Source organism: Panthera tigris, chromosome B1, assembly GCF_018350195.1.
Source record: "Panthera tigris isolate Pti1 chromosome B1, P.tigris_Pti1_mat1.1, whole genome shotgun sequence".
In the NCBI taxonomy this organism is placed as follows: domain Eukaryota; kingdom Metazoa; phylum Chordata; class Mammalia; order Carnivora; family Felidae; genus Panthera; species Panthera tigris.
The window spans coordinates 54,409,527-54,481,615 of NC_056663.1; the positions used below are offsets into that span (position 1 = coordinate 54,409,527).

At 37.8% G+C, this 72,089-nt stretch overlaps 1 long non-coding RNA gene across 1 annotated transcript; it reads left to right on the forward strand.

Moving 5' to 3' along the window:
* The first annotated feature begins 1,754 nt into the window (after positions 1–1,754).
* Positions 1,755–57,181, forward strand: LOC122237637. Its single transcript, XR_006216223.1, has 3 exons — positions 1,755–2,349; positions 48,478–48,581; positions 57,042–57,181. It is a non-coding gene; the product is annotated as an uncharacterized LOC122237637 (long non-coding RNA).
* The last annotated feature ends 14,908 nt before the right edge of the window (positions 57,182–72,089 follow it).

The window sequence follows — 72,089 nt, forward strand, 5'->3', positions numbered from 1 at the left end:
GGAGAGAAAGAATCCCAAGTGGGCTCCACACTGCCAGCACAGAGCCTGATAAACAGCTCAATCCCACAAACCATGTGATCATGACCTGAGCCAAAATCAAGGGTTGGTCTCTTAACCGAGCCACCCAGGCAACCCTATTGGTTCAGAATTCTTTTTTAATCTTTGCAGCAAATATGATCTTTCATAAAGTAGTACCTGCTAGTGTGTACAGTTTTTTTTTTAACTATCTTGGATTTCATTCTCAACATATTATTGCAGATAACATTTTGGGTTTATAAATTTTTGTAACATATTACATTTGGGTAGGACTTGAGGAAGAGCCATAAAGTTTCCCACATGAAATTTATTCTAGATTCTACTGCATAAATTTGCTAACATGGAATTTTTTCTAGATTTGCAACTGGATTGTAGGTTCTGTTTCAAGGGCTGTGGGGCATCCCAAGGAAATCGATCAGGTTCAATGGATTCTTCTTTTTTGTTATTGAAATATAAATTATTAAATGTTTAAGATCTTAACTGGAAAGAGAATCTAGAGTTTTCCATGCAAGGTTCACCTTTGGCTACGTGTTACTGGAGATTTATCATGTCTTTTAAAGATGCTCAAGTTGTCAACATTAGCTCATTTACCCTGTGTAAGAATCTCTCAATTTGTGGAGGCACCACTCTTAGGAAACTTTTGTCAAAATTACTGGGGAGCTTGATTGATATTTAATGGGCAAGTATGTAGAATGCTTAATGTTCTGTAAAACATGAGCCAATCCTGTAAACGGGTTATTCTGAACAAAATACCAATAGGGTTTCATTAAACACTGAGGAGTCATTCCAGTTTTGCTAAAATGTAGATATATAAAAGAACTGAAAGAAGGATATTCGTTACTGGTTTATTGAACAAATTGGATTTTAGAAAAATAACCATAACCCACTTTATTTTCTCCCACTGTTCTTTCAAATCGGTGTCATGACTTATTTTTCCCTACCCTGGGATGACTCTCAGACTTGATTTCTTAACTTCTGGACACTCGGAAAATAGGAAGACTTGCCCAGTACAAGGTAATATCAAAACTCTAAACTGTTAACCAAATTAAATGTCTCTTTTCCAGCAGCTCAGGTCTGACTGAAACGGGAAATATTTTAGCAGGGGAAAGAGGACATGGTTGTCCTCCCTCACCCATTTCCGTCACCACCCCCTAATTGCTCTTTACACAGATGTGATCAGGCATAGGTGTCCCCTGCCACTAGGGAATATCTAGAAATGATTCTCGTAGGGTGTGCCCACTGGAGACCTCTTACTGAAGCTCTCCTTATGCCTGATGTCTCCTCTCTGGCTAGCCATTTAGGAGACTCCATTCTGCCACTTGGTTTCCTGTGGCCCATTCATTTATTAGATCAAATAAGTGATCTTGAGTGGATTGATTGTTAAACATGTATCCAAGCTAATTTATTGTTGCAGAATCTACATATAGTCCGTAAATGTCTCTGTACCACTGCTGTTGGAAGGCAGTTATTTCCCAATGTAATCCTTTGTCTGACGCATTGCCTCAGCCAGACTCTCATTTTCACATTCCTCCTGGTGAGAGTCCTACACCAATCAAGGCCCATCAAGACCCTCTCCATCCCTTGAATTCCCTCTTTGGAAGATCAGAATACTGACATATTTCTCCAAGACACTTCACAATGTCAGAATTTTCAGCCTCAAAATTCTATACTCTGAAGTTGAATAAGGGGCAAAGGCTGGAAGAACTGGCGTAATTCTTCCAAGTGTTGATTATATGGCCTAGACTTTGCTTTAGAATGTGGGCCCCATTATTCTCAGATTTGGGAGGTTTAAAAAACCGAGACAGAAAGAATCCCATTTGATAGTCTGTCATGTTAGATAGGCAAAACTTATTCATTGAACCACCAAGGTTATGCAAGGAAGTTTGTGATCAATACCTACGTGAGGAATAGCATGTTGGTAATAGGTAGTAGTATTTACTCCCTATGTGTGTGTGATCTGGCTTCAGGGATGCTAGTCAGAATAAAGGGCAAGAGATATACAAAACAGAAACAAGTGCTTCCTTTCATAAATTCTTCTTTGTATAGATCAGACAGACTGGTAAGTGTTGGAGGCTCTGGGTATGAGTCAGTAGAGCTCCTTCTCAAGGTCTGTGCTACTTTTTGTCATGTTAGGCCGACAGAACTGGACTCACGACCCCCAACTGAGTTAAACCCTAAGACCTAGTTTTCAAAAACCAGATGTACATGCGACCACATGCTATATATAATATGCAAGATAACCTCCTTCAATAATGGAAATGAAGAAGCTCCGTTGAACAGAGAAGAACACCAGGAACATGGACAAAAGCTCAGGTAAATAGGCAATAGGTAATATGGGCATCCAATATTCATAAAGTGATGGCTGCTGTTTTAGTTCAGTTTCCCTAGAAAATAGAGCTTGGTTTAAACATTATGTTAGTTAGCCCAGACTGCCTTAATAACATACCATAATATTGGGTGGTTGGAACAAGAGAAATTTATTTTCTCATAGTTCTGGGGCCTGGAAGCCCAAGATTAGGGTGCCAGGTTCTGGTGAGGAATCTCCTCCAATCTTGTTGATGGCTGCCTCCTCACTGTGTCCCCCCTGGTGTCTCTTCCTATAAAGACACTAATCCTTTCACAAGGGCCCCATCCTCATGACCTGATCTAACTTTGAGTAGTGCCCAAAGGCTGCATCTCCAAATACCATCACACTGGGGGTTAGGGCTTCATTATATGAAAAAACATTCAGTCCATAGCAAGCATCAAGTGCTAATGCTTTCATTAGAAGGCAAAAACCCCAGGGAAGTGACAGGAATAAGGGAGGTGAAGCAGATGCATGGGAATAATGGAAAGAGGTGTATTAGTGCTCTGGCCACGCTTTCTCGTGACCTGCAAAGATACCCAGCAAGTATCTCAGCAGGAATTTCCTTGCAAGACTTCTCCAAATGCAGGCTATAGGGAAATCTGTGCTCTGGAGTGGTCCTTTGAAGAGAAAAGAAAATTTATCTTCTAAGATTCCAAGGAAGGTAACTGGACTGGGGATCAAATGAGGGATCCAGACCAAAGAAAATGGTAAAGGCAAGTTGCAACAACCCCATTGTAAACTCAGGGCAGAATAAGAAACAACAAGTCTGACCAAGGAGCAACCATCCCATCTTCTGGGATTCTTAAATTCCCCAAACTAGGAATGAAATAAACTCTGAGCCTGGAATTTATTCATTTTTTAATGTCTTCGTTTACTTAAGAGTACTGATTAATACCATGTTTAGACATCAAAGATTCAGTGGGGATAGATCAAAATAACACGGAATTTAAAGAGAAGGAACTGTATACTGAAGCTTTGTGATTCAATAGAGAATTATCTACAGTAAAGTCTGACAAGTCCTCTATTTCTAACTATCTTTTGCCTTGTCTTGCTTATCATTCTCAGTTGACACTGTATCTTGCAACTTATGCCAACCTTTCTTTAAATATATCAACAAGTTAGTTTTTTAAATTAATAGATTACTTGTTTTACAGAAGGTTTAGGTTTATACAAAATCAAGCAGATTAGTCACAAAAGGCCCATATAGCCTCTGGTTCAATACTATCAAACTATTCATATAGGTTATATGGTCACCTACCTGGATTCAGAGAAAGTATTTGACAAAATCAACATTCATTTTTGTTAAAAACACTCAACAATACAGTAATCATTTTGTACTTGTTTTCTTAATTTGATTATATGGAGATATATGGATATATATTTAAAAGCCAGAGTCACACTGAATGATGAGATACTATAAGCATTCTCGCCAAAGTAAGGACAAAATTGGAAAGGAGGAGGTTAAGCTCTTATTATTTACAGTTGCTATAATGTTATTTGTGAAAAACCCAAGACACTAAGAAAATAAGACACTACGAGTATAAGATGATGCAGTTCTACACTAGAATATAAAATACATATACATTAAATGAATAGAATTTACCTAAACATAAAGAAACCAGTTCAGGGGCGCCTGGGTGGCTTGGTCGGTTAAGCGTCCAACTTTGGGACTTCGGCTCAGGTCATGATCTCACGGCCCGTGAGTTCGACCCTCGCGTCGGGCTGGCCCGTGAGTTCGAGCCCCGCGTTGGGCTCTGTGCTGACCGCTCAGAGCCTGCAGCCTGTTTCAGATTCTGTGTCTCCCTCTGTCTCTGCCCCTCCCCTGTTCATGCTCTGTCTCTCTCTGTCTCAAAAATAAATAAACGTTGAAAAAAAAAATTAAAAAAAAAAAAAGAAACCAGTTCAAAGATACAATGGAAGACCCTTTTTTTAAAGTTTTTTTTTAAGTTTATTTATTTTTAGAGAGAGAGTGAGAGAGAGCCAGGGAGGGGCTGAGAAAGGGAGAGAGAATTCCAAGGACAGTGCAGAGCCTGATGAAGGACTCAAACCCACAAACCGTGAGATCATTACCTTAAGTCAAACCAAAGGTTGGATGCTTAACTGACTGAGCCACCCAGATGCCCTGGAAGACCGATTTTAAATAGCAACATAAAACCATAAAACTAAGCCCAAAACTAGAAAGAAATGTACAAACCCTGTATAGAAAAAATTAAAAAAAAATAAAACAGTAAACCATTCCTGAAGTACATAAAGTTACACTTAAATTAATAGTAAAGGCATACCATAATCTCAGATAGGAAGATTCAGTGTCAATGTGTATATTTTCCTTAAGTTCTTTGTTTGTTTGTTTGTTTTAATTGAATGTGATCTTAAATTTGATATGAATTGAGATTAGATAAAATTATTCTATTCTAAAGTTCAAGTAAAAAAAGATAAGCAAATATAGCCACATGAACTCTGAAAAACAATGAGGGAAAACTAGCCCAGTAGATATGAAGTATACTATAAGCCTCAAAAGGTAAATAACTCTCCTACTTTCACATGAGCTGACACATGAAACAGAAGAGTAAGATCGTAAATAAACAAAATACACACAGGAATTTAACATATGATAAAGATGTCATCAGAAAACAACGAAAAAAGATAAAGCTTTCTCTTTTGATGTGTTCTAAAATATCAGTCTCAACTTTTCATAGCTACTGGATTTTGTAGTATGGTTAGAAAAGTCTTCCCCAATCTGCAGTTACAAGCAAAAATTAACCCACGGTTTGTGTTCATTAAGAAATAAGAACTTTTGTTCAGTGGTGCTGGAACAATTTAGCGAAGCCATCTGGAGTAAGTTAATGTTGCTCATCCTACACCAAGATAAATTCCAAATGGATCAAAGTTTGCAATTTTGAAAATGAAACCATGCAAATGCTCCAAAAAAAGCACTGAATTTTCTGAGAGCCTTGCAATGTGGAAGGCCTTGCCTAATATAATGCAAAATCCAAAAGTCATTAAAATAATGATGATTTTGACTAGATGGAAATCAAGAACTTCTGCATGAAATGAAAACTATACTATATGCAAATGCAAAAGATAAATGAAAAATTGGTGATGGTGGTGGAGGGGGGATTGTGACTCATATCATCAGCAAACGCTAATTCCCTGATATATAAATAGCTCTTAGAAATTGAGGTGAAACAAACTCACAACCCCAAAGAAAAGTGGTTAAGATTGTGCACAGATAGGGGTGCCTGAGTGGCTCAGTCGGTAGAGCGTCCGACTTCGGCTCAGGTCATGATCTCATGGTCCATGTGTTCGAGCCCCGCATCAGGCTGTAGTGACAGCTCAGAGCCTGGAGCCTGCTTCGGATTCTGTGTCTCCCTCTCTCTCTCTGCCCCTCCCCTGCGCACACTCTCTCTCTCTCTCTCTCTCTCAAAAATCAATAAACATTACATTAAAAAAAAAAAAAACAACAGATTGTTCACAGATAAATATATAAATGCCCCCTCAAACATAGATAGGGAAACAACACCTCAATGGTAATATGAGATGTGCAAGTTTAATTTACATTGAGATATCATTTTTTATATTTTATATTGGCAAAAACCCCAAAGGTTGACATATTCTTCTAGCAAAACTGTGGGAAAACCAGTACTCTCGTACATTGTTTTTAGGATTCCAAAATGAAAACCCTATAGGAAGGAAATTGGATCTCATGTACCCAAATACATTTAACCTTTCCTAGTAATCCAACTACTGGGAGGTAATCCTACAGATACATATGAACATGAAAAGAAATAACATATAGACAATAGCAGTAATTGTAGGATTGCTTAAAAAGCTACAAGATTGGAAACTGATCAACCAGCCAACATGAGGGGCTGGTCATATGAACTCTAGTGTATCTATACAACGCAGTCCTCGGCAGTTAGAAGAGTGAAATGACAAAGAAATGTGGGGTTTGTCAACATTTTTTATTAAGTGATATAAAAAAAGTAATCGAATAATACTTATAGTAAGCTATCTTTTGTGCAAGAAAGGGGAAGATCTACATATTCCTATTTGTTTATGGATTTATAAAGAAATAGTAGGAGGATGCACAAAAAAAGAATACAATCACCGTTTGTAAGGCAGAGGAGGGGGACAGAGGTGGACTCTTCTTTTTGTATATTATGTTTTATATTGTTTTGATTTTGAGCCTTTTGAACATAGTTCTTCAAAAGTGAAATTACATATATGTGTGTATGTGTATGTATGTACTGTATAGAATTTAAAAAGTCTAGGTTCAACATCCTCCCCTGGAAATCTGAGTATCTGAATAAATTGCTCCATTGTCTTCTGGCATCTGACTCAGTCAAATCTAATGAAGTCAGACTCTTGTTTCTTTGTAGGCATATATTCTCTCTTTCAAAAGGCTTGTAGAATGGTTTTCGTTTTGAAATTACAAAACGTCACCAGGATGGCTGTGCTCATCATTTTGTGTGCTGTCTCAGTGTGAATATGAGTGGTTGTTTGTAAAGCTTGGGGTGATTTTTAAGTCCTATTTATTTGATTATGTTTCCTCTTTGTATTCTGGAAGATTCTCAGGTCTTTATCCCCTATTTCACCAAACCTTAATTTTACTGTGTGAATATTGCTTAGACATGTGAATAATTCTTAAATGGGCTATACACTGTCCAGAGAAAAATTAAGAGATCTAAACAAAGGGGATTCTATCCATACTATGGAATTTATAGCCAAGATATATGTTCTTTTAAATTTCACACTCCCTACTATTTATCATCTCCTCCTCAAAACCCAAGGATCTCTTTTATTAAAAGGCAATAAAAGTGTAGGAAAACCTCCTAAAAATAACTCTGTTGTCTTTATTTTGACTCCCCCCCCAAAGATGTATAAACTAAGACAAACGCTTTTTCCTGAAATTTCACATGCAGAAATTCAGCACGTTCATCAAAAGTAGGGGAAGATCTAAATCAGAATGTATATAAGCAAAGACAGTTACAAATTATTATGATACCATTACTCTTTTTCTAGCATTTTAGCAGTGATGTGGGAAACATTTCATCCGACAACTTATATATTTACAACAAAATTCTTCTATTGGTTTAGAAAATTAACATGGTTGGGGTGCCTGGGTGGCACAGTCGGTTGGGTGTCCGACTTCAGCTCAGGTCATGATCTCATGGTTTGTGAGTTCGAGCCCCGTGCCAGGCTCTGTGCTGACAGCTCAGAGCCTGGAGCCTACTTCCGATTCTGTGTCTCCTTCTCTCAGTCCCCCTCCCCCACTCTCACTCTGTCTCTCTCTCTCAAAAATAAAAATTTAAAACAATTTTTAAAAAAAAAGAAAAGAAAAATTAACATGGTTGATTTCAGAGTTAAGACCAGAATAAAAGTGGACAAATGACACTCTAACACTGAACTTCCTTTGTACTGGCTTTTGTACTCCTTTTTAACAGATTTGTTAAAAAGTTTTGAATTTTTACCTAGTACCATTCTTTCAGTTTTATGACTTTATGAGGTTTTTTTTAAGCCGACTTAATACTTTGTAAATGAAAAAAAAACATTTCAAAGCTTATCAACTGTGTATATGATATGAATTAATGCACTATACAATGTAATACAACATAGTATACTAATTACTAAATGTACTCTCTCCCTTCCTGTGACAGTCATGCATTTTCATTTGGAGGGATCTTACCCCAGTTTCCTTTTCTCTATTTGGTTGAACGGAAGCATTCAGCATACAGTAGCATTCATCTGCATTAATAAATTCTTTTCTTTATCAGTGTATATGAGGGGACATGTATTTATATTACTTAGTGATTTTACCTTATCTCTGAGGCTATGTTCTCATACTCAAAATCTCATAATCTCATTTATTTTGTACCTTAGCAAATGAAGAAGGTTGTTGAATCAAAATCATACTTTTTTTTCCACCCTGGATTGATTTATCACTCTGTAACATAATTTGACCTTTCTCTCTGGATTCACTATATTTTCCACCCATTTCAGCCCCTAACCTGTCCTATCCAGATCAGTCCACTGTTATCCCTCCAGCTCTGTGCATTTGTTTTTCACCATGTCCTCTGCTTAGAATACATTTTTCTTCTCTCCATTCATCTATCCCACCCTCCCTGAAAAACCTAATCCAATCTCCCCTGGAACTCAAGCCTTTTCTCAATCTTTTCTCTGTCTTTTTTTTTTTTAATATTAATAACTTTGCCACTTATTAAGAGCTTAAACCATGAGAGCTTGTAAAATTTTTTCACCAAAGTATCCCTGTTTTTCAGAGGAGAATAAATACTGTTGCAAAGGTGGGTGGAAGTAGGGAGCCATCTTATATATTACTTTAGAAATACATGTTTGTCAAACAATCAACAAAACTAAAAGACAACCTATGGAATTGGAGAAGACATTTGCAAATGACATATCTGATAAAGGGGTAGTATCCAAAATCTGTAAAGAGATTATAAAACTAAACATCCAGAAAATAAATAACCCAGTTAAGAAATGGGCAGAAGACATGAACAGACACTTTTCCAAAGAAGACATCAAGATGGCTAACAGACACATGAAAAGATGCTCAACATCCCTCCTCATCAGGGAAATACAAATCAAAACTATGATGAGATAGCATCTCACACCTGTCAGAATGGCTAAAATTAGCAACACAGGAAACAACAGATGTTGGTGAGGATGCAGAAAAAGGGGAATCCTCTTACACTGTTTTTGGGAATGCAATTGCTGTAGCTACCGTGGAAAATAGTGTGGGAGTTCCTCAAAAAGTTAAAAATAGAACTATGCTATGATCCAGCAATTGCACTACTAGGATACAAAAATACTGATTCAAAGGGTACATTCACCCTGATGTTTACAGCAGCATTATCACCAATAGTCAAATTATGGAAAGATCCCAAATGTCCATCGACTGATGACTGGAGAAAGATGTGGTATAAATACACATGGAGTGTGTACTCCATAATGATGGAGTACTACTCTGCCATCAAAAAGAATGAAATCGTGCCATTTGCAATGATGTGGATGGAGCTTAGAGTATTATGTTAAATGAAATAAGTCAGAGAAAGACAAATATCATATGACTTCACTCATATGTGGAATTTAAGCAAAACAGATGAACATAGGGGAAGTGGGGGGCAATAGAGGGAAGAAAACCATAAAAGACTCTTAACTTTAAGGAGGACACTTATTGTGATGAGCACAGGGATGAATCACTAAATTCTACACCTGAAGCCAATTTTTACCATATATGGTAACTAACTAGAATTTAAGTAAAAACTTGAAATAAAAAATACATATTTTTCTTAAAATACGTTTTAAACATATTCCCATCAGAATTGAAAGAAAGTGTGGGTCATAGGGGCACTTGTCTGGGAAATGCAGCTATATGGCCTACTTAGTATCCACAGAAGGAATCAGAATTAGGCTACTCGATAACTTTAAATTTCTAAACACATTCCTCCTTATATAATGAGTGAGATGTAACTTAGTCCCACTTTCAATGAAGCAGAAATGGTCTTTGATTTGAAAACAAGAAATGAAATAAAAAGAAAAAAAAAGGACAGAAACGAGGAAGGGAGGAATTGAGGAAAGAAAGGAGGGAGGAAGGAAGTTAGTTGGCAAACATTACATGCAATTTCTCGTATACTCCTTGGAACACTTCTTTAAATGAAGGATACTTAAAATCTTTCAGTAGATTGTAATCATGCTCAGGTCAGAGTCTAACCTCCTTATGGTAGTTTTCCAGACCTCTGTAATTCACTGCCTGTCAAAATCCTTGGCCTCCTCTTCTGCCCCGCCCCCATCCGTCTCTGCTTCTGTTCCTTCCTTAAAGACATGACTGCCCCTTCACTGGGGCAACTCTTCTTACCCATTTCAGGTCTCCTTTAAAAAGCCACTTCCTCAGAAATCTTTTCCTTTTAGGTTTATTGTTGTTTGGTGCATTCTTATATCTCCCTTTGAGAATACTTACCGTAGCTTTGACTCCTTGCTTACTGTTTAATGGGGGCTGAGACTATCTTAATCACCGTTGTATTCCAGAGTCCAGCATACGGCAAACTCTCAAATATAACTGAATAAATTAGGTAATATGTTGATATTTATCTTCAGGATGAGGTACTTGGAGCTTGTTTGAGGTACTTGGCACTTGGAGGTACTTGGAAGAGGGTTGCACAGCGAGTAAGTTGCAGAGTCAGGATCTAGCTCTTTCTGACTCCATGGACAAAGGATTTAATTACCACGTTCTATAGGTTTAAAATTGCCAAACCCTTATTGCTTGTTTAGCTTGTGGTCCCTCTCATTTGCTGCCTTATAATAATTTCCACCCCAGGGGCACCTGGGTGGCTCAGTTGGTTAAGCATCCGACTCTTGATTTTGGCTCAGGTCATGATCTCATAGTTACGTGAGTTCAGGCCCTGCACTTGGTTCTGCACTGGCCATACGAAGCCTGCCTGGGATGTTCTCTCTCCCTCTCTCTCTGCCCCTCTCCTGCTTGTGTTGTCTCTGTTTCTCTCAAAGTAAATAAATAAACTTAAATTTTTTTTAAATAATAATTTCTACCCTATTTCTATCATAGTCTATTGGTAAGTACTTTCCTAATGTCCCATTTCCCCAACTCCTCTCTTCAGGAGAACATCATGTTTATTGTCATCATTTTAAAATATTTGTTTCTAGGGGCACCTGAATAGCTCAGTCAGTTAAGCATCTGAATTCAGTTCAGGTCGTGATCTCACTACTCGTGTGCTTGAGCCCTGCATCAGGCTCTGTGCTGACAGGCCAGAGCCTGGAGCCTGCTGCGGATTCTGTGTCTCCCTCTCTCTCTGCCCCTCCCCTGCTCACACTCTGTCTCTCTCTCTCTCTCTCTAAAAATTAAATAAGCATTAAAAAAATTTTAAATATTTGCCTCTGTTTTACATATTGCTGAAATGGGTACCTTGGACAATGTAGTCACTCAGAAAAGATTTTATTGCACGATGGACAGAAAGAAGCAACATACTCTGCAAGGAGGCAAAAATGTAACCCTAGAGGGTGGAAAAGTAGTTCTTTCAGTTATGAACATATATTAGTCATTGGTATACACTGTATTAGGATTATGAGAGAAGGGTAAACTCTTTGCTTTTCTTCATGAGTAAAAGGTTGAATAGTAATAGCAATAAGGGAGAATTAATTTGTTTAATTTGACCATAAAAGGCCAAGGGGAAATTTACTTGCCTTCCCTTGAGTGAGGAAGGCACCATTATTCACTGCAGACACTTTGAAATATAAGGAGATAACAAGATTACTGAGATTACCCTTGTATCTGTTCACCCTCCTTTTCAACATCCTTTCTCATCCTTCTCATTTACCCTCTAGAAATCCTTATTCTAGATCCCATCTCCACAGAGCTCAGCAGTAAATGGTAGTAGCTGGTAATAGTTTAATAAGGTAAAGTGTATCTTTGGTTTGTTTGAAAAAAAATTTTTTTGAGAAAGAGAGAGAGAGTGCAATGCACATAAGCTGGGAGCTGCAAAGAGAGAGGGAGAGAGAGAATCCTAAGCAGGCCTTGCGCTGACATGGGGCTCCATCCCATGAACAGTGACATTATGACCTGAGCTGAAATCAAGAGTCTGATGCTTACCAGACTGAGCCACCCAGGGGCCACAGAGTTATCTGAATTTTAATTTTTTTTTTGATGTTTATTTATTTTTGAGAAAGAGAGAGACAGAGCAAAAGCAGGGAAGGGGCAGAGAGAGACACACACACACACAGAATCCAAGGCAAGCTCCAGGCTCTGAGCTGTCAGCACAGAACCCATCTTGGGGCTCAAACTCACAAACTGTGAGATCACGACCTGAGCCAAAGTCAGACAATTAACCAACTAAGCCACCCAGGCTTCCCAAGTTGTTTGAAGTTTAAAAGGAAAATTTGCAATTCTTGAAGAAATGTATGTAGCCCTATAATTAGAAAGATATTTGTCAGGCCTCTGGGGGACAAAAAAATGTCTCTCATTCTTGATTTCTCCTATAGAACATCGCCAAAGGCCTTGCACATAGGAAATGATGATCACGCACACTAAATTCTGCAAGGTGTTCCATGCCCACTTGCTCTCCTCTCTTTCTTCCATCTCTTCCACTTCTAGAAGACAGGGGTGAGATCGGAGTCAAGGCCAAAATGGACTCCTCAGGGATATTCAGATAGGCACTGCAATATTTGCTTCAAGTACAGTAAAACCTTGAATGGCAAGTAACTTGTTCTAACAAGTGTTCCGCAAAGATAAGCAAACATTTCTAATAAATTTTAACTTGATAAACGAGCAATGTCTTGCAATACGAGTAGTACATGATACTGAACATCGCATGATCACAACTGAACCAGTGGTTCTTGAAATTTGCTTTCATATATGCGTGCTGTGGTTACAAGCATGCTTCTGGAATGAATTATGCTCACAAACCAAGGTTTTACTGTATTTTTTTTAAGTTTTAATGTTTATTGATTTTTACCAGAGAGAGACAGAGACAGAGCATGAGTGGGGAGGGGCAGGGAGAGAGGAAGACACAGAATCTGAAGCAGGCTCCAGGCTCCGAGCTGTCAGCACAGAGCCTGACGCGGGGCTCAAACTCACGGACCGTGAGATCATGACCTGAGACCAAGTCGGATGCACAATCGACTGAGCCACCCAGGCACCCCAAGGTTTTACTGTATCTCAAGGGAAGTGGCAAATGAAGGTATTTTCTCACATTCATTACTTCTCTCTTTTTTGTCCCATGCCATGACTGAGGAATAGTAAGCCTGTGCCGGTTTCCCACCAAGAAGGCTAAGAGGGAGACAGGATGAACCCAAAGTAAGGCTGTGCTGGGGAGAAAGTGCAGTGCTAGGGGTTCACCCTCCTCCCGGCCTGAGTGGAGGGACCAGGGTGAGGGACCAGCCACAGACGTGGAGAAAGTCTTCACTGGTGATAAAGGGTTAGCATTATTCCAGGTACCTCTGCACATGCTCATTCACACCCATCACCAAGGGCAACAACAAACCAATCCTGGAACCCAACAGTGGTGGCTGTAGTCCTGGTTCACACTAGGTAGGGACTGGTAAGCCCCAGCCCAGACCTAGCTTTGGAAATACGACTAACAATAAGATAAATATGTGCTCAGGTTCCCTCCGATTTTCTTTTGATATTTATCAAAATCATACAAGCACATAGTCAAAAAATAAGTTCTACATTGAGAAGGCAGCATTCTACTCTACCTGCTTCCTCACATGTGATTCTACTCCCCAAAAGTAATCACTTAAAATGCTTTTAGCTATTTATTCTATATTTATCTTTACATTTCTAAATAATATACTTCTATTATTAATATATATATATATATATATATATATATATATCTTAGATATCACTATTTGACATTCTGTGATAGCAGGTGACAATTGAGCTCTCTTTCACGCCCCCCATCTCTTTGTCCCATTCATTCTCTCAACATGATAAATCATAATTAAAAAAAAAATTAATGTTTATTTTTGACAGACAGAGACACAGAGTGTGAGCAGGAGAGGAGCAGAGAGAGAGAGCAGGAGACACAGAATCTGAAGCAGGCTCCAGGCTCCAAGCTGTCAGCTCAGAGCCTGATGTGGGGCTCGCATTCATGAACCATGAGATCATGACCTGAGCCAGAGTCAGACGCTTAACTGACTGAGCCAATCAGGCATCCCCTATTTTTTTTTCGTTTTTAAAGCAGTAATCAGTATTTTCACTAGTTTAATCATTAAATATTGCTTGTTGGAGAAGCAAGGAGTGTATTATGGTTATATTTCCTTTTGGGGAGTACAATTTTTCATTTTTTCTTGAGTCAATAAACTTTTCATTTTCATGTATATTGATTATGTTCTTTTCCTTAGTCTCTTCTCCCAAATGCTCCATTAATTCTCCACATTCCTACAAATAGTGTTTATTTCCCCCAAAAGCTGTATCACATGAATGATCATACCACATCCTTCCTTTCCCTGGAAAGGGTCCTCCTGGAACCATTGTCTCCTGTTGTTCTCCAGGCCGCTGACAACTATCATCTTGTCTTCTCTTTGCTGCCCTTCCCCCCACCCCGCCCCCAAATTGAGTCCCCTGTTGTTGTTGTTTTTCTTTTTTTGGAAGGAAGACTCAAGTCTTCCTATTTCTTTCTTTTTTTTTTTTTTAACATTTATGTATTTTTGAAAGAGAGAGAGCATGAGCAGGGGAGGGGCAGAAAGAGAGGGGAACAGAGGATCTGAAGCAGGCTCTATGCTGACAGCAGATTGCCCCATGTGGGGTTTGAACCCACGAACCGTGAGATCATGACCTGAGCCCATGACCTGAGCCAAAGTTGGTCGCTTAACTGTCATGTGCCTAACCGACTGAGTCACCCAGGCACCCCAAGTCTTCCTCTTTTTTTGAGTACTCCATCATTTGGTGGAGTACAACCTCAGAAAGAATGCATGTGAAGTAACATTTTTGGTCTTCTGTATTGATTGACAATTTGGTTGATACAACTTTGAAAATATGTTTTCCTCAGAATTATTGAAGGCATTTCTCAGTTGCCTTCTGGTAAAAATAGTGTTGCTGTAAGAGGGGTAATGACAGTCTACTTCTCATTCTTTATATACCTGATTTTTATCCCTGAAAGCTGTTATTTCCTCTACTTAGATATTCCTATCTGTTGCAATGATGTGTCTTTGTCTGACTCTTCGTTTATTCATCATACAAAACACTTGGTAAGATCTTCCAACCTGGGAACTGGTTGTCTTTAGTTTTGGAAAATATTCGTCTCTTTCATTCTCCATTTTCTCTTTCTAGAATTTCTATTTGTTGTAAGTCAGGCTACTTTCCTTATCTTCTCTCTTATATTTTCTGTCCCTTATATCTTCTATCCTTTCTCTTCTGTTTTATATTTTCCTCTCTTTGTCTTTTCTACTTTTGAGGAAATTTTCTTTATCTTTTCAACTTCCACTGATTTCTAAATTTAAATTTTTGTGTTTTTAATACCGGAAATTGAGTTTTTGTTCTCTGGAGATTTTATGTATTTAAATATTTAAAATATTTAAATACTCAAGATTTGAAATATTTAAAGATTTAAGTTGGGTATAACATAAACCTTACTGGATTTTTGTTAAATGAGCTAATATAGGTCAACCGCTTATAACAGTGCCTGACATATTGTTAATGTGTAGTAAATGCTAAGAAAATAAACGTTAGCAATTTATCATAGTTACATTGATTACCGTTGGCTGCACAAAAAGGTCCCCAAATTAGCTAATGATTCTACAAGTTGGCAGGGTGAGCTGGGCTCACCTTGCCCAGCAAAGCTGGATTCATTTGTGCTCACTCCTGGATCTGCAATCGGGTGGTGAGTTGGGTGGGTCAGGCTGGGTGGCTGGGGATTGGCCTGCACTGGGGACAGCTGTGCTGACTAAACCTCTTTCCATGTGATCTGTCATCCTGCAGCAGATTAGCTCAGTCTTGTTCACAAGGTAGAGTGTTCCAAGCGAGTCTCATATCTCTTTACCTTCTCATTTGCAATTGCCCACGGGCCAAACAAGTCACCCAGCCATACCCAGTATTGTGCAGAAGCAGTGACGCAACGCATGCATACAAGAAGGAGGGAACAAATCTGGAGTGTTTACTGCAGTATTGCACAATTACATAAAGCCATGGTTTACTAAAGTCAAGAAACAAACCTTTTAGTTGAAGAGCGTGGCTTAAATAAATGTGTACATCTCCCTTTTCCTCCTGAAACCCATTAAAATAATAAAAAAAATAAATGAGCCTACAAGGACAAATAAAAAAGAGAAAATATCCGTGCAAAGATTTCAACACTGTCTTTAACTTAAGCAAAGCAAAGGAGGCTACTCACCAAATAACTACAATGAGAAGTAATGGAATTAACTTTTCAGGACCCCTTTTCCCGGGGCTGTGGACTTGGAGGTTTCAAGGACTGGAAAGGGTGAGGGGTGCAGGGAAGGGCTGAGACCTGGGAGATTGTTTTGAAAGCCTACACAGAGAGCAGTCATACCTCAGTTCCCTCCCTCTTCTACATTCAGACAGGAACTACCGGCTCTTAGGCAAGAAACAGGAAGTCTTCTGTCTGGAAAATTTAAGCTGAAGATATTTAGGAGTTGGAGATACATGCTAGAATTACATCAAAGTCTGCTTATTGCAAAGTGGCACGGTCAATCCCAGTCTCCTGCCTCACTTCTAGAATAGAAACAACCAAATATTCCTCCCCCAGGAAGAAGATAGACAGGCTCTTCTTTGAAGAGACTACTTGATTCCAGAAAAATGACATATTGACATTTAGGGAGGCAGGCATTCTCTATTCTTCTCCTGAGCACACAGAATTCCCAATCAGTTCTTCACTGATGAATCTCAAGCACCTACCACAGTGCCTGACACATAGTAGACATTCAATAAATATTTACTGAATATCAAACAAATGAACTTTAAGTACTTCATTCTAAACACAGGCAAATATTACCAAATATTTGAGGAAAGTCTCTAACCTGAAAAAGAAAGTACTAGGAATAACCAAACACAAACTGATAAAAGCAGCCAAGAGAAAACAGATATATTGGAAGGGAAAGAAGAAAGTATTACAAAAGGTATACCTAATTAAAGTTCTCAAAGAGATAAGAGATACAGGACCCATAAAATTATAAAATAGTATCTGAAAACAAGATTATATTTGAATTGCGCGTGCACGCGAGCGCGCGCACGCACACGCACACTATTCCTTCCTTCATTTTACGGATGAGAAAATCTGTATATCTCATATAGCTTTATCTTATAAAGCCCATTTGGATAACACAGAGACAGACTTTGCGTTGAACCCAGGAAACGCTCTGCAGTGCTAACCCTCAGATGCAATTACTTGATATTTACACATTTGCCTGAGCCACACTCCACTTTCAAGTCTTTACCATCCCCCAACCAAATTCTCATTTCCCAAGATCTGCTCCCCTCATAAACCCATCTCTGAACACAGCTGATCATACTATCTTTACTCCTCAATCACTTACAATCTGTAGCATATATTTTATTACTGGGTCATATGATTGTTTTGTTATCTAGTTGGCTTTTTAAAAATATATATTATTCTGTCCTCCCCAACAAGAGCAAATCCCTAGGGACAGAAACTTCTCAGGAGTCTTTATCAAAATGCTAAGTACGTAAGAGTCACTTTAGAAAAATCTGCTGACTTTTGTCTAACTAGAGCATTTACTGGATTATTTCATGGCTCGATATTTGGAACATTCCAAAGTCATAAGATCTACATGACAAAAGTGTCTTGTTACTTCAGACCCTGGTGTAATTGATTTGTTATTATCATACACTAGTCACGGTCTGGCCATAGTAGACAAAAGTGAATATTCCTACACACTATGTGTAAAGTAAAACAAGAATGACCCGGATAAACAGTATCACTTTGTAACCTAAGTCTCTTCAGAAAGAGAAGGTAATTCTCCATCATTCCAGTTGGTTCGTGGTGTAGATGGTTGGATGGTTCTTGCTGGTTTTATGACTTGACCATTTATCAAGATTTTTCTGGACCAGTGTTGTGCATACTATAAATATATATATCTCAGTATCATGAGTGGTAACTCAATACCTCTCAGTCAAACACAGAATCCTATTTTTGGAATATAGCCGAAACATATTTTTCAGCCAACCACTCATAAGTGTAAATGTTTATTAAATACCCACTTTGGACTTAGCAGTATCCTAAGCTCTGTGGTAAAATTATGCAAGACACAAAAGGCCTAATCCCTACCCTCAAAGAGCATGCAGTTGAGTTTATTTGTATTTTATACGTTAAAACATGATTGCAAGTTAAAACACTTTTTGGAGAAGTTAATGTGAAACATCTTTGTTTCCTAAAACAACAATGCATTTTTTGGCAAGATCTAAAAACTGGACATTATACAAAGCCTGTACCTAATTTTGTCTTTTAAATGTGTGTGTGTGTGTGTGTGTGTGTGTGTGTGTGCGCGTGCCTATGTGTGCATGCAAGTATGCATGCATTTTCATACAGCAGTTATACATAGTTATGCCTTTTGAAATATTGCCTAGCACATGTATCTGAAAACCAGAGAAGATTTGAGAGAGTCATCTTAAATTCTCTGGTAAACATTTTAGGATTTACAGTTTTCCATTTACGGAAGGATTTGGGATGGGAAACTATAGATGATCAAATGATTGCTTGGAAATGTCAGGGAAGAATCAGATAAGATATTTCTAAATGGATAATTCAATGTAATTGTGCTGAAGAACCAGCTTGCTGCTTAGGTCTACCTAAATCTATACATAATAAATCTTACATTTTAAGTGTATTGTAAAGCATAAAGTACTTTCCCATAGATGATCTCATTTTGATTCAGGTCCAAACACATATAAATATATTCTATTATGTATATATCAACTAGAGGTACACATTCATGTCAATTCAAGATAAAACAGAATATAGTCATATATCAGGTCTTATTTGATGAGATATAGCCAATGGAAATATTATTTTTTGTTCATATGTTTACATGTTTTGTCTCTCCCTTGGCATTAGAGGTCTGAGGGTACCATCGTTGAGAGATTGTCTTCCTGGGGCACCTGGGTGGCTCAGTAGGTTAAGCGTCCAGCTTCGGCTCAAGTCACGATCTTGCGATTCGTGGGTTCCAGCCCCGCATCCGGCTCTGTGCTGACGGCTCAGAGCCTGGAGCCTGCTTCAGATTCTGTGTCTCCCTCTCTCTCTGCCCCTCCCCCACCTGCACTCTGTGTGCCTCTCTCTCAAAAATAAATAAACATTAAAAAAAATGAGAGATTGTCTTCCTAATGTTAAACCCCCAAGGTTTTGTAGATCTTTTTTATGTTTCAGCTGAAAAGAACTGCCATTCTGGGAAATGTCTTGTTTTCTCTATGATCTAAACCAGGAAGCCCTTCATCTCTTACCTAGAATAACACTATCAGAACTCAAAGCAACATCAATATTTGGACTCACTGATCATGGGAGGGAGCAGCAAGGTGGACCCAGAGTTAGTCATAACCACACCTGGAACACACCTTCCCGTGTTATGTTCTAGCGATCATGTTCACATCTACCATTATCGTTATTAATAATCATGACCAGAAGAGTTTTCAGCAACCTAATGATAAAACGTGAAGAAGACATCTAAGCTAAGTTCACAAATCACACCTCTACTGTTGAACATTAAAGGAATAAGCAGTCTGTGACAAGAGCTAATATTAAGGAAAACTTTCCTGGCCAGAATAGAGGTTCTTAAAGCCAATCATAACATCTACCGACTGTTTAAAAAGAAACAGGAGGTGTAAACAGCTCACAATTGTGATCTTGTTATACTGGTGAAAAAGACAGACTCTCAAGCATTATTGAAATGTTTTTAGTTTAATTGTAAATACAGGTCTCTAAGGCCAGACTTTTACTAGCATTCTGTTTCTTTATAGCTTCCTGATATGCCATAGCCATGTCCTAGGACAGTATAAATGGAAACAGACAAGCTCACTACAGTTACAAATGCACTTTGGCAAATCACAGGTTTGACTAGGCTGCATTCTCTGCATGCATAGATACAACACACAATCTTCACAGCATATGCTTCAGGAGTATATGCTTATGAACCACAGCGAGCATTCACACTGAAGGGTAGAAAATATTAGGGAGTTGAAAGTTGAAGTTTGTTTCTTCTTGTCTGTGGGGCCCTTTTTGGTCATTATTTAAGGGAGTCAAAGACCATTAGAGAAAGCTAATAGGCTTTAGAACTCTCAGATTATACTGATATTACTGATGGGAGAGTTAAGGCAAATTGCATTCTCAAAATGGCCCTGGGAACGTACCACTTCCAGTAATGGCCCTATCAACCAGACCTAAAAGCAGAGAAGGCAGGGATGCACTTAAAGGCAATTATCCATCAACATTGGAAAATATGGTTACTAGATTAAGAGAGTTGAGTATACGCAATATATCTTGATTGCAGCAAAGCAGTTGATATAGCATTATTCAATTTACTGGTTAGATTAATTTAAATTGGTTTAGGCAGAAGTATAGTCAAATGATCTACCCACTATCCAGAGGGCCATAAATAATAGATAACAATAAACACATTTGTTTTACATGCTCCTAATTTAGTTATTTCTCCCCAGAACTCTCCTTCATTTCAGAATATGACAGTTATATAATATATGCCACCCTCCAGCTATCTTTTCTTAAGATCTTTTAGGAATCCCATCTGTTCTATAAAGTTGCAAGGACCAATTATAGTGCCATCAACAACTCCCATTATTCAGGGCTTACTTTATCCATTTTCAGTTTCAGCTTCCTTTTATATTTCTGTTTGATGTCTGGACTTTCTCTTAATGTAAAATGTCAGGAGCAGAAGTATAAGGCAGTGGAAGTAGTCTTTGTTTCCATACACAAAAAAGATTTTCCTAGGTGCTTTGGTACAGGTGACAATGACAAGAAATTCCCATATGGACAGTGCTTTCCTTTTGTCCTTGCAACGTCTGTCTTAACCGTGGAGTAGTTTTCCTGAACCTGGGCTTACCTATCCAAATGTATGTTGACCAAACTCATTTGTTGATTTAATCCTTGAAAGTTCAGAACATGTAGGGGTGTCTGGGTGGCTCAGTCAGTGAAGCATCCGACTCGATTTGGCTCAGGTCATGATGTCATGGCTCCTAAGTTTGAGCCCCACATCAGGCTTTGTGCTGACAGTGCAGAGCCTGCTTGGAATTCTCTCTCCTTCTCTCTCTGCCCACCCCCCTCCGCTGGCTCTGTCTCTCTCTCAAAATAAATAATTAAAACTTTTTTGAAAAAGTTTAAAAAAAAAAGAAATTTCAGAACACGTAACAAAGATGCACACTTGGAGATAACATGACCTTATTATACAATGGGGAAAATATAAGGGCCAAGAAGAAATGTCTTCCATATTTTTTAAAGACACGAACTACTCTGAGATTCACACAAGCACTTTTAGCTACTCTCCAGGATGATAATTCTCAGCTTGGCAATGGTAGCTGTGATCATGCAGGCAAAGCTAGGAAGAGAGGACACATCAAAGAGAATTTTCTGTACTCTTGGTGCAATGGGACTTGCAGTTTCTAATTATATTGAATCAATGTTTACCATATTGGAAGGAAGAAAAAAAATCTCTTGATTTTATAATACAAACTGTAGAAAGTGAGGCCTGGAAAAATTGTTTGGGGTTGAAAAAAAATGCAGTGATTCTCAACAGACACATCTTCCATGGTGGACAATGGGGGTGGGGAGAAATATAAGAATCTCCAGACACAGATGCCTGAGTGGCTCAGTCGGTTAAGAATCCGACTTCGGCTCAGGGCTCAGGTCATGATCTCTCAGTCCATGGGTTCGAGCCCCTGCTCCGTCGGGTTCTGTGCTCACAGCTCAGAACCTGGAGCCTGCTTGGGATTCTGTGTCTCCCTCTCTCCTCTCCCTCACCCCTCCCTGCTCACGCTTTGTCACTCTCTCTCTTAAAAAGAAATGAAAACATTTATTTAAAAAAGGGAAAAAAAGAATCCCAGTTGTTCTCCATAGATTCAAACGGAGGGTGAATGGAGGCAGGTGGAAGGTAGGGGAATCCCTAATGGGGAAATGGGTGCTGGGCCTTAAGGAGGGCACTTGTCGGGATGAGTACTGGGTGTTATGTGTAAGTGATGAATCACTGGGTCCTACTCCTGAAACCAACATTACACTCTATGTTAACAAACTAGAATTTAAATAAAAACTTGAAAAAAATGCAGCTAAGAGGGAGAGGGCACAGCAAAATAGGAGAAATTTATTTCCTCCCTAACTTTTGACATGGTTTTCGGCAAATTAATTTGAACGGTTTCCCCATCTGTAATCTGTTCTTTTAATTGATGTAGCCTTCTGAATATCAACCAGTTGGCCAACTAGGCTGGGTTTGTATGTGTTTCTTATTTTTTAAATACATTTTCCCGTTTCAATTATGAAAATAAGGCATACTTATTATTTCAAAACTCTGAAATTGTGCAAAGCTTAAAACAAAAATAATAAATTCTAGGGTAGTTCTAAAGTAATTCTAATACTCTTCACAGTTTGGTTACTTTTTCACATATATTATTACCTTTAATTTTGCTGATTTCATTTTTATTGTTGCATTCCGATTTTATCACCTAACATTTGAACTTCCGGAATTCCCCGCTTTCATTTCATAAAGTACATGATTTTGCTTGGTATCTTCCTTGACTAATGTTTCATATTTTTACTCAGATTTCTAGTTCCTAGTTCTGTGCTTAATCTATGATCTCACCAAGACTACACTCTTTGTTTTCCCTTAATGAGCTTTAATATATATATATATATATATATATTTTAATTTATCAGTCTGTTCCCCTGAAAGTTTTTACCTTTGTTATCTTTTCTAGCCTTACCTTCCTTTTCCTTCGGGTTGGTTTGGTGCTGTTTGCCTTTCTCCAGGTTCATTCTCTGCTCTTCTGGGCCCCATTTCATGCCCTGAGAGGCTGGGATGAAGATTGGAGTGGGAGGAGAGAGGCCAGGAGGAGAGGCCCCTCATTACCTGACCACACAGTTCCTTTACCTTAGGTGGACCTTGCTCTTAGCAGTGACCCTCCCCAGCTTTGGCAAAACCATTTGGAAACACCCTTTCCCTTTCAAGTCTAGAAATGTTCATTATTTCCCACTCCTCACCAGTCTTTCTGGCTCTCTAACTCTCACTCTACTCTGTATATTGACACCCTTTGAGAATGCCATTTATTTTGTGCTGAGGTGGCAGTGGAGACCATGGTTATGCTTTTCATCTTTTAAAAAATGTTAAACATTTTTGATGTTCTGCATTGTAGTTAAATTCTCTTGTATCTACTACAACCCCTTTAAATAATGTTAAAGCATGTAACATTATCTTTTGTTGTTCTTATTTCACTTTTAATTAACTATCCATTTGTATATTTAAATTTTTGCTTCTCTAATTTTGTGACTTATGTTTGGGTTTTATGATGACCTATCAAAAGCATAACTAGAAAGAATGACAACAATAGAGAGCACCTGCACCACAGACCTTTTCCTTCATTCTCCCTGCAGTCTTCTATCCAGTTTCCTCAACTGATTTCTAATCCCTCTTAAAATTATGTGCCTTCAAAATACTAACCCTGGGGCACCTGGGTGGCTCAGTCAGTGACGTCTCTGACTCTTGGTTTCGGCTCAGGTCATGATCTCATGGGTTTTTGAGTTGGAGCCCCGTGTAGGGCTCTGCACTGACCGCGTGGAGTCTTCTCAAGACTCTCTGTCTCCCTCTCTCTTTGCCTTGCCCCCACTATCTCTCTCTCTCTCTCTCTCTCTCTCTCTCTCTGTCTGTCTCTCTTTCAAAGTAAATAAATAAGCAAACAAAGAACATACTAACCTTGAGACACTCAGGGACCTACAGATTAATCTCCACAGGGCCATTTATTCTCTTTATGCAAGTTCTATACTTTTCTAACACTCTATGTTTTCTATACTATGCAATCTTTATATTTGGAACTTTTTAAAATAACCTGTGGTCTCTGACACATAGAACCAGTGGTTTTGGCAAAGTGTATTGTCGTGTTGCAAACAAGCACAGCCTGACATGAACCTTTATCCTCCAGGGCTAGAAGGAGGATAAAGAATTGCCAGCAATGCATTGGAGCAGGAGGCGGGCTGGATAGGGAGTGGCACTTGACATTCCAAGATATGAAATCAGTTGCAGGAACAAGCTGAGCTTGGAAGAGCTGAAAGTGGCTCATGTAGGGATTATGGGTCTTTATTTGCTGATTCTGGCAAGAGAGATGTGAGGCTGCTTCACAATAACCAGACATGAACTCTACTATTTACGGTAAGCTGTCCAGGAGCAGGGGCACACGAAGAAAGGGCTATAACCCTTCAGATAGTTGACTTAAGGGATACATACATCAAACAGCACCAAAGGAAAAGGAGTCATAGAGAATCTACCCACAACTGGATGGACTTGAGTTTCTTCAAGAATGAGTTACCACAAAAGAAAAAAACAAAAAGCACCTCCACGGGGATTATTACTATAAAGATGGGGCATATAGTACTTAAGGCACAGAGGAATAGTGTACTTGCGGAAAAGACTGGCTGAAGGCAGTGGAACTAGATATCATATTCTCAGTACAAAGTCAGTGAAAAAGAATAACTGGACATCTAAAATAAGAATAAGGCAGTATGTTGAGTAAGGACTTTCTGGGATCCAAGTAGCCAAAGACAGAGTTAATAGAGAGATGCTGGGACACAGCTCATTGACACCAAGCTGGGATGAAACTCAGCAACCAGAATGACCTATTTGAGCACTGCGGAGGCTTCTTTTCTCTCTTGATTCTACTCCACCCTGTGCACCTGCCTCATTCTACATCCTTTATTCTCTCACCACAGACCAGGCTACGTGGCAGTGAAAGTTACCAGAAGCGTCTCTTACAGGCCCACATACCCAGAGACAGCTTAACTTGTGTTTCCTTCCCTAGTTGTCTCCGGTTCTCAAGGGAGAACACACTGATTTTTCCCACCTGGGGTCTGGTACAACCCAGCCAGCCCCCAAGGCAACCCCCTGAAGACATAGGCAATTCATGGGAAAGAATGTTGGGCCCAGGACAGCATCCATTGGGGATGATAAGAAAAAAGCACTGAGATGGAAGGCAGGCATACCTGAAAAGGTAGCTGAATGAGACTGGGAAAGAACATAAAGAAACTCCATAAAAACCAATGTTAGAAACAGTTCAGAGTAGAACCAATACTGAAAAATAAGCACTGTTATGATAGAAACTTGACTTTACTTAGAATGAGTTAGAATAGAAAAAAGAAAAAGTAAGGTCAAAAAGCCTTAGCAGGTCTTCTTGTCTATTTTAAAATAATTGTTTTACTTTGTTTTCAGAAGTCCTTCCTTGTCAGTTTTCCTTACTTTTTACTTATTAGTACATCTTGAAATGAATAATTAGTTTATTTATTTCCATTCTTTCTTGTTTAATATTCAAAATATTTCAGGCTGTTAATATGTGTTTATTTACAGATTTGGCTTCATCCCATAAGTTTTGAAAAAAAAAGGCTTATTTGTTATTTTCTTAACATATGTAATTTTAGATGAGGATATAATCTTCAAATCCCAAGATTTTTGTCCTTGTAAATACTTTTTTTTAAAGTTTATTTTATTTGCTTTTGAGAGAGACCATGAGCGTGCATGAGCGTGCATGAGAAAGAGAGGGAGAAAGAGAATCCCAAGCAGGTTCTATGCTCAACACAGAGCCCCACGCGGGGCTCAATCTCACAAACTGAGATCATGACCTGAGCCGAAACCAAGAGTCGGGTGCCCTAACTGACTGAGCCACTCAGGCACCCCTCTAGTTGTAAATACTTATTAGTTCCCTGATATATTGAATTCTAGACAGTGACCTGTTCAAGATTTAGCTTTTCAGAGTTCATTTGCACTGGGATCTGAATATGATGGGTTGTATTTATTAACTCTAAACATATTCCGTATTTGTATGAGAAAAATATAAATGCGAAACTAAATATACGTGTATTCCACTTTATCTTATTGTGCAAATTCTCCGAGCTTGGTTTTTTGTTCGGTGTGGTTTTGTGGGCGGTTGTTGGCCTTTTATTTTCTAAACTCATCAAAGGCTGAAAGAGTTCTTTAAAAGGCATCTATAGCATTTGTAAGTCTTTTTTTCTTTATGGAGTCTGATGAAATTATTTGCCTCATAAAGATCCACAACTGTTGTTTTTTCATGATGAAAATGATCTCTTAGAGTTATTATGAAGATTAAATAAGACAATGCTTACAAAGCACTTATTCAGTAATTGGTATATGGCAAATGCTCTGTAAATGTTAACTATTACTATTGTTTCCTAAATTAGTAATTTCTGTCTTTATCTTTATTAATTTCCAGCTCCTGTATCTTTCCTCTTTCTTAAATTGAATGGCTATTCCATTTGTTTTCAATCTTTCTCATTTAACAGGGAAATCTTTTAAAGCCATGAATATCCCCTTGAGCCATATCCTACATGCAATATCCTTATTTTTACAAATCTCGAAATGACTAAAAATTTTAATTTTTAGTTTTATTTTATTTTAGTTCAAATTTGTCATGAAATAATGCACTGTTGGAACAGTATTAAGATTTTTCTCTGTGACCAAGGACATAGCAAACTTTAAAAATACTCCAGGGATATAAGAAAAAAAAATCACTATTCTGTTTTTATTCTGTAGCCAGCCCATATATCAATTTATATTCTCTAAATTCTTTACGTGGGCTTACATATTCTTTGTCTCCTTAATTACTCAAATTCTGTGAGATAAGTTTTAAATTCTCTCCCTCACCCCTGAGTTACATCCTGGCTGCCTATAGGATTTTAATCTTTTTGTTTTAGAAAACTATAAATATTGTTTACTCTGTTGCAGCTTCCTTTCTGAGTTGCAGAGGGAAAATCTCTTCCTATTTTTGTTATTGGTAAACTCTTCTCCATTTGGAAGCTTGTGAGATCTGTTCTTTGTCCTTTCAGTTTAGAGAGTTTTCCATGTTATATAGAAGGTCTTTTTTGTTAACCTGGGCTGACAATCAGGACCCTTAGTCTGACTCAACTCAGAGATATATTTTCTTATTATTTCTTTAATATTTTAATGTTTATTTATTTTTGAAAGAGAGAGAGACACAGAGCATGAGTGGGGGAGGAGCAGAGAGAGGGGGAGACACAGAATCCAAAGCAGGCTCCAGGCTCTGAGCTGTCAACACAGACCCTGATGCGGGGCTTGATCTTATGAACCGTGAGATCATGACTTGAGCTGAAGTTGGACACTTAACTGGCTGAGCCACCCAGGCACCCCTCTTATTCTTTCTTTAATTGTCTCTCTTCCTCATCCATTTCTTTATCTGTTTTTGCAAGCTTTATTAGTGGGTCATTTGGTCTCCTGGATCTAACTTCTATTAAGTTTATCATTTTTTTAATTTCCAAATTACCACTCATTGTCTGTTTACTCTATGTTTTAGAATAATTACCCACTCATTTACTATATTATTAGTGAGTTTTTTCATCAGTATTTATTCCATTTTCACTGCCTTGATTGGAGTTTTCAATTAAACACATCATAATTTTTGCTAATAAACAATTCTTTGTTATTTTAAGACTTCCCTTTTTCTTTTGTATAATTTTCTCTCCAGGTAGCAATGAATTATTTTTAGTGCTTTCCCGTTTCCTTCACTATATTTCTGCTATATTATTTTTTCCTATTACAGTGAGATCTATCTGTTCTAATAATTTCAACTTCATTTCTAGCCTTAAAACTGTGGATTATTCTGAAATGTTTACTAACTTTTCATTTCCTGATTAATATCGGTACTCACCAGGCCTATGGTGAGTGTCCTAGTTATTCCTTTCTTCTGGACCCATTTAGTTTGGCCTGGAGGGCAGCATGGTAATGTAGGGTTAGCAGGTGGGAGAATGTAGGCTATAAATCAGTTTCTTACTAAGAGGACAGCAGAAAGGGAGCCAATGGGCTATGGAAATTCCCCCCAAATTTCAATCTTAGAGAATGATTGCCCTCCCAATTTTACAAGAGTATAACAGCTCAGTTAATATGGAAGAGAAGAAGCTGGCATCACTAGCATTAGAAAGTTCTTCCCTTGACTCTGTAAAACAAGTAGGCAAGACATCAGAAATAATATTTATTAAGAATTGCTTGAAGTAGGTGGAGATTCTCAGGAATTCATTGGGTTAGTTGTTGTCACACTAGGCTTTACCAAAGTGGCAGACAACCGTCTCGTTACGGACCACTCTGCACACAGTGGTGCACAGCTACTGACCGGAAGTATTTTTACCTGTTTTGTATCAAGGATCCAAAAGGCTCCAAACTCCAGCATCAAATCAAACATCTTCTCTTATATTAACAATTAGCCAAACAGCTGTATTACCTCCGTGGGGGTAAGATGGGAAGAAATCAAGGACAAACACTGTATTTCCTCATATCCTACCATAGTATACTGAAAAATATAAGACGATACGGTTGCATTATCGTAAACTAGGATTAGCTTCAAAAGACAACTGGCCTTGCTAGAAAATTTTCTGCATTAAAGAAGATTCTGGATCAAGTCTTTCAAAACCAGCATCATAATTCTGTTAGATGCCCCCAACATTTGGCCTATTACTTAGGATCCTATCACTTAGGCCTATTACTTAGGATCTCTAAGAAATGAGTTAGCACAATCCTGGTTTTGGCAATGCAGATGAGATAGTGACAAAGACATGACTTTTATGAAAAGGAAGGAATGGGGGCCTCATGGTCTGATTAATAGGAATCTCTTACTTAGAGATTCATTCAGTTATCTAGCGGTATATTTTACAAATACTTTATTTTGAAGGGTTTACCATAAAGTTATATTTCAATAGGTGTTCCATTGATGTCTTACTGAAAAAAAATCATAGCTACAGTGAACCCAGATATTAGTTGGTGCCTCATCTCCAGCTTCCTGCTGGAGTTTGGTTTCTCCAGGAAATTTGACCCAGGAGGCCAAAGCTCTTTTATAGCAGGTAGGACTCAATGAAAAACAAACAAACAAACAAAACCCTTTGAGATCTTTTACTGTCCTTTCTGAGCGACGTAAGGTTGACATGGTAGAATGCAAAGGGGTCGAGCTGTAAGATGGCCAAGCTGTTGTCATTCTTCCCTGGGTATCACATCCCACCATCCCTTGTCCCCCTCCGGAACCAGCCAATATTCTAAGATTTGCCTGGTTTCCTTCTCTACTGGTTGAGGATTTTCCTCCCTTCACACTAAATTTAAGTGAATATCACTGTCACTGTTGTCTCCTGATGGGTGGAAACTACCCGAGATGAAACCCAGTACCAATTTTTACAAGAGGGCAGACCTGAAGCTGACTGCAGGATCAGAGAGGACATCTTCCTCTCCCGTCACCCCTCATGGAGCGGGGGTTAACAACAAGCAGGGAAACACTTGGATTCTGTCTTTAAACCTCCTTCCTTGTAATTGACCTAAGGCTGCCTCTCCAGTTCATCCTCACTACCAAGCCATGAAGAAGAGGACACCATTTATTGCTACGTTGGCCACACAATTAGGTCATGTTCACTACCGATTCCCACAGACTCCCCTCCATTCCTGCTAGTTGGCCTGAGAGGCTCTCATTCTTTCTTTTCCACGAGTGATATGTCTGTCAGCATGCCACCCTCATTGCCCAAACCATCAAAACTTGTGAAGGAAATTCACAAGATAGTAAGTCACTTTGCCACAGTTTCATGGATGTTGAAAAAAATACACGATTCTCTGACCTGGAGACAAAGGACTTTATTACTCACAGCAATAGCAGGAGCCAAAAAATCAATATTGCTCTTAGTTTCCAAGCCCCAAGTCCCACAGGGTGACTCAAAGAGGGCCAGGTGATTCAGGCTTCGGGTTGTGTCAGAGGGAGGAATCCGTGCTTAGGGAATATGTGCTCTGGAGGAAGGCGCTATCTCTATCATCCAAGCCTGTTCTCCTTTCAAACATCCTTAGAAAGATAATCTATAACAAAGGAGACCAGTATTTCTGCTTGGAAGACGTGCAGAAATGCAAGATAGTCTTGGACACTGTTCTCCAAAACAAATTGGTCAAGAAGGATTGTTGGAACAAACAGTTTGTGATACTTTGAAAACATAAATCAGTTCCTGCTCCAATAACTACGGGCCATACTTTGAATAAAATCCAAGATCCTTACTGTGGCACACAAGGCCTGACATTACCTGGCCCTGGCTGTGTCTCAGACATCATCTTTCTAAATTCCAGCACACTGACCTCTTTGCAGGCCTTGGACAAAGTTCTCTTACATCTTGACATTGCTGTTGCTGGATTCGTATATGGCTCCCTCTTTCCCTTCATTTAGGTCACCATTCAAACATGTAGTGCTACCTGCCAAAATCAATGTCTGTTAGTTTACTTCTTTTAATTTTTTTTTAATGTTTATTTATTTTTGAGACAGAGAGAGAGGGAGGGAGAGGGAGAGGGAGGGGCAGAGAGAGAGGGAGACACAGAATCCAAAGCAGGCTCCAGGCTCTGAGCCGTCAGCACAGAGCCCGATGTGGGGCTCCAAATGATGAACCATGAGATCATGACCTGAACCGAAGTCGGCTGCTTGACTGACTGAGCCACGCAGGCGCCCCTATTAGCTTATTTCTTTATTATCATCCACCTTTCTAGGTTATTACCTCTCTGAAGCTAGAGGTTTGTTAATTTGTCCCTTTTCCTTAAATTAGAGCCTGCCTGTCACTTGGTCGTCCCTCAGTTACTATTTGTTAAGTGAAATATGATGATGTCAGCTGTTCCTTTGTCTCTCAAAAGATCTATTCATTTGCTTACTATTCACAAGCCAACATATACTGAACCGGGCCCTAACACACCCTGAAATGTAGACAGTTATAAGGATTGATTCTTTGTGAAAAATGATACTTTCAATTTCCCAGAGTGTGTGTTTATTTCTGCAGATAGCCAGTAGACAATGAAGCTTAGCCTACATGTCTGGACTACTGCAATCACTCCCTACCCTGTCTCCCAAATTTCCTTCTTGCTTCTCTATGACATATTCTCCCTACAGCAGTTAGAGTAATATCATTGCCATAAAATTCACATCATATCACATCCCTCATTCAAAATCTCCAATGCATCCCATCACATTTAGAATAATATCTAAAGTTTTAATTATGGCCTGTGGGCCAGGTTCTAGTACCTAGCTGGCAAGAAAGACACAGTTCAAGGTTGGCAAAACAGCTGGAGATTTAGGAGAGAATTCCTAGAAGTAAGGGATGGCTCACAGAATCTAAACATAAACTCTCCAAATCCCTGGGTGACTGCAACTGCGCATGTGTGGGGGGCTTGGGAACTAGCAGGCAGAAATAAGGGAGGAATCTTGCTCGGGAGGATAAACTGCACTAGGTGAATCTGTGAGTTTGCTGTTCTTTCAGACTTCAAGACAAGGAGGTTACTAGTCACGAAAGGAGACATTTCACAATGATTAAAGGATCAACACATTACAAAGATATTACAATTATGCAACAGAGTTTCAAAATATATGAAGCAGAAACTCACAGGAATAAAGGGAGAAGTAGTCAAATCCACAATTTTAATTGGGAATTCTAAGATCCTCTTAGTAGTTGATAGAAAAACCGTATAAAAAATTGGTAAAGATACAGATCAAAATGACCCTGTCAACTGCCTTAACCAAGTTGACGGTGAGAGAACGTTATGCTTAATAACTAAAGACTACATTTTTTTTTTTCAAATGAACATGGAACATTCACCAAATTAGATCACATCCTGGGCAACAAAATAGTTCTCAAACTGATTTTAAGAGATAGAAATTTGCAGAGAATGTTCTCTGACCTCAGAGAAATTAAGTTAGAGAGGAATAGGGGTGCCTGGGTAGCTCAGTGGGTTAAGCGTCTGACTTCAACTCAGGTTATGATCTCACGGTTTGTGAGTTTGAGCCCCGTGTCAGGCTCTGTGCTGACATCTCAGGGCCTGGAGCCTGCTTTGGATTATGTCTCCCTCTCTCTCTGCCCCTCTCCTCCTTGCATTCTGTCTCTCTCTCTTTCTCTCTCTCTCTCAAAAATAAACATTTTAAAAAATTTATAAAAGGAAAGAATAATAAAATAACACCTAGAAAGACCCACAATCTTTTATAAACTGACACACTTCTAGATAATTCATTGAGTCAATAAAAATATCACAAAGCCAATCAAAAAATATTTTGAACAAAATGATAATGGAAATGTAACACATCAAAGTTTGTGGGATGTAGCTACAATGGTGTTTGGATGAACTACATAATTATAAGGGCTTAATATTGGAAACTTTCAGTGGTCCCCATCTGCCACAGTTGTAGGACAAAGCCTGAAATGCATAATGTGGTGCATTAGGAGTAACCTGGCTCTGTCTGTCATGTTCTGACCTCGCCCTCTGCGCCTTCCAACAGTCTTTATACTTCTTAACTACGCACTTTTGTGGCATGCCTTGTAGCAATCCCTTTAATAGAAAGCCCTCTTGACTCTTATTTCTTAAACTTTTCTTGTGAAATTCAGCTCGGGCAATGTCTAATCCATGACCAGTCAGGCTGAAGCAAGTGTCCTTTATTCCTTTATTTTTTGCTTCAGTATCACTGCCCAGAACAACTTTAGCATTGTGGGGGGAGAGGTGAGCAAGCCTCACTTCATCAGGTCTCTTCCTGACATTATTTCTACATGTCCTCACCACCCTAGTTCACGCATCCTTTCCTAGCACCCAGTTGTCTTTTTTTTCTCTTTACCTTTATGCTTATATTAATTTTTTTGAGGTCATAAAGGACTACACATTATAATCTTCTCTTATTTGTGTCTCTCTTTTTATTCTTCATCACCAAAAATTGCATTTGTGAAGTCTTACATAGCTTCTCAAACATTTCGGATTCTCCTCCGGGAATTCATGCTTTGGGGTCAAATCTATTTTTTTTTTTCTCTGAAGTTTTTTGGACTCTGATCTCCTAAAACTGTAACTACCAGGTCTAACTCGCTGTATGTTTTCACTTACTGGCTATCAAAGGCTCCAAGGTGACTTTCTTGCTTTTTACAGGGATTTTAACCTTTTCTTTATGATACTCAAGCAGATTTTTCTTAGGGCTCAGAATCAGTCCAGAAGTTCATTTCTGTTGGTTTTGGGGTCTAATTTTCAAGAGATGCAAACGATATCAAGAGAGACTTAGCTTACTTCAAAAGTCATGAATATGGACTCCAGGCAGGCTACACTTGCCAGCCCGCAAACTAACATTTGCTACATATTCGTTTGTTCAACATTTGCTCGGGGCGGGGGGGGGGGGGGGGGGGGGAGGGGGACGGGGGCGGATAAGTTAATTTTATGTGAATTAAAATGTTCATGTCTTTATATTCAAAATGAGATATTATTTCTAAAGCTATTTTTTTTAATTTTTAAGTTGGAAATAATAACAAACCGAAAGAAAAATCACAAGAAAGAGAATCATATACAGAATGCCTCAGGATATAGTTCTTAGGAATAAGAATATTTATTTATATAATCACATACATTTATCGACTTTAACCCATTTGAATTTTGTCGAATCCCTCTTTTGTATTCCAAATCTATTAGTTGACCTAATAATGTCCTATCTAGCATCATTTTTCCTTCAGTACAGGACCCACTCTAGGATCTTGTATGACATTAGTCATCACATTTCTTTAACTTCTTTTGATCTGGAAGATTTCCTCAGCTTCTCTTTGCCTTTTAATGACATTGACATTTTTGAAGAACAGGCTCGCATTTTAAAAAATTGAATGCTCCTTATTTTTTTTTAACTTTATTTATTTATTTTGAGGGAGAAAGAGCAGGGAGGGGCAGAGAGAGGGAGAGAGAGAATCCCAAGCAGGCTCTACTCTGTCAGGGCAGATCCCAACGTGGGGCTCGATCTCACAGACTGTGAGATCATGTCCTGAGCCAAAATCAAGAGTTGGATGATTAATTGGCTGAGCCACCCAGGCGCCCCATAGACGGCTCCTCATTTTTTATTTGTCTACTATGTCTTCATGATTAGACTGGAGTTATGAATATGTAGCCTTCCCTGAAATATTACACAGAAGAAGTTATAGCCCTTCTCAGAGCATCATGTCCACCTGCCTCTTACTGGTGCTGTTAACTTTGATCACCCCGTCAGGGTGTTTTTTGGTACTTTTTTCCTTGCAAGTAACAGCAATCTGCGGGACAGACTTTCAAGTCCACACAAATGCCCTGCTCCTCATCAAATTCCCCGTCTTGATTTAGCTGCCATGAATGATTTTTTTTCCCCCGAACCACCCTTTACTATGTTGGCTGCAAAATAATGATTTTCCAGCTCTATTATCAGCTCCATATTTACCAGGTAACACTTGATATTCTACTATAAGCAGGAGACCTCCCTTAGATTAGTTCTCTTCCTTCCTTCAGTGTGATTATTTACTCATTTGAAATACATTCTAGCTAGCTTATTTACTTCCATTTGCTTTAATATTAGAAACTCCCTTCTCATCCTTGCTGATTTAATTTTATTCTTCAATTACTAACAACATTAACATGCTTTCAGAGAGTCAAGATTTATAAAAACTTAGAGAAGTGTCACTTCTTTCTGTGGTCCCTCTCATTTTCCTCCACACCTTATAGATAATCAGGTTCATTTTTTTTTTTGCTGGTTTACCCCTTATGTGTGTGTTTTTTTATGTAAAGATTTTTAAACAACTGCATAATGCTGCATTGAATGTTTATAATATGGTTAATTAAACTATCTCCTATACTTAGACATTTAGATAATTTATAATATTTTTGTAATTACAATTGCTGTAGTGAATAATCTTGCATATATATGTGTGTGTATATGTGTGTGTATATACGTTGTTTTTTATTCTTCTTCATATAGCTAGGGTATATCTTTTTGGTAAACTCCTAGAATATTAAATGAATAGTTTTGTTAGATGTTGGCAAATTTCATTCTAGAAGAATTGTGCCATTTTGCATTCCTACCAACAATGTATGAAAATGTCGGTTTCTCAACATCATCATAAGAGTGTTTTGTCAAGCTTTGTTTTTTGTTTTTGCCACCCTAATGGCTGGGAAATAGTATTTCTCTGTAATTTAGTTTGAATTTCTCTAACTCAAATGAAGGTAGATATCTTTTTATATGTTTAAAGGTAATTTTTATATCTCTTGTTGTGACTCATCTGTTCCTGTTGTTGGATTTTTTCTTCTATTGGATTCCTCATATTTTATAATTTCTTTGTATACCAGGAAAATTAACCTTCTCTGTGATATTTTTGCAAATATTTTTTCCAGCTCATCATTTGTTTTTCAAGTGTTGTTCATGATGTTTGGATTTTTTTCTTTGTTTTTTTTTCAGTTTTTGGTTTTTTGCTGTATAATTTTTTAAAATTTATGTAGTGCAACTTAACATTCCTTTCTACTGCATCTGGACTTTTATTCATAATTAGAAATCCTTCTTACTCAGGTTAGAGAAGAATTTACCTACTTGTTCATCTAGTGCTGTATGTTCTCCAAGAGAACTTGGAGTTCTCTTATTGATTGGGGATTAGTCTTGCCTATGATGCAAGAAATTGGATCTAATTTTATTTTTCTCCAAATGGCTATGCAGTTGTTCCAATACATTTATTTAAAAAAAAACACAAACTTTGCCTCAGTGATTAGAGAGCCACCTTTATCATACATTGGATTTCTGTGTATAGCAAGATTATTTCTGGATTTTCTATCTATTCTATTGGATATCTGTTCACACATTAATATCATACTGTTTCAGTTACAGGTGCTTTGTAATATGTTCTATTATCTTGTAGGCCTTCCTCTTCTCTTCAGTGTATCTAGCTAATCTTCCATATTTATTATTTCACATTAACCTAAATACAAATCTATCTAGCTTTGTTTAAAAAAAAAGGCCATTGGTATTTTTATTAGGATCACATCAAATTTATAAATTAACTAATAAAGAATTGGCATCTTAATATTGAGATGTACAGTCCTAGAACAAGGAATGTCTTTCATATCTTTAAGAATATTTTGCTTTAGGGGCACCTGGGTGGCTCAGTCAGTTGAGCGGCTGACTTCGGCTCAGGTCATGATCTCGTGGCTCACGAGTTCGAGCCCCACTTCGGGCTGTGTGCTGACAGCTCAGAGCCTGGAGCCTGTTTTGGATTCTGTGGCTCCCTCTCTCTCTGCCCCTAACCCACTTGCATTCTGTCTCCGTTTCTCTCAAAAATAAATAAACATTAAAAATATTTTTAAAAAAAAGAATATTTTGCTTTCAGGGATGTCAGTTGAGCGTCTGATTGAGCTCAGGTCATGACCTCACAGTTTCATGAGTTCGGGCTCTGTGTTCAGTTCTGTGCTGACAGCTCAGAGCCTGGAGCCTGCTTCAGATTCTGTGTCTCCCTCTCTCTCTGCCTCTGCCCCACTCATGCTCTGTCTCTGTCTTTCTTAAAAATAAATAAACATTAAAAAATTAAAAGAAGAATATTTTGTTTCCAATAGTATTTTATGGTTTTCTCTAGGATTAGAATATTTCTTGTTGAATTTATTTCTAAGCATGTTTTGCTATGTGTTGCTGTTTCTATCATACATAAAGTTTTCCTAGCCAATAAAAATATAACATTTTACTATTCTGGAAATTATCTTTTAAGTTTCTTCATTACTCACTACAGGAAGCCATGCCTTGCATAGATATAATTACAACGTTTAGTTCTAAATAACATAAATGTTTGTTTTGCCACGGCTTCCATGTGTGTAAAACCTTCTCATTCACCTGCATTTTCATTCTTCCATTTGCATTTTCAGTGTTCTGAAATAGACAGTTTCTCAGGAATTATATTAAGCAACTTAAAATTTAACTGATTCTTTCAATAATGTCATAAGTCAGCTTTCAGTAGAGCCTTGTATTACTTGTTTCTGGATGTCGGCACACTGCCCCTGGCACTCCCTGACAACTGTGAATCACAGCCAAAATAAAATACTCAGAGAAGTTCGTATGGGCAAAGAATGTTTTTATTTTTACCAAGAGTAGGACCCTGTTACTGTTTATGAGTTACGTACGAAGCGTTCTGCAGAAACCCTAGTTTCCTGGCATCATTTTATGATTCATTCCAGTGATCAATATAGCTCAGTGCCCCACACAGATTGCTTGATTTGCTTGTTTTTAAAAATCTGGCTCATTTTGTAATTTTCTTTGGATACGTTTTAACTATAGAATGATGTTCTGTTTCTATCTCCCCATTTATCTGATGACTTACAGCAAATAGCTTAAAATTAGCAAGCATAGGAGTTTGAGGTAGAAAAGGCAGACTCACTCAGCAGACCTGGATGTATCATGAGCTCCCATGATAACCAGTTAGGTGAACTTAAAGGAATCATTTAACTTCTTTGATTCGGTTTCTGGCTCAGTAAAATAAAGAGATTAACTTGAAAATGACCAATTCCAAATGTAAAATGATACACTTCTAATTAGGATGAAACAGTGAGAATGTCTCCCTTTTTTGTGACAAAAAGGACATAAAGATATAGTCATTAATAAACTGAGCAAATCATTCCAGCGAGAATGGATTAATTGACCATGTTTCATAACTTTTTAAGATGTGTAGGGCACATTCAACAAATGAATTACTATAGTGTACAAGAGTGAATGACCACCTCTACTGCCCTGCCTTTCATACACACACACGCACACACACACACACACACGCACGCACACACACTAGTGAGCTTACTTTCTTTGACCAACAGGATAAGGTCAAACAAATCCGTTTCAGATGACATGTGGGAAATATATTTTTTTCTCAGAATGAGCATGAATTCCAATGATATATAATATGCTATTCAGTCCAGGAAATCTACTCCTTATTATTGAACAAGCCTGGTTATAAGAATGATGCTGTTTAAAAGAATGATACAGAAAAAGCTCTTTGTTGGTATATTAACCTCTTCTGTAATATGCAGGCATTTCTGAAAGGAGATTCTTTAAATAATTAGCATCATTCACAATTAATAACTATTGTGAGCCTCAAAGGTGTGAAGGACCCTGGCTCTAGCATTCAAGCAAATTTTAGCATACTAGCCGGGTTGTATTTTGCACAGACAAAACTAAAAGAATAATCAGCCTTTCCCAAAACACAGTGCCCTGTCACAGGAAAGAATCATCTCTGATCACTATCTGATCTTATTTCAGAACACCAGGCATTGCAGATTACCGGAGAGATAGTTTATTTTTTCCCATAAGTCCTATTGCCCAAATTTAAAACCCAAATTGGATTATTAGAACATCACAGCAAAACCCTATTGCTGTATATTTTGAAAGGAGAAACATCAGAAATAGAAAAAGCAGCTGCAGGGAGCGTTCTTAATTTTCCTCTACATTAAATATTGATTTGTTTAGCTCCAATGTTAGGGTACAATTATAGCCCTAAAAATTAGCTATAAGAGGGGTGCCTGGGTGACTCAGACGGTTGAGTGTCCGACTTTGGCTCAGGTCTGATCTCATGGCTCGTGGATTCGAGCCCTGCATCAGGCTTTGTGCTGACAGCATAGAACCTGCTTCAGATTCTCTGTCTCCCTCTCTCTCTCTCTGCCCTTCCCCTGCTCACGCTCTCTGCCTCTCTCTTTCTCTCTCTCTCTCAAAAATAAACATTTAAAAAAAAAAGTAAAAGAAACAAACAAAAAAATTAGGTATAAGAACTTAAAAGCTTTTACTTTTGCCGACTTGGACTGTGAGAAAACACATGGGTTGTACCACTAACATGAAAAGCAGCACTTTTACCACTCATATTTAGAGTTTCAACCCAGGTTATGTGCTCCTAACAGTGTCTCATCTGAGGAAGAATGGCTGCAGGCCACCAAGTATTTAAATATGCAATGCACAAAAAGGCTATCGGCACATATCTAGAGATAGAGCATAACACCAACAAAGTATGCAAATATATGAATGAATGAGTCTTTATCCGGACATTCGGTGGTGTTCATCATAGCCCCTGGTAGCACAAGAGGCTTCCAGAAATTTCTGTCTGAAATTGAAGCTTCCCTAGGTTCAGCTAAGGATGGTGTGGGATTTCCATTTGGGTTCCATTTTAATGACATTCTTGTGTCGCAAAAGTACTAAAACAGGAAACTTTTCTGGGAAGGAAAGTATTTGACTGGGAGAATTTGTCTTTGGCTGTCACAATCTTCAGCTACCATTCAGCTAAATGTTGTTTGGAATAATATGGCCTTAATGCCCCTATCTCCTGCTGAATTGCTCAGACGGGGAGGAGATTAGAGTGGAGAGAGGTGCCGGTATTATCTGTGCGAGTGCTCCAGAGGTCATGCTACACTAACAAGGCCGCCCCAGTCAGGGTGACAGAACCCAGCTGCTGACTCGCAGGGCCCCGTCGTCAGAAGGTTCCACTTACCGCGGGGCTGTGTCTCCAGAGATCGCGTATTCGAACTCGGGTTTTTTTCCACCCCTGAAAAAGCGTCTAGCTCATCATTTTTGTCCTCAATTTTTAGGAAGGACCGACATGTGAAACCACTTACCTGTTTAACCCTCTGAACTGAAAGAAAACATGAAATGCCACTTAAAATACCTAAAGTCAGGTTCTGCCTTCCCTGACTTCTAGTAGTAGTGCCCTAATGAGCCATTTACCAAGAAGGTAGATATCGAATATATATATATATATATATATATATTTTTTTTTTAATGTCCACACATTCTCAGCCATGAGATATGATGTGACTGTATTTTACAAGTGGCTTCTTTTTTACTGATCCTGTGAAAAGTCACACTCTGCAGACACAGCATTGACTGTATCTGTACTTAATCTTCAAGAATTGTCCTGGTACTTAAAAAAAATTTTTTTAAGGAAATGCTTCCTTTTCTTTCATCAAGGAGTCTTTATCCGTGGTAATCACTTTTCTCTCCTCCTCCTCCCTCTTCCTCTTCCTCTTCCTCTCCTTCTTCTCCTTCTCCTTCTTCCCCTCCTCCTGCTCCTCCTTCTTGTCCTCCTCCTTCTTTTAAGGTGGAAAGAAAATTCCCAGGCTTGTTTGGCACAGGGCTGCTTCTGGAAGCCTAACACACAGCCAGAGTAGCTTTTTCTTCCTTGTTTGGGGGAGGGGGTATCAGTGAGGCTTTAGGTCACCGGAACTCAGAAACTGGATGCTAATTTAGCCAGTAGAGGGAGATAGTGCTATCTCACAGCTTTGCATAGCACAACCAAAGGACATACACAAATTTCTGTATGACATTGATTCTTAATATACTACAGAGAGTAACTCTTGAGACATCATTTTTACTATAAAATAAAGAAGTAAATGAAATCATCCTTGCCTTTTGAGGACACCAATAAGTCAGGAGAAGATTGTTGGTTTTCAAAGTAGCTTTGGAAGAGTGAATCATTTTTGAAAGACAAATAATCTTTATACTTATGTTCATTAGACTACCATAGTTTAAAAATAAATTTTGAAACAAACTTGTATCTATACAAGGCCAAAAGTGTGCGTGGGGGGTGGGGAGCATTCATTTGGGGCTTAGCTCAGAGGAGAACTCAGATTTGAATACTTGTTACGTGTTTGGAATTTAAATGGTCTTGCCATGTTAATGCATGACTTAGATTTCTCCTCATCAGCCAATGCACTTGCACTGGGGAAAAAAGGCAATGAAAGCATTTTGGTGCCCTAGTTTTTTCATTTATCAGCATTTGTAATTAGAGTTAAGTGCTTCCAAAATAAGGTCTCAATCTATGAAAGGCCTTGCATTTATACGATGCTTTTAACTTTTCAAAGTATTTTTATATGTACCATCTCATTTTAAAGTAGATTTGACACAGCTCCAATCTATCAAGGAAGTGACCCTTTAAACCCAAGAACACTCTGGAATTTTTTTTTTTTTTTTTTTTTTTTTTTTTTTTGCTATACTTAGATCTTAGCCACCATTGTAAAACTTAATCAACGTAATGGTGATACTAAACCTTGCATAATCAATATCAAAATTATCTGAGAAGATTTCCAAAGAGCCGTTAAATTATTTTTTAACATCCAGAAAGCTTTTACATTTTTATTTCAGTTAATTAAAGCTATCTGTTGTTTGTGTTAAGAGTAATGCTGTCAAGAATTTTATCATGGCCGCCAGTGTTGAGAATTCCGCAGAAATAACACGTTTTGTGAGTGTATCCAGGCTTGTCCCTAAAAGTAGAGGAGGCTTGAGATGTCATTCTTAAAAGATATTTTTTAAAATATAATAAGTCATATTAAATAAATTAATAAATGGGCTCTCTCTGTGGTGTCTGAAAACAGTTGATACTCAAAACACTGTTTCTGATGGTCTCATTAGCAGTAGCTGGGAAACTGGGTGTGGCTATCCTGGTTCTTGTCCATCCTCTGGAGTAACAAGGGTATGTTGTGAAAGGCCAGCAGAGATATTAACTCTGTCAAAGTTGTTGATTCAATTCTGAATAACCATTCGAATGCGCGTGAATGAGCGAGCATGCATTCAGCAAGGAAACTTGAGGATACTGGATGCAGTCAGTAAACATCAATTGCTTCAGCTGGGCTAAAATTTCCTGGGGGAAATATTTTTTCCCCCCAACTTGAGCCAAGTTTGAGATAAAAAGCATTATTATCATCTCCTGAAACTAAATTAGCGGGAATCTGGGCTGTTTCCCTGATCATTCATTCCAAAGGCTGTCATTTAATTCCTGACTGGCTTCTTTTCCTAAGTTTGTCACCCTTATAAATTACATACAAACAAACCTTGTTTGTGAGGCTTTGTGTAGTTAACATGCAGACAAATTCATGTTCCTTTTTTTTTTCTAATTTAAGAAAGAAAACAAGGGCAATTTGAGTTAGTTGGAAATTAGTTTAGTTTTGAGTTAGTGACCTTTGCCACATTGCATCTTTATCACAGTGTAAAAGAGGAAATTATTCTAACAGCTATTGCTTTTTACATTTTACCTGTATTCGGACATTCTTTATTCGTTAAGCTTAAGAAAATAACAGATTGTGGAAAAGTGGAGTATCTCATGTAAGGAAATACTCGTCTCAGAAAAATGTAATTATTTTCTATTTACACCTTATTGTTAATTGTGCTTTTGTGTCAAGATTGGAGTATTTTAGGTTGGCAAATTATATTTATTTTATTATTATTTTAATTGTTAATGTCAGCTATAATCATATCTTGCGTGTCTCTGTAAGTATCTCCCTCACAGGGCTTTTATAAGGATTTAACAGAACACATAAAAATAATCAAGTTGCATACAGAAGTTATTAATTACCGTTACTATGATTATTTTATTAAACATATTCAAGGCATCTTTGGGGTTCACTACAAACTGAGAGATAGACACAAAGTAGAAAAGTACAAATTACACAGGTATACTCTTTGAAATTAGCAAATTGTTTGCTACTCTTTTATGTGAATAAAGGTTATAAACTTTAAGATAATTATATGCAGATACTTTTGAGATATTACATTGCCTTTTTCACATATTTAAGTTTCCAAATCCCTATAAATCTGAAGTAGGTATTTATGCTCTACTGAGCCAAGAAAATTGAAGCAAATAGGGAGAAAATTAGTTGTTTATTTCAAAAACAGGTTAGTCTCAGAACAGCAGTAAACATAAAATCTCCCAGTTTCAGGTCTCTGTTTCCTTCCATAGCTTATTCAGTATACAGTCCCTAGTCGTAGAGCCTCACAATGTTAATTATTATAAGATTGATTCCTTATATTCTGTTAAGTATTTACAAGGTGATGTTTTAAATGGGAAGTCAGATGCCTGAATTCATACATTTATTTTGCCTCTGATTCCCTCAAAAGTATTAACTGAGCATTTGCTATAAGCCCAGGCACTATACAAGGTACAGAGAACAAAACAGACAAAAACATCTACTGTCCTGGAGCTTACGTTCTGAAATTGGAAGGACAACAAACAGCATTAAGTAAAATGCGTAATATGCTACAAGGTTCTGAGGAGAAAAATAAAACAGGAAAGGAGGATAAGGGGTGCGAAAGTGAAGGAGAAGATGCAGTTTTGTACAGGGTGGCCCAGCAAGGCATTGCCAGGATGGGGCCATTTGAGGCAACATAAAGGTGAGGGGTGAGCCTTGGGGAGAGCTGGAGGAAGAAAGTGCTAGACTGAGGAATCACAAGTGCCCGGAGGTGCGAGCATGCAGGCCGTGTTTAGAGCCAGGTGGCCCATGTACAAGTAGGAGCTGAACTCAAGAAATAGCAGACCCAACCCACGTGCTTTTACTCCAAATGAGGTGGGAAGTTATTGCGGGGTGAAGAGCAGAAAAATACCCTGCTCCCATGAGTTTTAACACCATCATTGGCCGAGATGTGAGTAGATTTAGGGAAAGCAGAGCAGAAACAGTAACAACAGTTACAGGTGATGGAAGATGGGGACTTCCAGTGGCGCAGGAGGGGTCAGCAGAGGACGTGAGAAGTAACTGGAGACTGAATCTATTTTGAAAATCTAAACTCATGGCAGAGAACCCTGGCTGTCCTCCTATATCTATTCTCTCCTTCCTGGGCATAAGAATGCCCAGCTAGAACCTAGATTTCCAAGCTTGCTGCGCAGTGTCCATAGGACTAGTTTCTCGCCAATGGGATGTTTCTTGTTTTATTTTTTTTAAATGTTTATTTATTTTTGAGAGAGAGAGAGAGAGAGAGCACATACATGCGTGAGCGGGGGAGGACCGGGCGGAGGCAGGTGGTGGGACAGGGAATCTGAATCAGGATCTGTGCTGACAGCAGAGAGCCTGATGTGGGGCTCAAGCTCATGAACGGTGAGATCACGACCTGAGCCGACGTCTGATTCTTAACTGACTGAGCCACCCAGACGCCCCACTCACCAACGGATGTTAAGTGGAAATGCTATGTCAGCTCCTAGCCATCTTCCTAAAGATGGCTGCCTTGCATTAGCTTCTCCTTTTTCCTTCATTCCTTCTGGAAATGAAGCACCTCAGAAGGTGCTTAGAATGGCAATGACTGGAGCACCTTAGGCTGTGTTGAGGAAGGCATATCTGCCACTGCCTGGGAGACCTTGGCTACTTTATTGAACTCTTATCCAACAAAGAACTAACTTTGGGGGTCTTAAGCCTCTATTTCGTGGTCTCCTTATTAGAACAGCTCAGCCTCTGCCCCAGTAGGAGTTCATAGGATTTGTGGATGGATCAGCCGTGAATGTGGGAGAATGAAAAGAGTCAACAATAACCATGAAGACTTAGGTGAATGTGGGAGAATGAAAAGAATCAGCAATAACCACGAAGATTTAGACTTAGCTCAGGTAGAAAGAGATTGCCATTTACTGAGATGTAGGTAACTATGGGAAGGAAGAACAGTTTGGGCAAGAAGATCAAAAATATAATTTGGCCACATGGTGCATTGAAGACATCTGTTAAGCATGCCTTTTAAAAATAATTTTTCACTAGACTAACTCATGCATTTTAAAAAACTAAACTCTCTAAGTGCACTAAGTACTGTACAAAACTAAAAAGAGATATTCTTTTTTTCTCAAGGGGTTCACGGTTTAATGGAAGTCATTTAATGGGCAGAGTGTCAGATTAAAATTACTCCCCACAATAGGAATTTCTAGAGAGAAACTCATTCAAGTTTTAATGGCAGTGGTTTTATTACTTAACCCACTTCATATGAATCATTCTGCTAGAATGCCTTTATGATTGTAGTGATCTTAAAGTATAAATATTTGTCAAACATATGCAAATGGCATCCTGCATCTCTCTTTTTTTGTGTACAAGCTGATTTTAAATGACCAGATGATCTTACTTTTGTATAACTGAATTTAAAGGGTTTTTTTTTTTTTTAGTAAAATTTTGAATAGTTTTGGTCTAATCCAAAGAAGTGATATTGCTGTTTGTTACACTTCCCATCTTTGTCTTCTCTATAACTGGCCCCACCCAATTAATAACAAAGTCAAGGCTGGATATCAAGAGGCAACACAGGGGCAGCTAAGGAAAATGTTTTTGAGGGCTTTAGAATCACCTCCTTTTACGTCTATCGATTGTGTTTCAGGTACATGCTTTGCATTCTTCCACTGAATAAAGTTCTCTCAAAGTCCAAGACCACCACTGAGGCTGCTCCTTTAGCCTGTGGACCTTGTTTTGACGTGAGACGTGACCACTGTTCAGTAAATACTTGTTGGTTGAATAATTAGTAAGTCCGTAAATAATTTTCCTGAGCTGGCCATCATTTTGTGGAAAAATTTCCCATGATGGATTAAAGCAAATAAATACATACAGAAACACATAAATACATAAATACCTTAATAAACACAAAGTCAGCGCACACATAAAGTAGCCTAATTTTTCCTGTGTACACAATACTTAGATTAAAGCGTAACGGCTAAAATAAAATTAGATGAGCCTAAGATTATTGTTCACTGGGTTATTAATGTCATGACTGCCGGGGTGACGATCAGAAACTGAAAACTATACTGTCTATTACAGCAACTCTCCGTGTACCATTTGAACTATTTTAATGCTCCAACTTTCTACTGACATCTTTTTTGCTAGAGAGCTTTTACAAAATGTGGTACCCATTCCATCTTGGGCACTGCTTCCCTGAGCCTTGACCCAGAGGCATTTTTCATTGTGTCATGGGCTGGAAATAGAGTTGTTTTGGATCAGAAATCTGCATGGTCTGGAAGCATGGTATGATGAAACTCGTGTCCTTTTAGCCAGGAAGAATTGAATAGCCTCAGTGCAATGGCAATGGAAAGAACACAGTGCCAGAATTTCACTCTGTTCTTCCCTTCCCCCATCCGTATGCTTTATGGGATTTTTGTTGTTGATGTTGTTGTTTTTAACCCAAGAAGGAGATACATTTATTATTTCCCACAGGGAGCTCTTAAAGTCTCTCTATCTTACTCCAAATCCAGCTGGCTGAACTCAGTGGTGCTGTCACAAACATTTCCTATCCTTTCATACCTATTTGTCTAATGACCCTAGTATGATATATTGTCATGTTCCATGAATTGGTATTGGGCTTTGGCCATACGCATGTAGTAATGAAAAAATACTTTCTACTTACACTTTCCTGGAAACTTTGCTTTCTTGCTTTATTAATACTTATAAAAGTTTACTCAGTTTAGCAGAAATATGATATTCTAAGCAATTTAAAAAAATTGAGTAAATTTTGCACTTTGACAAGTATTGTAATGGAAGAAAATAAACTTCATGCTTGTGAAGAGTAGTTTTCTAACGTCTTCCAAAATGTGTATATATATAAATGTATATATATATATATATATGCATTTTAACTATAAGAACAATTTTCACAATGACCTTATTGTAGTGTATTCAAAATAAAAGCATGAACGAATAACTAAAGAGCCCAGTAAAAAATGGAAGCATATATCAATATTTGTATGAAATTATAAAAGGTTGTCTGAGTAAATGAAGAGACTGGAGATGGGTGGGACTGCACGGAGATGTTTTGAATTTGGCAAATAGAAGTTAATTTGAAAGAGTCTGTTCCTTGTGAATGAGCCCCAGTTAGAAAATAATTAGGAGGGCTAAAGATAGCATTACATAAAATTCCATAATTTTCCTATACCTGGATAGTATGGATTAATGTTTCTAAACATGATTGTGCTTCAAGATTATTAGGATAAAATTTTTTTTAATATGCATTCCAGTTTCTACCCCTACACCTTGCCCCAAGAAATTCAGTAGGTCAAAGAAAGTACTTACCTAGATCTTCCTAAGTGCTTCTCATATATGGCTGGGGTTGGAAATACTGAACTGGGGATATTTTACAGAACTTGTGTCTTTTTGTTGTTTCCCCAGCACTTTTTCTTTTCTTTTAACATTTTACAATAGGCCTTACGTAGTAATTGCTTTCTTATATTTTATCTCCCCACTGTTTATATGTTCTCTGTGAATAGAGCTGGACATTTCTAATTATATCGTCCCATAGAGTACCTAGTATAATTTTTAGTAAACAGTAGGTACCTAAAAAACAAGTTGAATTGAATTCCTACCCATCCTACATTTTGGTGCGGCTTGGTATTTCCTGTTCACTTATCACTTGACCCCAATCCCTGAATTCAGAACAATATTCAGTTGTTTTTCCAAGACACCAAACCAGAATAAAGTTGAGTGTATAGGGAGTTGTTTTCCAGACCTCTCCTTAGAGAATTGCTACAGAAGAAACAACAAAGCCTCATTTGGAGGCGCTTTAATATCATGGTAATTGATCTGTTTTGTTTTCTGAATAAAAATAATTAGGCTGGGGAAATCTCAGTATACTTATGGAAACAGAATACTGGAAAATGAGGGTCTTAGAAAGCGCAGGACGTGTGGTCATTAAGCTCCAAGCATGTTTAGGTGAGTTCATCTCCCATCAGATACACACATGCAGAGTCTAAGCCTAAAAGAGTGTTTTTTTTTAATATAACAAACACAACATTAACAACAACAAACAAAAACAAAAATTGTTTTTTGTTAATTTTTTGTTTTTGTTTGTTGTTGTTAAACAACAACAAAAAAATCATTTCTGTTTTATAACACATTCTGTGGCCAAAAGTGTTCTAAAAAATTTTTATTATCTGTACCACTCTCATCTAAAAGTAATAAAGTAATATTAGAATACCAAAATTATTGAGAAAGTATGTTTACTTTGGAGACCACTGAAGTATAATTCTTTCCATTTTTGTGAGTTATTTTTTACATCTCTTATTTGTAAAAACAAGGGAAATTACATAGAAAAATATTTCATTTTCAACATGTTAACTACATTACCCATTACATGTTTAAAGGGTCTTCATAGTAAATAAAGCCAAATTTTACTAACATCTTTGGGGGAAATGTAAAATGTAGTGGAATTACAGCTTTAAATTTGTTTGCATAATTGTGCACCTCTGGTAAAATAAAAAAATTATATTTAAAAAAATTAAGAATGCAAATCAAAAGTATTTTCAAGATATAAATACCTGAAATTGTATTGCCATATTACCATGGTCTGCCTTAATTTTACAAAACATCAAGGTAGACTAACCATGAGAATGATTCAAGTAAACATCGCCGTATATATTGTTTTATTTTAAAACGTAATAGAAAACTTAAGGGAGTGGGAGGAAAGTGGTAATTTTAAACATGCTTACCCCAGCTCAAGTCTGGTTTAGGAAATGTAGCATTTCTTTGATTTTTAATTATTCTTGTATTACTTGTGAATGTGACCACATGACTATAGTTTATGCTATTATGTTGTCAGGCTTCTGATAATGGGAAGGAATGTTTGTTTAGACTGTGTAGCTCTTCACTTTAATTCACTCTGGCTCCAGTGTGACATGTTAAAACTGCTATCAATGGAAAATCCAAATTTCCCAGAAAGACTTAAAACAACAGCAACCCCTGTGAACCAAAATTATCTCCTATTGAGGCTAATTACCTTAGTACACTTAGGAAAGTACTGCCATAGGAAATCTGTTGCCTCGGAGTCTCTCCCCTTCTGCAAAGTGCTTTTAGTTGATACGAAGTTGTATATTTGCTGATTACTCTATTGTATCTTTTAGTACTGGTATAGGTGTGACGAGCAACAAAAGGCTGCAGTGACATATTGTGCCATAAACAAACGTACGACGTAAACCTGTTCTTAGAGAATTGAGCACATTAGGAGGTGAGTTTTAAATGAAAAAAGAATTGGAAAGCTTAAAATATTAGGGGACAAAATAGAACTTACTAAATAAGAAATTGGCTAATCCTGAAGAATTTACATATAGCAAATAGCTTACATAAGATTTGATCAGTAGGTTGTGTTTGCTTATGTGTTCCCATTGTTGTGAACATACTCTTACCATTACCTTTAAAAAGGCCGTTCTACAGGCATGATTTCATGTACAAGATGATGGTTACCCTACTTGTCACTTACAAAAACAACCATAAAATGAAACGTGCAGGCTCAAAATTAACAAGGTACTTCTTGATAATTTTGTAAAAGTCTATTGCTTACTTTAAGTTAGAGTAAAATTGAGTGTGATTGAAATCAACATTAAGTGGATGTTTAAACCAATTATTTCTGGATTGTAGACAGACACATATTGTACTCTTCATTCACCACTATACATTTACTTCCAATAATTGTTGCAAACTGGGCAAACAGGATCTGCCCAATATGTCTATTCGTGGCCCAGATATGGTACCTAATGCCTCAATATAGGGCATTTTTGTTTATTTGTTAGGGTTTTACCTGTCAATTTTGCTGTCTACTTGATGATTATAATTATTAAATAAATAATTTTCTATAATTATCAATGGGATTGTAAACACATGGGCAAACATGAGAACTGAACTTGAGTGGCCATACTCAGATATAACATGGTCATATACACAATCCAGTATATACATATGTTAATTTTTTAGCTTATCATTAAAACAGAAACACAAAATGTACGTTTTCTTTCAGAGAACTCAGTGATGCCACTTTGAGGGAAAACATCTAATGTAGGTGCTCAATGAATGGTGGCTGTCAAAAGTCTTTGGTTTACAATACTTCACTTGAAATTTTTATGACATGGTTTTTTTATTACTTCTATTCTAATGATATACATCGACTTCGAATCTGCTTTTGGCATTGAGTTTATACGATCAAAATAAAAACTAAAATAAGTATCTGTTATGGTAAAAGGAAACAGTTGTGACAATGCTTTGCAAGGATTTGTAACACTAAATTAGAATGTTTTAAATGAATTAATGAAGATAATATATCTATAGCAGATGCTATGGGTAGAAATGTAAAATACTAGTAACCAGACAGAAAAGCAGAAGTAATCACTCTCCATCAAAAGTAGAGTCAGCTTGTGAAAGTCCTAAACTGTCCACCATACCTCTCGCACAATCTTTCCTTGCACATGAAAAAGTAGAAGCCATAGAAATTCTATTGTAAAGCCTGTCTCTGTCTAAGTGTAAGCTATGTCCAAAGTCATGGTAGCCTCATTCCTCCTCTTTATGATCTACAACCAGTCACTGGTGTTTGGGAACCCTGTCTCAATCTGCCGATTTCTTTTAGAATAATACTTGCCAAACTCCTCCCCCAAGGCCTTTATGAGAGGAAGTGTGAGTCGTAAGACCCCGAGTTTCTTCTGCTCATATGTCTTGACGGTGTAGAATGAATATGTTCAAAAGTTATATACATGTGTGTCTCATTTCTTTACATCCTTGAATGAAGGATCAGCTTCTTAAGAACAACTCCCTACATTTATTGGTGCATGAAAAGTGCCTCAAAACTTAGCAGTTTAAAACAAAACGTGTATAATTTTATACAGTTGCTTGTGGGGTCAGAATTCCAAGGACAGATAAACTAGGTGTCTGGCTCATGTCCTGTGCCTGGTTTCTCATGAGGCTGCGGTCAAGGTGTCAGCTAGAGTTGCAACATCCGAAAGCTTGACTGGGGCTGGAGCCTCTGTTTCCAAGGATGCTTACACATGCCTGAAAAGTGAATACTGGTTGTTGGTGGAGACCTCAGTTCCTCTCCATGTGTGCTTCTCCATAGAGCTATTGAAGTACCCTTGCCATGTGGTTGGCTTCCAGAATGATCAATTCGAGAGAGAGGAAAGTGGAGGCTTCCATGTCCATTTTGCCAAATTAGAAGTTACACTGTGATATTCATAATGTTTTATTGGTTACACAAGTCAGCTCTATTTAAAGTAGAAGGGACTGTTTTTGAGAGTGCTGCTATAAACACTGGGGTACAAGTGGCCCTATGCATCAGTACTCCTGTATCCCTTGGGTAAATTCCTAGCAGTGCTATTGATGAATGGTAAAGAAATTGTGGTTTATATACACAATGGAGTACTACGTGGCAATGAGAAAGAATGAAATATGGCCCTTTGTAGCAACATGGATGGAACTGGAGAGTGTGATGCTAAGTGAAATAAGCCATACAGAGAAAGACAGATACCATATGGTTTCACTCTTATGTGGATCCTGAGAAACTTAACAGAAACCCATGGGGGAGGGGAAGGGAAAAAAAAAAAGAGGTTAGAGTGGGAGAGAGCCAAAGCATAAGAGACTGTTAAAAACTGAGAACAAACTGAGGGTTGATGGTGGGTGGGAGGGAGGGGGGTGTGGGTGATGGGTATTGAGGAGGGCACCTTTTGGGATGAGCACTGGGTGTTGTATGGAAACCAATTTGACAATACATTTCATATATTGAAAAAAAAATAATAAAGTAGAAGGGACTGAACAACTCTGCATACTATCAGCTAAGAAACACTGAGGACCATCATGGAGGTTGGTTACCACACTCCCCTCGTGTGGCAAATTCTTTCTTCCATGGAGCCTCCCAAATCTAGACTTAGGGTAAAAGTATTGAGGCCTAGATGTGGCCCCTGATTCAAGTCACACTCCCCAATTCTGCTATTCTAGTAAGTTACCTAGTATTTTGGTACTGAATCTTACATGTGTTTCTTAAACAGTTCATCTCAGAAGGGTGAGCATATGAGTTCAATTTCACAATGAGCTTCCAACCACCCTTAAGGCATATGTTGATTTTGTCTCCGTCCATTCAATTTGTATTCCCAGTGCCATTCTTCTTACATCAGACCCCTGTTATCTCTTTGGGTGACTGTGGAAATAGCTCCTTAAATGATTTCCCTTCCTCTGATGCTTGATGTCATTGGTCTATTCTGCATACAAACACTGTCCAATAAACCTTTCTATAATGATGCATTGTCCATATGTGGCTGAGCACTTGAAATGTAACTACTTAATTAACTCAAATTAATTTTGTTTAATTTTAATTAATTTAATTTTAAATTCAAATAGTCTCATGTGCTTGTCACTACCATATTGGAGAATACAGTTTGTTCTTTCTTAAACATAGATCTGATTATGCCATATTCTTGCTTAAAATACTTCTATGACTTTTCATTGCCTATGAGGTACAAGTCCAAACTCATTAGCATGGCATTTAGGGTACTTACCAATCGCCTCCAAAGGTCACAGTCATCTCTTATCATAGCCATATCTGAATACTCATAATTCCTTGAATCTGTCATGTATTTTCATGCCTCCACTTCTTTGCTGATGCTCTTCCATAGTCTGGAATGTCTGTTCTCTAGCTTTTTTTCTAAAACTACTACCTGTGTTTTAAAACCACCCCAAATTTCACCTCCTTCTCTCAGTTTTCCCTGATGCTCTAAATGCCACACGCTCCCAAGTTAAAATGTTTGCTTTTCCATGCTTTAGTATCGTGTTTATATTTTCGTATTATCTCTTTAATATTACACTTGTCATACGCTGAGTTGCATTAGAATTGTGCAAAGCTTACCTGTGTGTAGCTCACACACAGGCCTACCTACACTGAGGCTTATTCACAGTTGATTTCCTCGGTGTCTACCACCTCGAAGATTCTGACCAAATCAGATATTCAGGTCAAATTTTATTTATCATTTCAGCCTTGCTACATAAAACATTCCCAGGCACCACAATCATTTTGCACATTAAATGCCTCCAGTTTCTGGCTCCTGGAAATCATCTCTTGGACATGTACCGGGTTACACTCTCAGGATGGCTTCCCTCTCCCCAGACTCAGTTCCATGGCATGGGATTGGGGGGTAGAAGCGGGGGTACCTTTGTGGTCAGCTTGAACATGGGAACAAAATAACAGCATCTGTGTTTGAAAAGACTCCACTCTTGAGTCAGTGCCTTCATTCTTCCATCACAGCAAGCATCTTCCCTAGCTTTTGCTGCTTGTGGAAGCAAGCTGCATGAGCATTTCAAGCTCATTATATGTGGGCTATCTTTTGCTTCTTGTTTTACTTAGGAATTAAACCCGTGGTCAGAATGCAAAATAGTGCATTTACTCAATATTTTAAGTAAATTTTGTTCAGTATTGATTACCTGAAATGCTTATGCTGCAACAAATGTTTATTTATAAAAGCTTAAATGTTTTATTTTCTCAATATGCCAACTACTGAAAAAAAATCAAAATGATTACATATATGCATTTTCTTCCATAGACTGCTTAAAGCAATTGTAGACTACAACACATGTAAAGAACCTAGAACTATCCCAACTTCTGTATGCCCAGCCAGAGTTCCTTATGCCACAGTGATCATCCAAAAAGAGACAGGCCATTTTATTCCCATTTTGTTTGGGCCCGTGGCCCCCTTGATTGACTATTCACTGACTTACAAACCTTCATCACAGACATATTCCGTCATTATCACAATAGCACGCTTGAAAACATAGGTTACTGTCTGAAACTTTTTTAGAACAATTCTCTTATTGGATGGCTGTGGTGGTTAACTTCCTGGACAAATATATTCAAAATAAGGTTTATGAGAGTACAGCTCAGTGTGAAACCATTTCACATGGAGTAATAGTTCCATTATGAGACCAGTTTTTCCTACTCTCATTTTAGAAGCAGTCTTCTGTATTGCTTATCTCTTTCTTCTCACATTTTACCACAAGCAGGGAGGCTGGGTGTTACCTTCAACACACTGCCTGAAAATCCGCTTAGACAGATTTACACATTCATTAGGTATATTTTCTATTGTTCAAATTACCACAGGTAATAGTGTTGCCAAACTTCCTCCCACTACATACAAAACTAGGTTCACTTTTCCCAACTTTGAGTCATGTTTTTTTTACTTTTTCATACACCTTCACAATAGCCTGCTTGAAGTCCTAACCCTCTCCTTGATGCCTTTCTAGCTTCTTCCGGCCACCCCACCAGATCATAAAGTCAATTTTGTTGTAGGCTGTTGTTAAAGTAGCATCCTACTGTATTTTTCAATCTGAACAGCCACACGTAGAAGCTTTGAGATGTTAATGAATACTTGATTACAGAATAACTTAAAGCATAATTTGTTTAAATGTGATTAGTACCTTTTTTATTAACTCTGAAAGTTAGTATTTGTCTCCTTCTTTTCTGATGACTTAAAGAGATGGATGTATTTCATTTCTTCCCACCTTGCCTTAATACTGGAAAACATGTTTATATTTGGCTTTCATGTTTTGAAGCATTTCTTGGAGTTAAATTTTAGTTCTTATTTCTTTTGCTTCTTTCTTCTTCTTTTTTTTTTCCTTTGTAACAATCATTTATTCAGAAGTGAAGAAGTACACATGTTGTATTTAAAAGACAGAAATAAAAAGCTGTCCAACTGGGGTGCTGGGAGGCTCAGTTGGTTAAGTGTCCGACTTCAGCTCAGGTCATGATCTCACAGTTCATGAGTTCAAGCCCCACAACAAGCTCTCTGCTCTCAGCACAGAGCCTGCTTCGTATCTGATGTCCTCTCCCCTCTCTCTCTGCCCCCCTCACCCCTCTCAAAAATAAATAAACATAAAAAAAAGAAATGGTTCAACTTAGGGATAAATTTGAAGATTAAAATTTTCATTCAAAAGAACAAGGACACTAGAAGAGATACTGTGCCTGATCATTTCATTACATTATCTTTAAATTTTTGTGTATTATGCAGAAAAAATCTTACAGAATTTCGTTCTGAACAATATCAGTTCTTCAACAGATAAATAATTCATATATTTTTGTTTTGTTTTGTTCTGTGTCCACTCAGATAATTTTAAAAGCGATCAGAAATCCCCCCCGCACACACCTAATATATATTGCCTAATGATGATGATCAAAAGATTTCTACAACTCAGAAGATTTTATGCTTGTTTTTTTTTTTTCATCTTTTCTGTATTTGCATTTATTTATTTGGTATGGTGATTTCTTTTCAATTTTTTTTAAATTCTGGCTAATTGTACAGTACAATATTGGCTTTAAGAGTAGAATTCAGTGATTTATCATTTACATACACCATCCAGTGCTCATCATAACAAGTGTCCTCCTTAATATCCATCCCCCATCTAGCTCATCCCCACCCACAGCCCTCCATCAACCCTCAGTTTGTTCTCTTGTCATAAAGAGTCTCTTACAGTTTGTTTCTGTCTCTCTTTTTCCCCCCTCCCATATGTTCATGTGTTTTGTTTCTTAAATTCCACATAGGAGTGACATCATATGGTATTTGTCTTTCTCTGACTGACTTATTTCACACACTCTAGCTCCATGCATGCCATTGCAAATTCTTTTGCCTCTTTCTTGATTAAGAACCATATAAAAAAGAAAGTGTTGATTTGCCTTCTTAGCATTGTCCTAAATAAATATTCCCCTCATTCTTATTGTCGATGAAAATAAAGAAGAAATAAGAACAAACGGTTAGATACCTTATTAATGCCCTTAAATATTTATGAATGCTCCATGAAGTGTTTATTAAAATTATAGTTGATTTCTCCAAAGAGCGCTACTCCTTGTCTTATTTTCCATGTTGAGAGAATATAATTCCTCTTCCCAATTATCAGGGATATGATAAAAGAACAAAATGAAGTCTTTTCACTTTATGTAAACTGATAGTCTAAAAGACATTTCTGGAAAAAACTTAAACTAACAGACTTAGTAATTTCTTATGCTTCTAAGAAGGCAGAAACTTTTAAGCAAGTTTTTTAAAATGAGAGTTTCAAGGGGCACCTGGGTGGCTCCATTGGTTGAGCGTCTGACTTCGGCTCAGGTCATGATCTCATGGTTCATGAGTTTGAGCCCCACATTGGGCTTTGTGCTGACAGCTCAAAGCCTGGAGCTTGTCTCAGATTCTGTGTCTCCTTCTCTTTCTATCCTTCCCTTACTTGCATTCTGTCTCTCTCTCTCTCTAAAAAATAAAAAACGTTAATTTTTTTAAAAAAAATTAGTTTCAAAATGGTTTGATGTCACCAAGTAAACTAAACAAATTCCAATTTTACATATCTCATGCTGCATATCAAAGGAGAAAATAGCTCTTACATAGTATCAGTAGAGAGGGCACAAATTTTAATCTTTTAATCAGTTTTAGTGAGAAAAGAATGAACACTCATGGATGTCAGTGCCATGGAATTTTGAATATACTTTTATTTTATGTTTTGGTATCGTATATTAAAGGGTAGCCCCTCCTTCAATGCCCCTATGACAGTCAAGACTTTTCTCATTATTTGTATTTCATCAGAATTCCTTACTCATGAAGTATTTCTATAATAATAATAATTAGAAACAAAATATCACCTGCAATTTGATGTTGATTGGTTGGTTCTAGGTTGACTTCAAACACTTTTATTTACTCCTGTGCTGATTATCTATTACTGCATAACAACCACACTCACACTTGGGCATTTAAAACAGTTTTATTTTGTTCAAAATTTTATGTGTAGCTCATCTCTGCTCCTCGTGGGACTAGGACAGCTCAACAGGGCTGGAGAATCCACTTCCAAACTACTTCTATGGCTAGTCAACTTGTTCTGGCTGATGGTTGAAGGCTCAGTTTGGGCTATTGTCTAGGACCTTGGTTCCTCTCCATGTTGGCCACTCCTAGAGTAGCCAGCTTCCTTGGGCAAGTGTTCCTAGAGTTCTGGGCAGAAGCTGTAAGTCCTTTATGAACTATAGTTGCAAAAGTCCCATCTGTACTGCGTTCCACTGTTCAAGCAAGTCTCACTAAGCTCAGACCAAATCAGGGACAGGGGAAGTAAAATCCAGTTCTCAATGAGAGCTGTATACAAAAATGTGCAACCATCTTTAATCTATGACAACTGCAGAAAATGAAAAAAAGATGGATGAGGACCAGAAAAATAAAACCGTTTTACTAAATTGGAAGATAAATCTTCCTTAATCACCTCTTTAATACTCATCTTTTTATTCGTCACTTCTACTATTTTCCCCCTATGTCCTGGTAATAACTACATGTCTACATTATGTTAGTCTTCCTGCCTCTATTATCTTTCCTGCTAATACATCCCAAATGTTAATGTTGGATTACTCTTTCCAAAACACTGCATTCCTCTGGTTTTTTAGTACCCCCCACCAAAACTTATGAGACTGAAATCACCTACCTAGGTCTAGAATATAGAAATTATCATAAAAGTATCTAACATCCTCCAAATCTGATCAAAACTTGATTTTCTTTTTATACCTGTTTCCTATTATCTTCCTAGACTTGTTTATTATTCAAGCTTATTCAACTTACTAATTCTTATTCAACTGACTAAAGTCTTCTTAGTCTGGTCATTGTGTCTTTTCTCATTCCACTAACTGAAATGTTCTTATTCCTTCCAGGTTAAATTCTTCCTGGAACATGAAGACTCTCCTAAACAGTAGAGAACTACTCATTCTCTTTTCTAAAACTTCAATACACCATCCTCTCAACTGCATTCAACATTGAATTGTCATAAATAAACATCATTCATGGAAGCATACATTTTCTATTTAGCAAATTGAAAAGTCTTTGATAACTGACACTACTTTTTTTTTGCATTCTACATTTAGAACAGTTTTGGTGCATGAGAGAGACTTAATAATCACTTGTTGCATTGAATTGAATGTGTAGTTTTTCTTGCTACTTCTGTTATACCCAGCTCTATTACCTCTACAGTAGTACCTTTCCTGTAGACATGATAGCGATAGAAATATTTCAGAGTGTTTCTAATTTAGAAATTTAAATCCCCAGTTATAACAGTTAAAATCAATTTGTGTCTTGGGGTGCTTGGGTGGCTCAGTCAGTTAAGCATCTAGCTCTTGATTTTGGCTCAGGTCATGATCTCAGGGTCTTGAGATTGAGTCCCACATTGGGTTCCATGCTGACATGGAGACTGCTTAAGAATCTCTTTCTCTACCTCTACTCTCCCCTAATAAACAAATAAATAAATAAAATCTGAAAAAAATCAAAAATTCAAAATCAAAAAATCAGTTTATGTTTCATTGAAAATAAATGTTACAATCCAATAATAAAACTTAGGCACAGATACCACCTGAACAGAATAATGCAGTATGATAAAATATTTTTATGACTAAATAAACATGTTTACAAAGTTTATGCCCTACTTTAAGTGCACTCAAAGATAACATGAATTTATATTTTCCATTTTTACATTATTATTAAATTTTAAAAAATGACTCACAGTCGACCTTTACACAGATGTCCGGTGGTCTCATTAACTTGGTAGTGTTACAGAAATATTTCCATAATTCAGTGATAAAAAAAAAAACAGAATAATCATAGAAAACAGAGCAGAAAAAGAAAAGGAAGACAATTTTAAGATAACTATAGATAAGTCAGAAAAGTTCAATAAGATTTGGTTCATTTTGATTTGGCTTCTAAATAATATTTAAATATCTGTTTCTTACAATTCAATGATTGCCCTTTCTCAATTGCTTTGCTCTTGAGTTACAACATACAATTATTTAATTTTATAAATTTCTTGCCAAGCAATCCTTTATAAACACATACAACAAACCATAAAACCTTTTCATAAACACAATTATAAAGTTATTTTCATGTCCAAAAACTTTAGAAGAGATTCTTTTTTCTTTCTGGAATTTGCAATATGCCTTGTTAGCAAAACTTCAAAGTAGGAACATGATTTTGCATCTGGCACATCATAAATAATCGTGCTGGCTGCCAAGTTTCCCACTGATTGAGTTTATACTAACTTAGTAATATGTTTTAGTTAACTAAACCACACTTTGAATCATCATTCCTTTAAGAGACTGAAACCGTAATGGGGAAATAACTGACGTGCACAGTTAAAAAAATTGATGTCACCCATTTTTACTGCATCAGTATCTCAGTTTCCTATGTTGTGAATCCACAGATTCCAGTTGATACAGAATTTTCTTCACATCGGATGGCTAATTGGAAATTGTAGTCAAAGTGAAAACCAAAGAGTAAAAACCAGAAATAAGACAAACTGTGACAATTACTTCCATGAACACCGTCTAAAATAATATTTTATCCATGGTTAGAGTAGATGTATATTTATGTACAAGAGCTATTAAAGCTACTAAATCTACTTTATTTAGCTCTAGAAACCCTAAAACAAGATATTCCCTCTGATTACATGTTTTTAATAACTGATGTTATTGGATTCTAAGTCACACACACAATAGCAAGAGCATTATGCTTTCCCTAGGCTTTCTTCTAGCTCTTTAGGTAATTTATGACTTGGTTTGAAATTGTTTTATTTCTAGTATGTTTTACCAAAACTATGCAAAGAGACGGTAGTAATGTCATTTATCTAGAGCATATTTCTCCAACTAATAATGCTTTAGCTTGTATTATACATTATATTTGTTTTGAACAAAAATTAAACTTTTTTCTACAAAGACGAATAATTATTAAAGATTTAACTGTTTAAGTTTTCTATGAAAAAAATAAAACTACATTTTTTACAATGTGGTTGCCTTTAAAGAAACCCTATTTACATTAAAAGACTAACAACTCCTTTGACATCCCACATAACCAACAGCAAAGAAAGTTTCTGAAGGGAGAGGGGAGAAAGACGATTAAACTCTTCATTATATTTTGTGTAAGAATTTAAATCCAAGATGTAGCATCACATTTCAGGGAAAAAACATTATCAACAAAGAACATTCATCAGAGTTTATGAATCTAGACGCACCTGGGTGGCTCAGTCGGTTAAGAGTTGGACTTTTGATTTAGACTCAGGTCATGATCTCACGTTTTGTGGGATTGAGCCCTGCATGGGGCTCTGTGCTGACAGTGCAAAGCCTGCCTGGATTCTCTCTTTCCCTCTCTTTCTGTCCCTCTCCCACTCTCTCAGAATAAATAAATACACTTAAAAAAAAAAAAAAAGAATAACTCAATTACATACAGTATTAGTTTCAGGTGTAGAATTTAGAGATTCAACACTTAATGTTTATTTTTGAGACAGAGAGAGACAGAGCATGAATGGAGGAGGGTCAGAGAGAGGGAGACACTTAAATACAATACCTGGGCTTCATCACAACTGTGCACTCCTTAATCCCCATCACCTATTTAACCCATTCCCCTACCCACCTCCCCTGTGGTAGACATCAGTTTGTCTTACTGGAATTTAAATAAAAACTTAATAGAAAAAAAAGAGAATAATGCAATGAATTGTCATGGCATTCCTCTCACACAAATGTCACAGTGTAAAACGATGCATGCTCCTGATTGCACTAAATTCCAGTGCGATGGAAATAGTTCCCATAAAAAACTAGCCAAGATCTATTATTGAATTATGCAAAAACAAAGTTCCCAAATATGTCTGTTTTCCTCACTAATATCTCCAATCCTACAATTCTGTCTAACACATAGTGAGCACTCAATGAATACTGAATGAGAGAAATAAATATTCTTATAAATAATCATAACTATTAATTTTGGGGGAAAAACATACAAAATTTTAAAATCCACTCTATAACGAGACAAATGGGTTAGGCTTTCTAGCTGCCAACAGGATAGCTGAATTAGAAATTCTATAAACTGGTTCTGAAGGCCATGATGATTCAGAGGTTTATCCTGTGGCAATCAGGAGGTTTAAATGCAACCTCATAATTCAGACGATCTAAAGGGCGTGTCATTTTAGAGATATGCAATTCATATGCGTAATTTATTTTTTTAAAAAAAATGAAAATGGATGAGCTACACTGAAGGTCTAAAATAATCAGAATTTTGAAAGCAAAGGAGATGCCTCCCTACAACCTATTTACAGTGGAGTTAGAAAGACGGACCTTGAGATTTGCTTGTGAAAATGTTTAAAGCTGTAGGCTGTGAATTGACGGGGTGTGGTAGTGCAGAAGAAAAGACGTGTGTGGACAAATTATGAGGCTTTCCCAGCCCAAGTGCCACTTATTAAGAGTTTATGATCTGCCCACCAAGTGGCCAGATATAGTCCCTACGACCTTCACCACACACTTGGTTATTGGCATTTTGACACCTTTTTTTTTTTTTTTTTTTTTTTTTTTTTGCACAGCAGGAGGCATTCCTGACACTATCAATGTAATATACCTGTTTCAGATCACAAACATTACTCATTAACCTTAGGGCAGGAACCTAACAATCAAATATCCTCTGTCACCTAATTCAAGCCAACAGGGGACTAGATAGATAAGAAAACATAATGTAAATAATAGAGAAATACTCAAAAAAATATTGTAGGGCTTTCCTGCTTTCAGAGTCCACAATCTGTTACAGTTCTAGGTTACTAATTATTTTGTGAACACATTACTAAAAAGGAGTTCAAAATACAGACACTATGATGTAGGGGAATTACACTCTTTAGTAGAGCGGCTTTAACTAGTTTTTTCTTTCAGTAACAAAATCTCCATGGTCTCAAATATCACAGAAAAAAGTTTTCAAGAATTAAACATCTTTTTTTTTTTTTCATTTCTTCTCCCTGAAATCTCAACAGTTACCTCTTAGAATCAATCCAAAGTATAATGTTCTCTATTTGGGACACGACCACTCTTCTCTCTGAAACCTGTATCTCCTGTCTTCATATTTTTCAGTTAACCAAATTTGACAATAGTTATCTTAAAAGTTTAGGAGGGATGAGGCTCTTTCTCACTTGTTTTATTTCCCTAACCTCTTGGTAACCAGGGCGAGGACCAAGTTCATGTTATTCCCTGCTCTGCTGATGACCAGATGCCAATTACGTCCCTGTGTGTAATACTATCTGTATTTTAAGACATAAAATGATGAGAATTACTAATACTATTAGATTTTTAAATTCTAAAACACTATTGTATCATTGCGTTGTCCCTAAAGATGACTTTCCGCTTTTAATCAGATGTGATGACAAAAATCGACTTTACCATTTGAGTAGAGCTTATCCCTCAAGATTTTTATGGAAATTAGTTTAGATGAAAGATCTCACATCATATTCTTACCATAGCTCTTCACAAGTTGAATCATGTTTAAAGAGCAACTTTCATAATGCAAATGCTTGTATTACAAGTAGACTGGGATTTTTTGCATATGCAGAGAAGATAAAGGGAAATAATGCAATGCTTTATTTTATTTTATTTTATTTTATTTATATATTATTTATAAAATTTTAATTATTAAACAGGTATCTTATTTTGGGAAGTCTTCAGAGATAACACTTATGTCCATTATATATCATCATAATAAAATTGTTTAGGGGTGCCTGGGGTGGCTCAGCCAGTTAAGGTCTGACTCTTGATTTCGGCTCAGGTCATGATCTTGTGGTTCATGAGATCAAGCCCCGCACTGGGCTCTGTGCTGATGGTGCAAAGCCTGCTTGGAATTCCCTCTCTATCTCTGCCTCTCCTCTGCTTGTGCTCTCTTGCTCTCTCTCAAAATACATAAATAAACTTAAAAATAAATGAATAAAGCTGTTTAAATGTTGCTGGATCACACTGAAGGAAAATACTCTCTCTTTTCTAATGAGATGTAAGATGCAGTGATGATGGCAAGATGACAGCAGCTGGTTCCTTTCATGACAAGGAGAAGGGTGTGGCCAAGAAAATCTAGGGCAGTATATTTAAAAGCCAGATACATTTCCGAGTCTCCATCTAACTCTCTGCTAGGTGTTCCACTACTGATTTCTTCAGGTCTTGACTTCCGTGCAATCATGTCACCTTCTCCTAAAGCAGGTTCGAGAACAGACAATTGGCAAATCATCCACCTTCCAGGCTGCACCCAGGAGCCTGTAGAAACTTCTGAGTGGCATCTGGGCCATTTCTTAGGTATGACCTAGAGCAGCCCAAGGAAGCTGAACATCCAGGCTTCCCTCTGTATGACTACAGGGAACCACCAAATCTATTTTCATGTAGTCATGTTTCAGAGTGGCTTGGGGCAGTCTAAAGGGAAATTTTTCTCTATAAATTTGAGAGGGAAACAGGAAAAAATAACTTTTCTCTGTGTCTCAATTCCTAGTAAGGACTCTTGAGAGACTAGTTATAGACAAAATAAATTAACTATATTATTTTTCCGTATGTCTAAAGTGCAGTGTGAGTAAATTTGTGTAAAAGTGTAGTGTTAATAAATCTTCTATGTTAGTAATACAGCCAGTCTTCAGGTCTGAAGCCAGAAGCATCGTCAGACTTTGTCCCCAAAGGCCATCCCATTCCCAGATAGAATCCCAGTGGCTTATACGTTCTCTGTGGAGGTAATTAACTTTTTTACCCTGCTGCCCATGGAACTTTCATTCGCTCACTACTCGCTGGCCGTGATAGATTGCTAAGGTTACCAATCAACCAGTCTAGACCCTCTTGGTGAGTGACACTATTTCCCTATCAAGCCCAAGTGAAGGGACTGTGGTTGGGAATGCCATCTCATCCCCCAAGGTCAGCCCTAAAGCTAAAGTACATAACTCGGTTAGTTCATGAACTTTCTTCTGCCCTTATAGTTTGTTAATAAAATTCCCAAATTGAGTTCTCCCTCCCTGATTATGGTCCAACTAGCTCTTCAAGATTCCGGTAAGGGTGACCCTATTCTTTTAGTTTCTGGATTCCTTGCCTTCAGAGAACTTGTTATAAGTTTTCCCAAGGATGAGTTGGAGGATATTTGAGTAGAACCTAAAATCACTCACCTAAAAGTGTAGTGCGCTCTCTGCCTTCAACTCAGTGAGCAGCCTAGGGTGAAGCTCAGACATCTGCTCAATCTGTATTTCAACATGAGTTTCTTGTTTATCTGAGGTACTCCTTGAAAGCCTCTTCTATCATCTTTGTAAAGTCTTAATTCCTGTGTCTGGGGGTCCAATAATTAATTCCTAAATCTTCCTTGATAATGTTCCTAGAGGGTTTCACTGAACCTCGATCTCCCCCCTACTCCAAGTTTTAAACACATGTTATATGCTAAGCACTGCACTAGGCATTTAGGCTTTGATTCTTAACCTGAGGGAATTCATAGGGCTGAATGGGAGGCAAACACAGAACACAAGAACTCCAAAAATAACTTATATCTTCACAAAATTAATAATAGAAGCACAAATTAATTCTGAGTCCAGTAAACAGGGAACGCTAGTTACATCCATCAATATTTTTTTGCTTATAGGAATTGGAATGATCACCCCAAGTATCGCACTGGTTCTGCTCGGAACTGTTAACAATTTACCAAACTTTTACAATTTCTGAGCTACGGCTAAAGCCAGTGCATCTCTAAACACATCTGAAATGGTTTATTTTGATACTCAGTCCATGTTCAGAAACACCATGAATCTAATGAAGGATGAAAAATGCATGGCATCTATTGGCTCCTGGATTACCAACTAATGGTAGCACAGTTGACATAACAAAATGAATTTTGCTTAAGGAATCAGACACAACTGGAACTGAGGTTTGAGAGGTGAAAAATGAGTGTTTTATCAGCTAAAGTACTCGGCTCCAAACTCCCCTGCTTCTTAAGTACGGTGTCATCTAGGTAATCTATTGCTGGTTTTCATGCTACATTGCATGCCTACCCATCCTGTCATAATTAAAAATCTCTGAGAGACCTAAAAGCTGTTAATGGCCATCCAAATGCCCACTAAGTGAAATATACCCACTAAAATGGATTTTTGAGAGTCACTCAATTTATAAAAGCTAGATATGACATGTTATCACATATAGGGGTTTAAAAGATGAACTGTGATGGAGATAATCTCCAATGATTAATACACTGATGTTCCTTCTGTTGATTTTTATTTTTAGATAATTCACTGTGTTAAATCTGATTATATTCTAAAATAAAGAGGTGAGATGTACGCATTTATATTTTTTACCCTTAAAAAGGATTCATTTTGACATGTGATGGCATGGTCTGATTGCCAGCTACAGTGTGGTGTCATAATCTGTAATTTTAACACCCTATGTTGGAGTGCTTTCTAATTTATGGACCTGAGACACCAGAGTAGAAGCCAGGAGCTATCTTAACCAGCCTGCCATGCTGCTAGGGAGCTGGCATGTGTCCAAAGCTTTGCCATTCAGATATGCCCATGAAAGTCTTAGATTTAAAAGAGAATGAGGTAGGGATAACATATATAGGGGCATCATGTCAAAGGTTAAACTTCAGAGTAAATATTATGTTTCATTATAGTCAGCTTTCATAGGTCTTTCAGGTGACTTCAGTGAAATCCATGATAACTTTTTAAAAAATACTTACATATATTTTATTTTTATTTTAGAAAGAGAGAGAATGCAAGTGAGGGAGAGGGACAGAGGGAGAGAGAGACACAAAGAGAGAGACAGAGACAGAGACAGAGAGAGATACAGAGAGAATCTCAAGCAGGTTCCACACTCAGTGCAGAGCTCACCATGGGGCTTGATCCGAGCTGAAATCAAGAGTCAAACGTTCAACCAACTGAGCCACTCAGGCACCCCTATGTGATAACATTTTGGCTTTACTTCACTTATTTAAGAAATTAGAATGATCCATTGATTTTGTTTTCTAAAGTTGAAAAAAGATCCTAAAGTCATTGTTGCAAATAAATATTTTATAATTTTATAAAAGTTGAAAAAATATAGCTTTAAAGAAATCAATAGGTGTTCATTTGGATTGACCTCTATGTGAAAAATGAATAAAATCATGGCTCAAATACATTTAAATTTTTTTTTTACTTTATAATGTTAAGTTCTATCTCATTTTTTATCTCCTTGCTGCCTTGATTTCACTACACACTTAAAAATTGTTAGACTTGACCGTTATTCTAGGTTGAACTAAAAATTCCCCGAGAGAAAATCTAGAAGGTCTGTGTGTTTAAACTCAAGGTATACGGTTATAAAATGAGGACCACCTCATGCCAGGTTCCATTTTAATGCACACAATAACTATGATAAATGTCAGTTGCCATTTATCTTGGGATTGTGTTGTAGACCAATACAAGCTCTTCACTAATCTCTTCTTTGGCGACTTGCTCGATTACATAATGCCACCATGCTATAAAAAACAAAACAAAACAAAACAGTGCCTTCAACTTGGCACCCACAGAAAGCTCCCATCCCACCTGGGGCCTTTTGCCCCCAAGGTCTCAGGCACTCTTGTGGCCACCAGCTGAGTCCTCTTGAAGCCAAGAGTCAGCTGTGTTTTCTAAACCTACTTATGTCAGCTGTACTCATTACCGATGTAATTTAGTTAGATATTATATAAACCAATGAACTGCTAGTGAAAAAAAGAAAGCTACCTTTTAAAAAAATGTTTATTTTTGCAAGAGAGAGAGAGAAAGCATGAGTGGGGAAGGGGCAGAGAAGGGGACAGAGGATCTGAAGCAGGCTCTTTTGCTGACAGTAGAGAGCCTGTTGTGGAGCTCGAACTCATGAACCATGAGATCATGACCTGAGCTGAAGTCAGATGCTTAACTGACTGAGCCACACAGGCACCCAAAGAAAGCTATCCTTCTAAAAAATACTGCAGGGAACGGTTTGGAAATTTTTAATAAATCTAGTCACTGAAATGATTGCTATTGAATGTGGTTGAATATGGTGTAGGTGAAACAGCTTTGAGGGACTGGGGTAAGAGAAGCAAAATGTAGATGAATTTTTCAATTATAGTGTTTTGTAACTGTTTTTCATTTACTTGAAAAAAAATCTGATATTGTAAATAACGCCCTAAGGGTGTGATCTATACAACACAGATGATATAGAAGACTCCAATAAACATATCCGGCAAAGACAAGACTTGGTATTGCATCACATATTGCTAAATTCACGAGCATTTATTATTTTCAAACTAAAATCTTTAAACTGCTTATCTACATTATTTTCCTCATGAATTCCACTCTTTAACTGACTCAGAAATGCAACCAAACACCAGTGACAACTGTGTCAGATAGGATGTAGAATCGAATAAATTATGGGGCGCCTGGGTGGCTCAGTCGGTTGGGCGGCCGACTTCGGCTCAGGTCATGATCTCGCAGTCTGTGAGTTCGGCCCCGTGTCGGGCTCTGTGCTGACAGCTCAGAGCCTGGAGCCTGTTTCAGATTCTGTGTCTCCCTCTCTCTGACCTCCCCCGTTCATGCTCTGCCTCTGTCTCAAAAATAAATAAACGTTAAAAAAAAATTAAAAAAAAAAAAAGAATCGAATAAATTGCAAAACGACTTTCCAAATCAATTATCACTGAAACTTTCCACTATATCTCATAGTTTTAATGAGTCACCAGATTCTGATCCCTCCTTTACATGTGTGCTCTCATCTTTTGAACCAGATTTTGTCACTTCAAGTCTAAATTGCCCTAATTATCCTCCAAATTGTATCATCATTTTTAGGCCCTTTCAGTCCTACAATATTTTTCAGTACTTCCACCATTATGATACTTTAGCTCTCATAAGGTTCTAATATTATCTTCTTTGCTTACATCACTCAATCCAGACTTTCCACCTATCATACCAATCCTGAGCAATTGGTCATACCCGCTGCCTTGTCACTACTTTTTGATTCAAGCACATCTGCAATGTGGGAAACCTTCCTAATGTCACCTGAATGCAGGATAATGAACTCTAACCCCAACTTGGTGATAGATTCTGTATTCTTCCAGTATTTTCTTGCCCATCCTTGAGGGCCTGATGTAATTGCCCTCTCCTTCAGGAGATTTTTCCATAAATTAGTACTGACCTCGTTTTCTTTACTCCTATTTGTCTGTCTCACATTCTGTTTTATAGGGTGACATGATTACTGAGGGTGTGGGTTATGTATTTTCTCTTTCCAACTAAATTCCCATCATTGAACATAGGAACCAATTTTTTTCATTTCTCCAGTGCCTTTTCATAAAGCATTGTATACACTAAGACCTCAATAAATCTTGTTGGCTGAAAAATGATGATGGGGCACCTGGGTGGCTCAGTTGTTTAGGTGTCCAACTTCGGCTCAGGTCATGATCTCGAGGTCTGTGGGTTTGAGCCCCACATCAGGCTCTGTGCTGACAGTCAGAGTCTGGAGCCTGCTTCACATTCTGTGTCTCCTTCTCTCTTTGTCCCTCCCTTGCTCACACTCTGTCTCTCTCTCAAAAATGAATAAACATTAAAAACAATTTTTTAATGATGAATGATAAATGATTTAAAAAAATGATACCAAAAATAAGTAGTAAACATGAAATATTTATAAAGCACTTTTGGGGTACCTGGATGGTTCAGTCAGTTTAGCGACTCTTGATTTCAGCTCAGGTTACGATCTCACGGTTTGTGAGATTGAGCAGTAAACTGGGCTCCACACTGACAGCACGGAGACCGCTTGGGGTTCTCTTTCTTCTTCTCTACCCCTCCTCCACTGACACTCTCTCTCTCTTTCTCTCAAAATAAATAAATAAACTTAAAAAAATAAATCTTCATAAAGCACTTCTGTATTGGAAAATCAGAAGTTCTAGTTATTTATATCAAGGATAAAAATCTCAATTCATCTCTTGCCCTTATAATGAGTGTGATTTCCTTAGTTTTAACAATTCCTTTGTTTCCTTGTCCTTATAACTTACTATTTCACATGCTTATTATGAGGATTGATGAAATAATTCAAATAAATAGTGCCTGAGACATCAAAAGTTATCAGGTTATCGAAAAATTAATTTCCTTCCCATCACTTATTCTCATTTACACATTTTTTAAAATTTCGTTTGAACATAAATGTTTAAGCTATAATCCCGCATAACTCCAAACATTTTTCTGAAAGTGATTTATATCAAACTTTCTTGGTGTATGTGTGTTGGGGAGGGAATACGTCAGAGAAAGAAATGGTTAGCTGAATAAATATAAATATTTATTATATTTATCTAAAAACTTCAGGGCACCTGGGTAGCTCAGTTAAGCCACCGACTTCGGCTCAGGTATGATCTCGTGGTTCGTGAGTTCGAGCCCCGTGTCGAGCTCTGTGCTGACAGCTTGGAGCCTGGATCCTACTTCAGATTCTGTGTCTCCCTCTCTCTCTGCCCCTCTCCCACTTACATTCTGTCTCTCTTTCTCTCTCAAAAATAAACATCAAGAATTTTTTCTTAAAAGTTAAAAAAAATAAAAATAAAAACTTTGTGCAGCTCATACTCCTTAATACAAATGAAATACAAATGAGAAGCAAGGGGCGCCTGGGTGGTTTAGTCAGTTAAGCATCAGACTCTTGATTTTGGCTCAGGTCATGATCTCGCAGTTTGTGAGTTTGAGCCCAATCCCTGCTTGGGATTCGTTCTCTGCCTCTCTCTCTCTCCCCCTCCCCTGCTCGTGGTCTCCTTCAAAATAAATAAGCATTAAAAGAAATTTTTTTAGGGGTTCCTGGGTGGCTCAGTCGGTTGAGCGTCCAACTTTGGCTCAGGTCATAATCTCGCAGTTTGTGACTTTGAGCCCCGGGTCGGGCCCTGTGCTGACAGCTCAGAGCCTGGAGCCTGCTTCTGATTCTGTCTCCCTCTCTCTCTGCCCCTCCCTCACTCATGCTCTCTCTCTCTCTCTCTCTCAAAAATAAACAAAAAAAAATTTTTTTTAAATGTCCTAATGAGCAGACAAGGAATTGATAATGTGACTGAAAATTTACAATTGAGGAAAAGGCAGGCACCTACCTTAAATACCTGCACACCACATCTCCATGAGTCAAAGTGAAGAGGTGTGGACCCCTTCAACAGTAGGGTCTATTGAGAAGATACAGAAATAAATTTCTGTTTAGGAATCAAATCTGCAAAGATTTACATATACTATCACATAGACCCAGAGTGATATGCCAAAGGAGATTTATTTTACGTGTTTTATTATTTTACTTTATTTTATTTTATTTTATTTTATTTCATTTCATTTTATTTCATTTCATTTCATTTTATTTCATTTTATTTTATTTTATTTCTTTTTATTTTAATTTTATTTTAGAAACAGGAAGTTTCACTTGGAGCTGGTGGAAATCAAGGCTAGGATGCACTGTGATGAAGGATAATTTGGAATTGGTAACTAAGATTGTTAACTGGGGAGGTAGTATTTCTTCAATCTCAATTAGTTACACTGCTCAATACATCTCCTCACTCTTCTTTAACACCTCTATAAGGCTGATTACTCCGTCCAGAATTCCAGCATCAAGGTACTATTTATGTGTCAGAAGGACATCATGATTACATAGAGAAAACCTGAGAAGCAATGGACATTTTTAAATAGATCCTATGAACCTAAAGCAGCTAAATATAATACAAAATAATACAGCCACACATAAGGGTTTTGGTAAGGGGGAAATCAAGCCCTAACAGTATGATGACCAGGATTATTACATCACTCAAGAAAATAAATATTCAACAGTGAAGCCTATTTTCTTTCGCATTTAGAGGCCAGACCCAACACCCCAGATTTCTGAGAAGGTAGATAATTGCCTACCATTAAACTCTTAGCAGAACAGCTTGAAACGAACTCCGAGGCACTTAGAGCTGTTAGCGGGGCTGTGGTCTCTGTTCTGGAAGTCACTGAAGCACAGACCTGACTCTCCCTACGGTTGAGTGAATTAGAAAAGTCTGAACCAGACCCAGAAAAGCCTGAAATTTACTATGAAAACTGCACATCCTTTCTATGTGTAGAATTAGGGTGAGCTGATCCGTTAAAATGTTTGTTAATTCACACACAGTGTGTTTCATTCGCCCCTTCACACACGGAAAATTGCATTAAAGGCCATTGCCTAAAAGAAACCTCCCTCTTAGCCGTGCTGTTTCTCCCCTTTATATTAATAGCAAACGAGTACATAGCATTTACCGCATACCACACCTTGTTTTGAATAGCTTAGTAATTAATCCTTGAAACAACCTTATAAGGCTGGGCTGTCATTACTATTATTACTCCTGATTTGCAAATGAAGAAACAGAGGCAGAAATGTTGGGTAATTTATCCAGGGTAACCCCGCTATAGTGGAGGCAGGATTCAAACCCAGTCTTCTGGCCCCAATTTAATGGCATTGGCCTGTACACTAAGAAAGAAGGCTTTCTGTACTTTATAAAAGATGGGAAATAAAATGCCCTTCCTGTAGCATGTTCAAGAATAGCAGCAGAACTTCCAATCACATAAACCGCTTCTCTAATTCCAGAATCTCTGCAGAGAGTAGCTTACGTGGGTATAAGCTGCATGCATATAGGCATGCCTGTGGGTTTATGTGCTCGTGTGTGTGCATGTGTATACCTGCATGAGTGAGAGCATCTGTGTACTTATGTACATGCATGCGAATCACCTGTGACTCTATGAGCTCACACGTGAGCCTATGTGAATGCATACGAATGTGTGTATGAATGAGCTGTGCTCAAACGTGAGTACATGGCAGAGCGAGGATCCGAGTCCAAATTTGTCTGACGCAAAGCATGTATTCTTATGCTCTCCTTGCTCAGTAAGTGGAGAAAATAGTAACTGATATTTCTGTTTGACTTTAAGGTCTGCAAAACTTTCTGTGTGTGTGCATTGCTTCAACTGAATAAAGAAAAGGTGCACCACGGAATCGCAAATCCTCAGATCCAAAAATTTGCCTGGAGAGTGGAAATGAAAGTTGGGAATTGTGATGAGTTTTGTGTATGGAGCAGCTGACAAGGCAGCAGGAGGAGAAGGGGGGAAAGAAAACAGGTTACAGAAATAATACTTTTATGTGTATATCATCCTTTCACCAAAAAAATCTCGAAGCACATTTTGGTGTTTTCTACCCAATGTTTCCATGCATCAGTGAAGTATATAACATTTCCCTCATTATTTAAGGCAAATAAAGTGCCACTGAGAGAAGTTATGTGATTTTCCAGAACCAGGCAGTGGGTCAGTGGCGTGGCCAAGTTGAAAATTTAACCTTTAGAGCTAAAGGAATACGGCCGCTTTGGCTTCTCGGGAGGCCCCAGTGCCTCCTTTAAGTAAGTCAGCTATTTTACCACATTTGTATATAATCGTCACTGCATATCTGCATCCTTCAGGGCACCTTCACTCCTAAGTTTCCTGTGGGAAGCACATCTCTACCTATTACCCAACTCTATAAATAGCTTCAAAAGATTCTCTTGGAAAGAATCAAAGGCAATTCCAGCTGAAGCTCTCCAAAGGAAACTTACAGCAGACACTCTCACCTTCTGGTAACTCTGACACATTAATTTCCCTCAGCCACCTCACTTAAAGAGTGAGTCTGGCACCACTGTGGCGGGGAGCCCTAATCAGATACCAAACCAGCGCTGGGTCAGAAATGATGTCAGATGAACGGCAGTCCCTGGGCCACTGCCTCATTTGGAGCAAACACTGAAATACTTGTGTTTTAGGCTACTTTATGACTTGCCTGAAAAATGACTTTGTTCACCATGGAAGGCCACTAATGTATGAGGTGTTACCCCAGGATTTTAGCACTTTTCCTTTATGCACAACATTCTTTTCATATGCATAGCTCCACAAACAGTGGAAGTATCATGGAACTACTTCCATTATCAATGTCATATATCAGGGGAGAAACTCC